Source organism: Pinus tabuliformis, chromosome J, assembly GCF_031772625.1.
Source record: "Pinus tabuliformis cultivar Carrire ecotype Pingquan chromosome J, CPIR1, whole genome shotgun sequence".
In the NCBI taxonomy this organism is placed as follows: Eukaryota; Viridiplantae; Streptophyta; class Pinopsida; order Pinales; family Pinaceae; genus Pinus; species Pinus tabuliformis.
The window spans coordinates 536,163,108-536,235,196 of record NC_142295.1 but is presented as its reverse complement, the minus strand read 5'-3'; the positions used below and the strand labels follow the sequence as shown (position 1 = coordinate 536,235,196).

General features: G+C 36.5%; 1 protein-coding gene and 1 pseudogene across 1 annotated transcript; one reads left to right on the top strand and one right to left on the bottom strand.

Annotated features, from left to right (window-relative positions):
* Positions 1–17,269: 17,269 nt before the first annotated feature.
* LOC149228127 (protein VASCULATURE COMPLEXITY AND CONNECTIVITY-like) lies at positions 17,270–18,624 on the bottom strand (annotated as a pseudogene).
* A 4,363-nt stretch (positions 18,625–22,987) lies between these two features.
* On the top strand, positions 22,988–68,229 carry LOC149228126 (CBL-interacting protein kinase 23-like). The gene is made up of 14 exons (XM_089378051.1): positions 22,988–23,158; positions 63,237–63,299; positions 63,722–63,793; positions 64,055–64,162; positions 64,337–64,417; positions 65,259–65,312; positions 65,517–65,642; positions 65,755–65,844; positions 66,068–66,190; positions 66,282–66,392; positions 67,137–67,253; positions 67,449–67,505; positions 67,627–67,701; positions 67,882–68,229. The coding sequence occupies exons 1-14, from the start codon at positions 22,988–22,990 to the stop codon at positions 67,945–67,947; spliced, it is 1,314 nt and encodes a 437-aa protein (XP_089234177.1). The 3' UTR covers positions 67,948–68,229.
* The last annotated feature ends 3,860 nt before the right edge of the window (positions 68,230–72,089 follow it).

The following is a 72,089-nucleotide window of genomic DNA, read 5'->3' as shown; positions in this document are numbered from 1 at the left end:
GAGCTGAGCAGTTGGGGTGATAAGGACCGAGCTGACGTGTAAGGTCACCAATAAGAAAACAGTTGGGTTAGTGTGGAGTGTGAGCATGATTGCAAAAAGAATGTTGACTTATCTTGGAAGGTTAACGCAACATATGAGTTAATGGCCAGGAATGTTATTTAATAGAGGGCGAGATTGATTACAAGTGATGGGAACATTTATGTCTCCCAGATTCTATCTTCCCCGACGATTGTGAGAAGTGTGCACGAAAGAGAACAAGTGGGCTGACTCAGTGCCAGGCCAACATGGAAGATTGATCAACGTGAAATGAGTCGGGATGATACAGAGAAATCTCATCAAGGGACGAGGCTAACAAGGGGCCCACAAGTACTATTGATATTTCACAAAGCAAAAAGGGATGTGCACACTTTTTATAAGGATCAGGGACAACAATTAACAGAGGCCGAGGATGACATAATTTGATGGGAGAAACTTCGTTACCCAGAGTGTATCTCCCAGAGTAATTTAGAGCTGCACGCTTTTGGAATAGGCGGGATGACGCCAGGCCTGGCTTACGTGTAAAGGGAAGCACCATGGAGCTATTCCATTGGCGTATAAAGAAGTGGCATATAACAAAAAGGATCGAAGGCCAATGTCATAAACTTTGCTCACTTGCGAGCTAGCAAGAGCTTTGGAAATAAAGGAAAGAGTTTAAGTAGGGACTCAAGTCGACGTTATAAATAAAAAGGTAAGGGACTAAGCGATATAGAACCTTCGCTTCACATTTATGATTTGTGTATAAAGAGCTTCAACTACAATGGTTCTTTATGAAGGATTGGTTTAGAAACCTGAACCCGCACAAGGTATTGGAATGAGTTATATCACCTATGAACAGGTCAACAATTGTGGAATTTAAAAGGGTCTGAACCATATCCTTATGACTCCTCCCACTTTGTTTAACAAAAAGGAAGGGATTTATCTCCCATAGGTCAGCTTTGAAGGAAGCACTGGTTGGGATGAAGTTGGGCCTTGTGGGATTTAAAGCTGACATATTGGCACAACGAGTGTTTTCCCGACATCAAAAGGTTATAATGGTAGTATCATATTCAATCTATACTAGTTGTTGTCGAAATTGACCAAATATCATGTGAATATAAGATAAGTTAAATTACCTATTCATCTATTTACAATAAAAACAAAAAAACCTATGCATTAAAAAATATTAATTTATTAATATGTATTAATATAATACATAGAACACTTCAAACCTAATAAATTACATCTATATTAGGTAAATAATGCATCAAAAAGACAAATTACATACATATTGAGATTAATAACATGAAATAAAATATTTAAATAAAAATATGAAAAACACAACACCAAAAAATAATAATTATAATATGAGTAGAATATTAAAAAAAAATATCTATCATTCTGTAAAAGTATTTATTTATTTTCTATTAAACTGATACCAAATTATATAATATTAAAATCTTTTGGTAGTGGTTTATCAAATTGGAAATTAAACTAATGATAAAAGTTAATGTTTTTTATTCCAAATGTCCATGTACTAACAAAGTCCATACATAAAAAATGATCCACTACCCAAGATTTTATTATACAATATATTATGACACAATATTGTTAGAAAAACCATAAGCTAGCTAAAACCATAAAAAAGATGTGGAAATCTCAATGGTATTTGGAACAACTAACTTGAGGTGTAAGATTTGGCCAATTCATCATATTTTTTCGCCCCTAAGAGGATAAGAAGATACCTATTAATGCCAATATATTAATGTGTGTGTATATATATAAAATAAAAAAATCATATATATATATATATATATATATATATATATATAGATAATAAAGAAATCATTGATATTATGGAAAATATTATCAAACTTATTTTAAATTTGAAAATAACATAAATAAGAAAGATAATAGGAGCCCTTGGGGTGTTGGATAGACGATGATTGAATGTTCTATTAAGGCAATTCTTGATGTGAAGTCATTGGTTCAATTCCCTACCCCAATAGGGATGATGTATTAAATGCATTAGACATGTTTTTTTTTTTTTTGTAAGCTTAGGTGAGACCCTTCTCATTTTACAAACTCCATCAATCGCCTCCGCAGGACTCGAACTTGGGTGGGGGGTGTGAAAGCCATCCGCCCCAGCCATTACATCATGCACATCATGTGCAAATGCATTAGACATGTTGAAAACCTGCCCAATTTACAAAAAAAAAGATAATACAAAATATAATAATATGATAATCATATTTTTATAATCTAAAATAATATTTAAATTGATATATCAATCTATCTTTTAAATTATGATTTAGTGTCTAATTTTATAATTATAATTGACTTGAAATTTTCCAGAGTAAAAACTTTTTAAAATATAAAAATTATAAATGTATGAAGAGATCTAATTACTCCCGTACTATTTTATTTTTTTTTACACTACACTATAAGAAATTTATTGATTAAATTAATTGCTTTAAAATTTAATATTCTATAAAAGTAAAATACCTTTATTATATATTTAAATAAAAAAATAAATGTATACTCATTATAAAATATTATAATTTAATTAAATATGTAGTTGATATTTTCTAAATGAAAGTTGTATATTAGTTTATATTTAACTTGAATATTATAATTATGTAATATAATTAAATGTATATTTAAAATAAATTTACATTATAACAAATTTATTACGATATGTAGTTGATATTTTTTAAATGAAGACGGGACAATTTTATTTTTAAAATGAAAATTGGATAATGTATATTTAATTTGAATATTATATCTCTAATAATATAGTTGAATTTAAATTTAAAAAAATAAAATTAGATAATGTATATTTTGTTTTTGCTAAGGCAAGAGACATTCCTTTCATCACTATTAATCGAAAAATAATTTACAAAATTTACAGCTGTCCACCAGACCATGTGGACCCCGAACAGGGTTGCTCACCCCCAGAGGCATGGCCCCTAACCTATGACTAAGACTCGACAAAGGAGCAAAAAGGGAAGATGGGCCAAAGATGAACCAGCCAAAGCTTTCCCCAAGACCCCACCACCAACCTAAAAAACCATGACTATCCCAGTCACCACTGGACCCAACAGCGGAAGAGAAATTTGTTTCTCGAAGACGTGCTAACTTTACCTCCCCGTCCCCACACAACTGCATCTAAATCCGACAGCCCAAAAACATATCGCTCTGCCCCATAAGATGGAATTCCAACTCGACAAAAATTGACTTTTCCGAAAAGCCGCACACTGGATAACGCTCCACCCCAACCAAGCTGCTCGATAAAATCTGACCGTTGATCAATGCCGCGACAATCAACGGACGAGAACCATATCGCACTGCTAACTTGCCCAAGCTTTACCATGCGATGAGGGTAGTTTCTCTCCCCCTCCCTCCTCCACGTGTCGTCAGATGTATGGAGTCGCTTTCGATTGACAGAAACTGCCTTACGATTGAAAGTGGTGCGATCACCCGTAAACCGCTTAGGACGCGGTATTTCCTTCCTCCTGGCGGAACCATGGAAAAAATGGTTGCCTTCATAATCCTGAGCCCCTTTCAAGACCTCAGGAATGTTGAGCACACCGATCCACTCCGCCTTGTCATGGATAAAGTATCTGCAACCGGGATTTGCATTGAACTTGTTGGAACGAAGCCAGTTGCCTGGCCTAAGCCGGTGAATCCTAAGATTGGTATTATCAGTGCTGCTGAAGCCTGCCTCAATATGCCTTCCACCTACCTGTTTGACTAAAAAGGGGAGATCCAACTGAGGATAGCTCATTGAGACCTTTCTTTTTCAGTTGTATCCCGAAACACTTCTTTGTCCTCTTCCGCTAGTTTAAGACTAAGAGTTTTCAGGTTGTCATATGGCATTACTTGCCACCCTGTCACAACTTTACTTTCCTTGCAGCTGACACCTTGGTTGGCCAAGAAATCTGCCAGCTTGTTAGCCTTCCTGCGCACATGATTGAACCTGACTGAGAAAAGCCCCTGAAGGTGACTTTGAATTCTCTGGAAAACCTGGATTAACTTCCAGTGCTGAGAGACTTTCTCCGGCTCTGAACCGCAATTGATTCTTTTAACCGAGTTAATAACTAACTCCGAGTCAGCTTCGATGATCACGTTGTGGTAGTTTTCCTGCTTCAACAAATCTAAGCATTGCTCCATAGCCATTAATTCCACCATATTATTGGTCGCTCTTCCTAAATGACAATGGAAGAGAGAGAGGATGTTACCTGCTTCATCCCGAAGAGCTCCCCCAAAGCCAGCTATTCCGGGGTTGCCTTTGGAGGCTCCATCTATGTTGAATTTCAAAAAACCTCTTGGAGGAGGTTGCCAGTATTCTTTTTCAGACTCCCTTTTTCTTACTGTTCTGTACTGGCTTAGGGGGGTGATCCCCTGCAGACCTAATAGCCTGAGAGTTCTCAAGTCTGCTCCTGTGGGAGGATTTTTAGGAAGATTCCTGACTATTGAGCTGACTGTCTCCTTGATCTGCTTTAAGATCTGATCGAATAGGTGAGGAGCATGATTCTTTTCATTTTTAAAGATTCTCTTGTTCCTTTCTTTCCATATGTTCCAAATAATAAAACTTGGCATGAGAACCCAAGCTAGGTTGAGAACTTCATTATCTGAAAATTTACTCCTCCATCTGTTAAGGGTATTGGTAATACTCTCTTTGTCCCTGTTAGATTGTTGAAAGATGTTGGCAAAAGCATCCCAAAGTCTAGAAGTGAAATTATAGTTGTTGAGAAGATGTTCCATAGTTTCCTCTTGGGCCTCACAGAGCTAGCGTATAGAAGGTCCAAATATTCCCCTATTTCTAATGTTGTCCCAAGTCAAGATTTTCCTTTGAAGAACCAACCACATGAAGAGTTTGATCTTCATCCAACCTTGATGTCTCTAGAGGTTTAGCCAGGTTCTATTCGGAGCCTGGGTAACCAGCTCAAGGAGAATACTTTTTGCTTCCTTAATGTTGAAGATGCCTTTACTGTTGTTTCCCCATCTGAGTTGGTCTTGCCCTTCAGACACCAAGATCATTCGTTGTTCCAACATTTTTCCAAGAGCCTCTGCTTTCGTTTCCAACATTCTATCATTCCTGCAATCTATGTCCTTCCATGTCCTCCATTTTCCAGTATTGTGGGTATAATCCCAAAAATCTTTCACTCTAGTCAAACCTTGGGTGTCCGTCTCATGCTTAAGGTTCCAAAAATCCTCTCTTAACAGTTTCGGTTCTTGTTGCCATTTGTCCTCCCAGAAAAGAGCAAGGTCTCCTTCTCTGATTTCCCAAAAGCTGTTTTGTTGAACTAAACCTTTGTTCCCCCAGGCTTTATTCCAGATGGCAGAGCCTTTAATGTTACCAGACATCCTTATGAGATCAGAGTGATGCCAGGAGTTAGCATATTTTTCTTTCCATATGCTTGCCCATTGCGCCTTGGGATTTTTCACCCACCTCCACCAGAGTTTGGCCCCTAGAACCTTACTTAGGATCTCCTAGTCATCTAGGCCAAGACCCCCATGATTCTTGGGTTTACAGATCTTTTCCCAAGAGACCAAGGCCCACTTCTTTCTAGCTTCCTCCCTGCCCCAGAGAAAGTCTCTTTGGATGTTTCTGAATTGCTGCAAAACTCCCTGAGGGGCCGGAAGTGCTGATAGCATGAAAATTGGAATTGATTGGAGCACCGCCTTTGTCAGCACGAGTCTACCTGCCAAGTTTAAGGATCTGCTCGTCCAATTTTTGACTTTATCCTGCATTTTGTTGATCAGCGGTTCCCAAATGCTTTTGTGCAGCGGCTTTGCCGTGAGAGGAACTCCTAAGTACTTTGAAGGGAGGGAGTCTCGCTGAAAGCCTATAATTCTGGATATATTTCTCTGAATAGCAATATGAGTATTAAAGAAAAAAAATGGATTTGGAGAGGTTAACTTCCATACCTAAAGCCAAGGCAAAATTATACAGAATTTTTTTATACACTCGAGCCTCTTTGACGGTGGGGATACCTTGCAACTTGGTGTCATTAACAAATTGTTGATGAGTCAAAGCCTGAAACATTCTCCTTCAGTGGAAGACCTTGAATTTCATAACTATAGCATGCTTGATAGACCGACCAAGACCTTCCATCATGAGTATGAATAGGAAGGGAGAAAGCGGATCCCCCTGCCTCAACCCTCTTGAAGGAAGAAAAATCTCAGAAGGAGAGCCATTAACCAAAATTGAGAAGCTGGAGGAGGTTACCAAGGCCATTACCCATCTGACCCAGTTGTGATCAAAACCAAACGCCTTTAGCACTTGCCTGATATAGGACCAGTTCACTTTGTCATACGCTTTTGCTATATCCAGTTGCAGGATCATACCAACTCTCCTTGTGCTGGTTAATGAGTGAACCACCTCATGAGCTTGAATAATATTGTCCAGAATTTGTCTGCCTTCAACATATCTTGATTGTTCCCCCGAAATCAGAGAAGGCAACGGAGGTTAGAGTTTGTTGGCCACAACCTTGGATATTATCTTATATACCACATTGCAAAGTGCTATGGGTCTGTACCTATCTGGTGTTTGAGCATTTTCCTGTTTAGGGATCAGGGAGATGAAGGAGGTGTTGAGAGCTCTCAAGATAGTTCTGTTTATCCTGGAGTCTTCCACAACATTCAAAATATCCACTTTTACAATATTCCAGCAAGCTTTAAAGAAATCAACATTGAAGCCATCCGGGCCTGGTGCTTTGCCATTCTGCATTTCGTTGAGAACTTCATTGACCTCTTCTTCAGTCACTGGTCTGTTGAGGTTGAAATTGTCCTCTCTAGACACCAGCTTAGGTATATTCTTTATTAAGTCCTTGATATGATGATCTCTTTCTGGATTACTTTCCCTGGCTATTTCTCAGAAGTGTTGAACTAACACCGCCTCTATCTCTTCATGGGATTGTAGGAGTTGTCCATCCTCCTTTCTTATTGCAGAAATTCTGTTGTGTGCTCTATTCTCCATGGTGGATCTGTGAAAAAATTTTGTGTTACGCTCTCCTTCTTTTAGCCATTGGACTCTAGATTTTTGTCTCCAGAATATTTCCTCTTGTTTACACAAGTTCTCCCAGTCTTGGTGATGTTTCTCCACTAGATCATTTTTGTCTTTATCGAAACCTTTCAAGATCATAGCTTGGTTGAGTTTCTGCATTTTGTTTTCGACTGATTTCTTTTCCGCAAAGATATTGCCAAAATCTTTCTTATTCCATTCTTTAAGCCTCATTTTTATGTGCTTTAATCTTTTATGAAGCATGAACATTCTGGTTCCCTGAATCTGAAGATCTTCTGCCCACCATTTTTCAATATTACTGATGAAATCTGGGTGTGAAAGCCAAATATTCTCAAATCTGAAAGGTTTGTTTCGGGGGGTACCTATACCCTGGATCTCCATTTGAATTGGCCAGTGGTCTGAGCCTCCAACGGGAAGAACACTTGCTATTATTTCCTTATCTAATAGCATTAGATCCTCAGAGATAATGAATCTATCTAACTTGGATGCTACCTGAGACTCCCCACCTCTCTTGTTATTCCAAGTGAAGAGGCCATTGTTAGTTTCCACATCCACTAGTTTCATATTCTCTGTAAAGATTTGAAATGCTAAAGAATCTTTACTTAGTGCTCTAGTTCCACCTTTTTTTTCCGAAAGTGATTTTATCATATTGAAATCCCCTCCCAAGATCCATGGTATTTCGGCATGTCTCTCCCTGAGATTCCCAAGGGAATCTGTCAGCCTGAGTTTCTCCTCTATCCTTTGAGGGCCATACACATTCGTGACTAGATAGGTACTCCTGTCTCCTACAGGCTGAATTACTACTGATAAATAATTCCTTGCAGCCTCTGCATCAATTATGTCAATTCTTTGAGGGTTCCAAAGAGTGAGAATACCTCCTGCCGTATTCTCTGCTTTAACTTCTAGATATTCAAACCTACTGAGCCATTTGCTGTGTAGTTGCCTTAACTTTTGAATGGAGCATTTCGTTTCCTGGATAAAAATTATATCTGGAGCAGCCTGTTTCATTCTATTGCTAAGCAATCTCTGTTTTCTTTTACTGCCTAGTCCTCTAATATTCCAAGAAATAAACTTCATGATTAAATATTTGTGAAGGAGTAGCTGGTAAGATCTTTCATCTTACCTGAATCTATCATGAGCTTTCCACACTCCATCAGTAGCTCATTCTGCTTTTTTCTGCCTCTCTTTTTTCCTGGATTTCTGGGTGCTAAACCCGAAGTAGATTTTATCGTTTTCACTCCTTCACTACTCAGCTTGCTCCTGTTTTTAGCTCCCTCTGAACCCTTTTCCTGAGTTTTCCATAAATATAATTGTTGTATTCTATTGAGCTCCTCCTAAGGTAATGATTCTACCCCACCAGATGTACCCTGTATTAAGAATCCTTCCAGATCCAGGTGCTCTCTTTCCAGGATCTCCTGTAGCTCAGTTTCCTCCAGTTCCATTTCACTCTGAGTCATTTCTTGGTCCATCTCTAGTTCTGTATCACTCAACATAGTCCCTATCTGCTTATCATTTACCTGTGTTTGATCACGATTTTCTTCTTTTTCCTTCTCTCCCGTACTTCCTTCATTTGCTTGATTTTCTGCTGTTCTTTCTTCTTCCTCTTCCAGAACTTGGAACTGGTTCCGCCTAACCTGTTGTCCCTCCTTTTGCTGTAGCTTTTGCCCTCTTTTGCTACCTTTTCCTTTATGTACCACCTTGTGAAAGCTGTCTGGGTCTTTCATTGCATTAGGTTTGCTTTTATTCTTTGTTTTGCCTAGAGGGCAATCCCTGAGAAGATGGCCATGTTCATGGCATCTATGACATCTGAACAGAATATGCTCGTAGTCCACCATTTGAACCCACTCTTCATCAAAAACTTCCAATATAACCTCATCCGGAAGAGCTCCTGATAGATCCATCTCAACACATATCCTAGCAAAGGAAGTATATTTTCCCCTTCTAGTGGCTTCTGAAGCTTTGACAAACCTACCTATTTTATTGCCTATGGCAGCTAACGATTCAGGTTGCCAGTAGTCAAGAGGTAGAGAATAGAGTCTTACCCAGACCGGGACTGAAGTGAACGTTTCTCGTTCCGGGACAAAGTTCATCTTCCATGGCCTCATATAGAGACCTGTTGCTGCATAGAAGTAGGGCCCGCCTTCAAACACTCTATCTTTATCCTCAATACTTGTGAACACCATGGTAAAGAAACCCTTTGACCCAAGGTGTAGCTCAATGCTCCCTTTAGGTTTCTAGTGGTATTTGATCCATGTTTGTAAAGCTTTTTCTGTGGGCCATAGTCCCATGAATTTGTAGATGATTGCGTAGGTTTGCATGTGCTCCCTGTGCGCTTGCAGAGCTCGATTATTTAATACAACTTTAGGTGTTATGTCAGCTTTGGGTTTACAAGGTCCCTTTTGCTTTTTCTCTTTTGTTTCCTGTTGCTTGTCATCTTCCTCCTTGTCTTTAGTGCTGCTGTTCTTTTTTTTTTTTTTTTTTTCCGCTTCTTCCTCCTCTTCCAGGTTACTCGTACCTTCTCCCGTAAACTTTTTGACTTTTTCTGGGGGCTTCTTGCCCTTATTGGCCAGAACCTCCTTGTAGGAGGGAGGAGATCTCCCTCCTGAGCCTCCCTCCATGGATGAAAACTCCCTTTGCAACTCGTAACCCTGGTCCGTCGTTTATTTTCCGCTCCGCTCCCGCCTTCTTCTAAACACTCTTCCCCACCAAATATCCTCCTGGATAATGTATATTTAATTTGAATATTATATCACTAATAATATAGTTGGATTTAAATTTAAAATAAATTATAACAAACCTGTTGGCTTAAATTATTTAAATAAATTTTGATATATAATTATTAAAAAATAATATAATTGAAATATTTTTTAGGCAACTTTATCAAACCTATTTTAGATTTGAAAATAGTATAAATAAGAAAGATAATAAGAGTCTACAGGGTGTTGGATAGACGGTGATTGGGTGCTCTATTAAGGCAATTCTTGATGTGAAGTCACTGGTTCAATTCCCTGCCTCCATAAGGATGATGTATTAAATGCATTAGACATGTTGAAGATGTAGTCCTACCCAATTTACAAAAAAAAAAAGATAATCCAAAATATAATAATGTGATAATCATATTTTTATAATCTAAAATAATATTTACATTGATACATCAATCTATCTTTTAAATTATGATTTAGTGTCTAATTTTATAATTATAATGTAAATTTATCGTGACTTGAAATTTTCCAAAGTAAAAGTAAAAACCTTTTAAAATATAAAAATTATAAATGTATGAAGAGATCTAATTACTTTCACATACGAAAATTTTGATTTTTTTTTTTTTAATACTACCCTATAAGAAATTTATTGATTAAATTAATTGCATTAAAATTTAATATTTTACAAAAGTAAAATACCTTTGTTATATATTTAAATAAAAAATAAGTGTATACTCACTCTAAAATATTATAATTTAATTAAATAAAAGTTGTATATTAGTTTATATTTGTAGGAATTTACAGAGTAAGTTCCTCAGACAGAACACCAAAGGACACCGCTCACAAACAGATCACAGATCAATACACCAGTATTTTGACGTGGCTAAACCCTCAAAGAGGGAAACAGCCCACGACCTGAGCCAACACGGCCACTTCAGGCAATTTATTAATAAAATAATGAAAATTTACATATGCCTCTCTCATAGACGGATTACCCTACAAATGACCCTCCATGCTCTTTAAATAGAGATCATGGACCAATCGGGTGTTAAGCCACAGATCAAGTGTCGGTAGTACCGAGGAGAGAATGAACCGTCAGATCACTACATATCGTGATCGTCAGATTGTAAGTTACAAAATGTACATAGTAAAGAAACACACTTTACCTAACTGTATACCTAACTCTATACTAGACCAAGTTGTACTTAACTATTTCCTATGTGTCGGAGTATCCTAACATCCCCCCTTAAGAACAAATTGGGATAGGATTGAAGGATTTACAAATATGACACAATAGGAGAAGGAAGGAGGCACTAGAGCCTATCCCCCCTTAGTGAAAACTTCCTGAACTCCAACCATAAATCGAAGTTTAGTGAACTTCGCCTCTGTGAGAGCCTTTGTAAAGATGTCTGCAACTTGATCATCTGTTGAACAATATTGCACTTCAAGAACATGGTCATGAATGAGCTTTCTGATGAAGTGCATGTGCAGTTCAATGTGTTTGCTGCGCTGATGTTGGACTGGATCTTTGCATAGCTGAATGGCACTTTGATTATCACACCAAAGTGTAGTCGGATGCTGCTACTGAAAGCCAAACTCTAACAGGATTTGACGAAGCCACAAGGCTTCCTTACTAGCTACTACGACACCACGATACTCTGCTTCTGCTGAAGAAAGAGAAATGGCACCTTGTTTCTTGCAAGCCCATGTAATAGGTCTTGAACCAAGAGTGAACACATAACCTGCAGTAGACTTCCGATCATCAGGGTCACCAGCCCAATCGGTATCAGTGAAACCAACCAATAGAGGAGATGCTTCGGCACCGTAATGAATCCCAAACTGAACTGTACCTCGAACATAACGAAGTATTCTTTTAGCTGCTTTCCAATGACTTTCACGTGGGTTTTTCATAAACCGAGCAACAAGGCCAATAGCAAAGGAAAGGTCAGGACGAGTATGGGTTAGATACAAAAGTTTTCCTACAAGTTGACGGTATAAGGTAGCATCGACTTCAGGAGAAGTACAAGTGACTGAAAGTTTGACTCCAGATTGAAATGGAGAATGGGTTGGCTTACAGTCTTCCATGTGAAAATGGCGTAGAATATCACAGGCATACTTGGATTGGGAAAGGGAAATACCTTCCTTGGATTGCAAGACTTGATTCAAGACCAAGAAAATAATGTAAGTGTCCTAAGTTTGTCATTTCAAACTTCCTTTTAAGGCTAGACTTCACATGGTTTATAAGGTTGGGATCACTACCAGTTAGGATAAGATCATCAACATAAAGAACAAGAATGATAAGAGACTTGCCCACTTTCTTGGCGTAGACGGTATTGTCAGAATGACACCTAGAAAAGCCATTTTCTAAAAGAAAGTTATCCATTTTGGCATACCAAGCTCGAGGAGCTTGCTTGAGACCATAAAGGGATTTCTTAAGCCGACATACAAGGCTGGAGTCTGTTTGTATAAAGCCAATAGGTTGTTCCATATAGATTTCTTCATGCAAGTCCCCATGCAAGAAGGTGGATTTAACATCCATCTGATGGACTTCCCATTTGAAAGAGGCAGCAAGGGAAAGAACAAGGCAGATAGAGTTCATTTTTGCAACAGGGGTAAGGTTTCAGTATAGTCAATGCCTTCAACTTGTGAAAAAACCTTAGCAACAAGATGAGCTTTATGTTTATCAACTTTCCCATCTGGTCCATACTTGGTTCTGTAAACCCATTTGCATCTAACAAGTTTTCGTCCCTTTGGTAGAGGAACAAGATCCCATGTATCATTTGCCAATAATGAATGATATTCTTCATTCATAGCTGCTTCCCAATCTGGATGGCCTGAAGCTTCTGCAAAGGTGTCAGGATCATAATTCACTGAAGCTTGAGCTAGTAAAGGAGAGGCTCTCTCAAACTGAGAGCGTGTACTTCGCTGATCTGTAGGATCACCGGCAAGATCACTTGCTGCATCCCGAGTAGCACGAACCCATTTTGGAAGCTGAGGAGATGAAGGATGATCCTGAGAAGGTGGGAGAGGATTTTCATCCTCGCTTTCATCACCTGAAGAAGAAATATTTTCAAAAGTAGAAGAGATAGGGAGAGGTGGCACATCCGCCGAACTAGGCTCGCAGGCCGATATATTTTCAGCAAACTGTACATCTCTTCTAATGATAACATTTTTGGACTTAAGTGGAATAAGTCTATATCCTTTGACATCTTCAGAATATCCAACAAAAATACATTTTTCACTCTTAGGTTCTAAAGCTTTATGTTTCTCATCTGGAATATGGGCCCATGCTTCACTTCCAAAAACACGAAAGTGACTTACATCTGGTTTGATTGAGCTCCATGCTTCTTCTGGAGTGATATTCTTTAAAACCTTAGTAGGAATGCGATTTATTATGTAATTTGCATAGTTAATTGCTTCTGCCCAATAATTAAGACTAAGTCCTTTAGATTGAAGCATACAATTAGCCATTTCCTTTAAGGTGCGATTCTTCCTTTCAGCTACACCATTTTGTTGTGGAGTATATGGAACAGTATGTTGCATTTGAATTCCATTCTCAGTGCAAAAGTTGATGAATGTGTTTTTAACATATTCTCCGCCATTATCAGATCTTAGCTTAAGAATTTGATGTCCAGATTGTTTTTCAACAAAGGCCTTAAAGGCCAAGAACATGTTAAATACTTCACTCTTGAGTTTTAAGAAGTATACCCAAGTGCGTCTGGAGAAATCATCAATGAAAGTTAAGAAATACTTGTAGCCAGAGAATGAAGCAATTGGAAGTGGACCACATAAATCACTATGCACGAGCTGCAAAGGGGCTGAGGCGTGCCAAGAGGCACGTTTTTCAAAACTGTCCCGATGATGTTTTCCGAGTACACATCCGGAACAAACACCATCTCTGCAAGATACCATTGGAAGACCTGTCACCATATTTTCTTTACATAGATTCTGAAGAGAGCGATAGTTTAAGTGACCAAATCGCTCATGCCAAAGTTTGCTTACTTCATCATTATGAGCAACAAATACTGAGGGAAGATTTGAAGACCCAAAGTTGTGAAACTTATACAACCTTGTAGAATCATCAGCAATGCCAGTAGCTAAAATCTGTCTAAGATATCTTAGGTCCTTAATTACAACATCGTGAGGTGAAAATTCAACGATTTTACCTTCACCTGAATGAGTTATCTGATATACAGGTAGAAGGTTGCAGGATACTGTTGGAACACATAATACATCATTAAACTGACCATTGTCTATATGAACAGTTCCAGTCCCTACAACACTAAGAGATCTATCATCACCAACATATATATTTTTGGTGTTACAATCATTTAAAGAAGAAAACATGGCTTTGTTTTTGGCCATGTGATAAGAAGCTCTAAAATCAATGAGCCACTCATGAGAATGAGAAGAAGAAGATACATTTAGTGCATAGCCAGACCGAGATGCTTGACAACCACATGCAGAAAGTGCCATTCTTGAAGATGAAGTTGAAGTTGAAGAGTGCTCCAAATGGATGTTATGCTTCTTCATTGCTGCTTCCAAGGCTTCCATCTTCTTAAAGCATTTGGATTCTAAGTGGCCATCTCGATTACAAAAGTTGCAATGTCTATCAGTCTTCTTCCCTTTGTTTTTATTTGTCTTATCATTTTGTTGAAATGATTTTTCATTTTGAGGCTGAAATTGCTTAGGACCCTTGTTTGGTTTAGGACCATCCTTTTTAGGATACAACTTCTTAGGATTCTTTGGATTTGGTTGCTGCTGGGCGGCTAACGCTTTCTTAGAAGAGTTTCCAAGATGAAGAAGACCAAGGTGTAAGAGTTTTTCTTGTTCTCTTATTAAAGAATCACAAAAGGAATCAAAGGAAGGGGACTTGTAGGTTTGTCCTTGAGAAATGAAGGCTTCTCTTGTAGAATGGAAGGTGGAAACAAGCACAGAATAGGCTAGTCCCAACTTAGTAAGAATGGAGTAGATAAGGCTACTATCTTCTTTCTTAACCTTAACACCTTCCAAGAGAAGTCTAAGGGTCTTGAACTTGGACAAAAAATCTTCAATGCAAGAAAAATTATTGGGGTCCAATGTAAGCAATTCATTTTCAAGTTGATGGGCTTTGAGTTCATTTTTAATTCCAAAGACTTTAGTAATCTGTTTCATTGCTTCATCAGGAGTATCAAGTTCTGCAATATGGAATCTAAGATCTGGAGAAATAGACATCCCTATCAACCCACGTGCTTGGTCTTGCCTATTTTCCCATTTCGCTGCCTTGTCTTCATCTTTTGGTTTGGTCTCTTGGCCTGTGGCTATTCTGTAAAGACCTTTACTTCTAAGTAAATCCACAATGTAGGACCACCATTGGAAGTAGTTGGTGCTGTCAAGAATAACTTGGCATGGACTTTCCATTTAAAAAAAAAACTGAAGCTATAAATGCTGAAACTAAGTGTTTCAATGAAAAGATCTCGAAAAATTAGGTTGTTTAAAAAAATGGTTCTGAAAACGGCTTCCGGAAACTAAATATTTTCCTCAATGTTTCTGATTTTCCGAGATCACACTAAGGCGCAGCGGAAAAGAGCATACGCATGAGAAAAATTCAAAAACGAACCTTGCGGCTCAAAGTTAGCTTTAGCTAGAAACTAAATATTTTCCTCAATGTTTCTGATTTTCCGAGATCACACTAAGGCGCAGCGGAAAAGAGCATACGCATGAGAAAAATCCTTCCTTTCTGTTTCTGATGTGCCCAGATCGCACAGAGTCACAGGGCAAAGAGCATACGCAGAAATGAAAGGTATAGATCCGGTAATAAAAATGCTAGATAAACCGAAAACCGAAATAAACAGAGAGAAAATAACTGTAAACTGCAAATAAACACTGTATACCTCCAGATCTTAAAAATGACGCAGCTAGGGCTACCGGAAACCTTTTCGCGTGAAATGAAAGGGGTTCCTCACTGGAACAGATGCTCCCAACACAACAGAGCAGTCCTCTCAGCCCGAAAGCAGTCAGAAATAGTAGATCTAGGAAACGGTAGTCGGATGCAGTTCTACCGGCTTCAGATTTGGATCACCAACGGACGCGACCCTCAAATAGCTCTGATACCATGTAGGAATTTACAGGGTAAGTTCCTCAGATAGAACACCAAAGGACACCGGTCACAAATAGATCACAGATCAATACACCAGTATTTTGACGTGGTTAAAACCCTCAAAGAGGGAAACTGTCCACGACCTGAGCCAACGCGGCCACTTCAGGCAATTTATTAATAAAAGAATGAAAATTTACATATGCTTCTCTCATAGACGGATTACCCTACAAATGACCCTCCATGCTCTTTAAATAGAGATCATGGACCAATCGGGTGTTAAGCCACGAATCAAGTGTCGGTAATACCGAGGAGAGAATGAATCGTTAGATCACTACATATCGTGATCGTCGGATTGTAAGTTACAAAATGTACTTTGTAAAGAAACACACTTTACCTAACTCTATACTAGACCAAGTTGTACTTAACTATTTCCTATGTGTCGGAATATCCTAACAATATTTAACTTGAATATTATAATTATGATAATATAATTAAATTAAATTTAAAATAAATTTACACTATAACAAATTTATTACTACATCTAGTTGATATTTTTAAAATGAAGACGGAACAATTTTATTTTTTAAATGAAAATTGGATAATGTATATTTAATTTGAATATTATATCTCTAATAACATAGTTGAATTTAAATTTAAAATAAATTATAACAAATATGTTGGTTTAAATTATTTAAATAAATTTTGATATATAATTATTATAAAATAATATAATTGAAATATCTTCCCAGCAATTTTTTATTAAAATTATATAATATAATATTAATTTGGATATCATAAATATAATAATATAATTAAATTTAAAATTAAGATAAATTTTATACTATAATAAATTTATTAATTTAAATTAATTAAATTAAAATTGATTAAAATAAATATTATATATATATATATATATATATATATATATATAACTTAAAATAATACAACCTAAACTTATAGTTAGTGATTTTTAAATAGAAAATATTTAATTTGAAAATCATGTCACGCTAACATGGTTGAAAAATGTTTGTGGTAATTTTTGTTTTATTTATTTATTAAATAATAGGAAGAGTATATATATGTATGAAAAAAAATTTTGTTCTAGTTAAAGGATTATGAAGTGTTATGTAAAATTTGATGAAAGCTATTTGATTAGGTGATAAAGATATTAATTAAAGATTTGATTTGTTCTCATCAAAGAATTATAAAATGTGATATAAAAATGGATGAAAGCTACTTGATTGGGTGATAATGATTTTAATTAAATATTTGAGTTATTTATTATTAGTTCAAGTGATGAAAACGAATTATGGGGCCTATTCGTTTTCAACATTTTTACGTCCGATCTTGGGACCTTGGGTTATGGGCCCACGAACTTATAACCTTCTCACAGTCTTCTCAACATGACTCTCCAGGTCATCGTCTCCTTTTCGATACTTTCCCTCACCATCTATATTGTCCCGGGTTCATGCTCGTCTCGGCTACCAGAAGGAAAAAACGCAAATGCGAACGTTATCCAGGACATGAACAAACTAAGTGTGGTTTTCAGAAACGAAAAAGCTTTATATTATATGAGAGATATAAGGTCCAATAAGAAGATACATCTGAGATGGTTATATAAGGCCATTAGTCCAAATAGACTTAAGCTCATAAGATCAGTACTAATGGCAGCATATCCAAAACTAAAAACAACATATGTCCAAAAAACTTTCACAGTTACCATGTGGAAAGGCTGTAAGAAGAAAACATAATAAAAGAGAGCATAAGCAGTTTGAGAATTGAATGGCATGTAGATCAACTGTGACTAGAATTCCAGAAATGCAAAATCACAGATCTGGAAGGTTTTTCCCTCAGAGAAAATCTCTAAATGCCATATACCAGGTGAAGCAAGGAGTCCCATTTTAGAAAGTGAATTGGCTTTTGTATTTTTTTCTCTGCAGATGTGCTCAATAGCGTTGCCGACCATGTAGCCCCAGTAATAGTTGATCCTATCCCTCCAACCAGCCAGGTGTGACGCCATAATATGATTTTTCTTTGTTACCGAATCCACCAATACTTTCGAATCACCAAAGATTGATACCTGCTATATATCAAGGAAGAGACATAACTTTAATAGACCTGCAAGGGCAATGGCTTCTGCTTTATTATTGGAGCCAAGTCCTCCGTTCCAGTATGTGGATAAGTGAGTATATTCATTTATCATGATGATAAAACCACATCCGCATGTACCCAGCGTCGAAAAATTCGGCTAGGAAAGATGTGTGGTCCGATGATAGCAGATCGGGGATATCCTTCTTATGCTTTGTAGTCTTCAGTGGGAGAGCTTCCATATTAACAGATATCCTGTCAATGATTTCTGAACATGATAATATTGTATCTTTAAAGATGCTGTGGTTTCGCCATTTTCATATGTTCCACATGGAGAGAATACAGATCCTATGCCAAGTTTCCTTCTGACCGCTGCACCATTGAATCCAGTGCTGAATTGTGTCCTAGAAGTTTCAACGGTCCGGATATGGATATGTTCTGAGAGGGAACTTTGTTCACATTTCTAGTACAGCAGCATACGCAGCCCCCATCGCATTGGCTGACAATTGCGCAAGCAGAAGTGCCATTGCTGCAGCAGTTTCCAGCGCCAGAGCAGGGCTGCTTGGAAGGGTGCACTCTCCATGTTCGTATGTCACTTTAGAGGCCTGAGTATGTTTGAATTCTGCAGCTATTGCTGTGCTCAGGGCGATCAAACCCAGAAATCCAAAGAACAAGCAAAATCCCAAATGGGTTGTCTGCATATGATTCATCCTCCTCGTGCGATCTTTTGGAAACGCCACTCATCTCTCTTTCTTTCTTGCAGAATTCGCCCAATTCTGAACTTGAGAATCAGTGCGTACACTGATTGTCGTCCTCACCGTTGCTTAGACTCCAACCTCGGCCTCCCGTATTCTCTGCCGTAGAAACCTTTGAATCCTCTCGAGATTCCAATCTGATGGATTCTGAAGCAACTCATCTGCCTTGGTCTGGCATTTTGTTTTTCTACGAAACTTCTGCATTCAAAAAAAATTAAAAAACACAGAACAGACACAAATTCACAAGACGCATTTCCATATCAATTCACAAAGACACATTTTTATTATTTACAATCTCAGGTTACAATTTAAGGCATCTCAGCCTTAATCCATAATTCCTCTAGCAACTACATTTTGCCCCCTCTCTCTCACGCACAGGGTTTTCTCCTGTCCTTCCTCATTTACTTGTGAATCTTTCTGTTCTTATTACACATACATTCAGTTTTAACTGATTTTTTTAACTAAAATCCCGAGGTACAAAAATTATGACCTCTTGGTCATATACTCCCGAGGTACAAAATTATGACCTCCTGGTCATATACTCCCGAGGTACAAAATTATGACCTCCTGGTCATATGCCTTTCCTGAGCAATTCTACCCACTGTTTCTCTTCTTCAGTGGAACCGCCTTCTGTGAGCTGCAACCAAACCTCTGCAATAGCAAGTCCTCTCTGCTACCAGATGCCCTACCAAGCATCTCTCCTGAGCTTAGTCCTCCTCTTCGGCATCTCCGTGTTTCTCTCCTCTCGAACCAATTGAGCACTCTTGCTCCAGGTTTGTTGCAATCTTCTCACCTTCATAAAATAAATTAAAAAAATTACAAGCTTACAGATCTTTAGCGAAACTGTATCTCTTCTTTCTTCTTTGCATGCAAAAAAAAAAAAAAAAAATCCTCTCCGTAGGAAATCTTTTCCCGCTCTAATACCACTTTGATGAAAAAGAATTCTAGGGTCTCTTCGTTTTCAATATTTTTACAAATCCGATCTTGGGACCTATGGGTTATGGGCCCACGAACCTATCTGAACCTTCTCACAGTCTTCTCAACATGACTCTCCAGGGCATCGTTTCCTTTCCGATACTTTCCCTCACCTTCTATATTGTCCCGGGTTCATGCTCGTCCCTCACCTTCTATATTGTCCCGGGTTCATGCTCGTCCCGGCTACTAGAAGGAAAAAACGCAAACGCGAATGTTAACTAGGACATGAACAAACTAAGTGTGGTTAAAACGAAAACGCGAACGTTAGCCAGGACATGAACAAACTAAGTGTGTTTATGGATATGTTCCGAGAGGGAACTTTGTTCACATTTCTAGTACAACAACATACGCATCCCCCATCGCATTGGCTGACAATTGCGCAAGCAGAAGTGCCATTGCTGCAACAGTTTCCAGCGCCAGAGCAAGGCTGTTTGGAAGGGTGCACTCCCCATGTTCATATGGCACTTCAGAGGCCCGGGTATGTTTGAATTCTGCAGCTATTGCCGTGATCAAGGCGATCAAACCCAGAAATCCCAAGAACAAGCAAAATCCCAAATGGTTCGTCTGCATATGATTCATCCTCCTCGTGCGATCTTTTGGAAACACCACTCATCTCTCTTTCTTTCTTGCAGAATTCGCCCAATTCTGAACTTGAGAATCAGTGCGTGCATTGATTGTCGTCCTCACCGTTGCTTAGACTCCAACCTCGGCCTCCAGTATTCTCTGTTGTAGAAACCTTGGAATCCTCTCGAGATTTCCAATCTGATGGATTCTGAAGCCACTCATCTACCCTGGTCTGGTATATGGATTCTGAAGCCACTCATCTGCCTTGGTTTGGCATTTTCTTTTTCTACGAAAACTTTTTCATTAAAAAAAAAATTAAAAAACACAGAGCAGATACAAATTCACAAGACGCAATTCCATATCAATTCACAAAGAGGCATTTTTATTATTTACAATCTCAAGTTACAATTTAAGGCATCTAAGCCTTAATCCAGAATTCCTCCAGCGATTACATTTTGCCCTCTCTCTCTCACCGACAGGGTTTTCTCTTGTCCTTCCTCATTTACTCGTGAATCTTTCTATTCTTATTACATATACATTCAGTGTTAACTAATTTTTTTAACTAAAATTAGTTCATTAACAGAATCTTGTTCCAGGTTGGCCTGGCTGTCCATGTGGTTGTCCATTTGTCCATCTGTTCTCTTTCTCTAATTTTTTTTCATTGAAGGTTCCGGATGCTCCTGCATCATAAAAGTAATACATCTAAAATTTTTCACAATCCTATTTTATTAAAAAATATTAAATATATTATATAAAAAGTAATAAAAAAATTTGTTGGAATATAAAAAAATAGGTTTATTATGAGTTCTATGATCTATTTTTGGGAACGTTATTTTTATTTTTATTTTTATTTTTTTGTTAAATTAAATTTGGTTATATAATTGGTAAAATTAAAAAAAAATATTAATAAATAAATATAAATATAATATTAGTAAATTATTTTTATTATAATAAAAAGCAGTTGTCTATAACGCGACTTTTTGAAAGTCTTTCTGGCGGGTTTTTCCGGTGAAAATCCGGCAGCAATTTATTGGAATCGCAAGTTTGATAGCTAGTTTCTGCACAATCAAAGCGTCCCAGGGGTTTTTCAGGGTGTTGAATCCGAATATGCAGTTAAAAAACCATTTTCACTGCAACAAATCATTCTCAATTTCTTCCGCCGGATTCCGTCACCGGAATCTCCAAAAAGTCGCATTATAGACAACTCCTAATAAAAATAGATTATATTAATATTTAATATTTATAATTTTATTAATTTAAAATGATTTACTTAAAGTTAAATAAAATAATGATTTTTTTAATTATCATTTTAAATATTATAATTAAAATAAAATATATAAATCATAAATCACCACCACTACCACCACTAATTAATTATATATAAATCATATATTTATAAAATAATAATATTTTAGTGTTGAAGGAGTGTAGCTTAAAGTGTATGATACATATTTATGTTTCTAGTCATGGTGAATTTAATCTTAGGAGAAATTATAATTTGGAATAATGTGTTTTTACTTGGTGAAATAAAGATGACCTTATTACAGGATTACAATAGGGTGAAATAATGTGTTTTATTTGGTGAAATAAAGATGATTTTGTTACAGGATTAGCACTACGTAGACCAACTAACCATTTCTTAAAAAAAAATGGTTAAATAAATTTAATAGTTAAAAATATATGGTTTTTTTATTATAAATTTAAATTTAAAAAGATGATAATTTTTTATAAATTTTAACAATTAAATTATTTTGTAAAAAAAATATTTAGTATAAATTGTAGAAGATATATTATCAATTAAAATTGTTTTGAGTGGTTAAACAAAATCACTATTATCTTCCCCACCTAAATTTAAATCCCTGCTAATAACATGATAACATGATATTATCTGCTCCACCCAATTTAAATCCCTACCAATAACATAATCATAATAAATATTGTTAATTACTCAACGCCTATAAATATTATTATATTAACCTTCACCCTGCCAACTCCAGTTCTCTGGCCTTCCAGAGATTGATTTCCTTCCCAACAGTAATTTTCCAAAATGCCAACAAAACAAAATATGAACCCAAAAAATTACTGAGCGTTTGACCCAGTAACGTGTTCCACATTTAGGCATGCTTACTTTTCTGGCGTGACCCACATTCGTTTTCTGAAACTGGCAAGGACGACGTCATTGGGGTCTGCGCTGTACAAGCGACAAAAGTTCGAGTTGAGTTCGGTTGTTTGCAGAAACTCTGGCGCTGCTGTTAAATGTCAGAGACGAGATTGGGTATGAGTATCGGCGACAGAGGGGGTGGGATTTGAGATTTTTCATGATTTGATGAATGGGTATCCAGTTGTGTCTTTGGATTCTGAATTCCTGGGGTCTGGGATTTCTCATTAATTGATGAATGGGTATTCAGTTCTGAATTCCTGTAAATTACTATATGTGTCCCTGCTCTCGAGGCACAATAGCATCCAGAAACATGTTGAACATGGCCGCTAGAAGTTATTGTCTGTGTTTGTTTGGATTTGGGAGTCTGAGGAACCACTAGAAGGTGCAGCTGCAGTTTCTTGTTCTCTTTTCGGTTTTCTGGTGAGCAAGATGAATGTCGTAAAGTCGCAGGTCTGGCAGCCTTGTAATCGTAAGCGTTAGAATCAGCAGAAGCAGGGTCAAAGATCCAGAGGCGAGGCCATCCTGTTCCTTGAGCGTAGATCCAGAGGTCATCAATCCGGTCAGAGCCGAGCTTTTCCCTGTTTCTTCTTCTTTGCATCGTGTGCGTATTGAGAGGGAATGAGCTTGCAGAGCGTAAGAACTCGTGTGGGTAAGTATGAGTTGGGACGCACCCTTGGTGAGGGCAACTTTGGCAAGGTCAAGTTTGCTAAAAATGTGGAGACTCATGAGATTGTGGCAATCAAGATCCTGGATAAAGATAAGCTCCTCAGACACAAGATGGTGGAACAGGTGCAATCTTCTTCCTTTTTCATCTTTAACTTCATTAATTTCTTGAATTACCCACATTGGTTATAGATCATTGCCTTTTGAAATTCAACTGTTCTATCTATCCTGTTCTATCTATCCCTTTTTTTCCACATGTACAGTAGCATTTTATAAGGTTAAGACCTTTTGAATTCCACCCGGTCGTTGGTTATAAGGTTAAGACCTTTGAAATCTTACAAATTCCCTGGCATTTTAAGGCAGACCCCTGTAGATGTCCCATCTACCTAATCCTTAACTAGAGGTTATAGTTGTAGTGTCGTAATCGATACATACCCCTAACCCCTGTAGATGTCCCATCTACCTAATCTTTAACTAGAGGTTATAGTGGTAGTGTCGTAATCGATACATACCCCTAACTAGAGGTGACGCAAGAGCATCTCACCTCTAAGTAAAAAAAATTGACTAGACCTAGGGGTCATTCATTTATTGAGGGAGTTGGTTCCCTAATTGATAATTATTTGTAATTTTCTATGTTTTTAGGAATTTTATAAAGATTGTAATATTGATGTGATTTGGTGTATAATTGGATCTTCTTCTAAGAAGAAGTTTCGGGAGGATGAGTGAGTTAGAGAGATCTTGGGATAGCATAAATTTCTTGATAGGATTTTGTGGACCTAGAGGATCTAAAGATAGGTTCATTAGTTGAGTGAATTGTGGATTTGAACTAATTCTAGTTCAGAATCCTTTTGTATATTTTTGTAAGCCAAGAAAACATTAAGAGAGCGATCACAGAGAGGTGAGGATTTGGAGGTCGAGTTTGGCCACAAGGCCAATAAGGGCCAATACAATGTAAATTTGGTCAGAGGAGGGCCTTTTGTAAATTATGTGCATACATATTCATTAATAGAAGAAGCACTTTGCTTTGAGCGATTGAATGTGTGCAATTGAGCCTTTGTACACTATTGTGAATGCTTTTTGTAATTTTTGTTAGTCAATTTGTTGTAGAATGATCACAATTAAGCTCAAGAGGGATTGAGTGCAAAAGGAACCCACGAGAGTATACAAAGATCAGAGAAGCCGTGAAGAACAAAATTCTTCCTTGAACAAAGCCAAAGTTTTGTAGAGAGGAGAAGCGCAACAGAAGCGTGGAGACTTTAGAGGGTCGGAAGGAAGTCATAGAGAATGGAAGTCTGAAGTGAATCTTATGTAGGAGTAGCTCAACATTGGTTGAGAATATAAAGAAGGTGTAGCATAAGACTTGGTTTCTTAAAGGTTGATAGGAGTATGTAAATTGACGACGTCGGGAAACAAAACTCAAAGTTTTGTCATAATAGTCCCATCAAGAGGCAGTGTCGGCTTGAAGGTTCTTTCCTGGATGATCAAAGAGGAGTGCATGAGCTGAGCAGTTGGGGTGACGAGGACCGAGCTGACGTGTAAGGTCACCAATAAGAAAACAGTTGGGTTAGTGTGGAGTGTGAGCATGATTGCGAAAAGAATGTTGACTTATCTTGGAAGGTTAATGCAATGGAGGAGTTAATGGCTAGGAATGTTATTTAATAGAGGGCGGGATTGATTACAAGTGATGGGAACATTTATGTCTCCCATGTTCTATCTTCCCCGATGATTCTAAGAAGTGCACACAAAAGAGAACAAGTGGGCTGACTCAGCGCCAGGCCAACATGGAAGACTGATCAACGTGAAATGAGTCGGGATGATACAGAGAAATATCATTAGGAGACGAGACTAACAAGGGGCCCATAAGTATTGTTGATATTTCACAAAGGAAAAAGGGATGTGCATGCTTTTTATAAGGATTGGGGACAACAATTAACAGAGCTCGAGGATGAAATAATTCAATGGGAGAAACTCCGTTACCCGGAGTCTATCTCCCAAAGTAATTAAGAGCTGCACGCTTTTGGAATAGGCAGGATGATGCCAGGCCTGGCTGATGCGTAAAGAGAAGCACCATGGAGCTATTTCATTGGCGGATAAAGGAGTGGCATATAACAAAAAGGAACGAAGGCCAATGTCATAAACTTTCGTCACTTGCGAGCTAGCAAGAGCTTTGCAAATAAAGGAAAGAGTGTAAGTAGGGACTCAAGCTGACGTTATAAATAAAAAGGTAAGGGACTAAGCAATATAGAACCTTTGCTTCACAGTCGTGATTTGTGTATAAAGAGTTTCAACTACGATGGTTCTTTATGAAGGATTGGTTTAGAAAGCCAAACCCACGCAAGGTATTGGAATGAGTTATATCACCCATGAACGGGTCAATAGTTGTGGAATTTAAAAGGGTCTGAGCCATACCCTTATGACTCCTCCCACTTGGTTTAACGAAAAGGAAGGGATTTATCTCCCATAAGTCAGCTTTGAAGGAAGCACTGGTTGGGACGATGTTGGGCCTTGTGGGATTTAAAGCTGACATATTGGCACAACCAGTGTTTTCCCGACATCAAAAGGTTATAATGGTAGTATCATATTCAATCTATACTAGTTGTTGTAGAAATTGACCCAATATCATGTGAGTATAAGATAAGTTAAATTACCTATTCTTCTAATTACAATAAAAATAAAAAAACCTATGCATTAAAAAATATTAATTTATTAAAATATAATGCATAAAACATTTCAAACCTAATAAATTACATCTATATTAGGTAAAGAATGCATGAGAGAGATAAATTACATACATATTGAGATTAATAACATGAAATAAAATATTTAAATAAAAATATGAAAAACACAATACCAAAAAATAATAATTATAATAATAGTAGAATATTAAAAAAAAATCTATCATTGTGTAAATTTATTTATTTATCTTCTATTAAATTGATACCAAATTATATAATATTAAAATCTTTTGGTAGTGGTTTGTCAAATTGGAAACTAAACTAATGACAAAAGTTAATGTTTTTTATCCCAAATGTCTGTGTACTAACTAACTCCTTACATAAAAAAAATGATCCACTCCCCAAGATTTTATTATACAATATATTATGACACAATACTGCTAGAAAAACCATAAGTAGCTAAAACCATCAAACATATGTGGAAATCTCAATGGTATTTGGAACAACTGGAGGTCTAAGATTTGGCCAATTCATCATATTCTTTCACCCCTAACCGGATAAGAAGATATCTATTAATGCCTATATATATATAATAAAAAATCATTAATATTATGGAAAATATTATCAAACTTATTTTAAATTTGAAAATAGCATAAATAAGAAAGATAATACAAGTCCACGGGGTATTGGATAGCCGTTAAGGCAATTCTTAATGTGAAGTCACTGGTTCAATTCCCTGTCCCAATAGGGATAATGTATTAAATGCATTAGATATATTGAAGATATAGTCCTGCCTAATTTACAAAAAAAAATTAATACAAAATATAATAATATGATAATCATATTTTTATAATCTAAAATGATATTTAAGTTGATACATCAATCTATCTTTTAAATTATGATTTAGTGTCTAATTTTATAATTATAATGTAAATTTATCCAAACTTGAAATTTTCCAAAGTAAAAACTTTTTCAAGATATTTTTTTTTTTTAAATATAAAAATTATAAATGTAGGAAGAGATCTAATTACTTTCACATACGAAAAATTTGAAATTAATTTTTTTTATATACTACACTACAAGAAATTTATTGATTAAATTAACTGCTTTAAAATTTATTATTCTATAAAAGTAAAATACCTTTATTATATATTTAAATAAAAAATAAATGTATACTCATTATAAAATATTATAATTTAATTAAATATGTAGTTGATATTTTCTAAATGGAGACGAGACAATTTTATTTTTTAAATGAAAATTGGATAATGTGTATTTAATTTGAATATTATATCTATAATAATATAGTTGAATTTAAATTTAAAATAAATTATAACAAATTTGTTGGCTTAAGTTATTTAAATAAATTTTGATATATAATTATATAAAATAATATAATTGAAATATTTTTTAGGCAATTTTATCAAATTTATTTTAAATTTGAAAATAGTATAAATAAGAAAGATAATACTGGTCTGGGCGCTGGATAGACGGTGATTGGGTGCTCTATTAAGACAATTCTTGATGTGAAGTCACTAAGCTGGATAGACGGTGATTGGGTGCTCTATTAAGACAATTCTTGATGTGAAGTCACCTGTTCAATTCCCTGCCTCAATAGGGATGATGTATTAAATGCATTAGACATATTGAAGATGTAGTCCTTTCCAATTTACAAAAAAAGATAATACAAAATATAATAATGTGATAATCATATTTTTATAATCTCAAATAATATTTAAGTTGATACATCAATCTATCTTTTAAATTATGTTTTAGTATCTAGTTTTATAATTATAATGTAAATTTATCATAACTTGAAATTTTCCAGCTTAAAACTTTTTAAAATATAAAAATTATAAATTATAAATGTATGAAGAGATCTAATTACTTTCACATAACTTTTTTTTTTTACTACACTATAAGAAATTTATTGATTAAATTAATTGCTTTAAAATTTAATATTTTGTAAAAGTAAAATACCTTTATTATATATTATATAAAAATAAATGTAAAAGTAAAATACCTTTATTATATATTTATATAAAAATAAATGTAAGTAAAATGTATATTCATTATAGAATATTAATTTAATTAAATATGTAGTTGATATTTTCTAAATGAAAGTGGTATATTAGTTTATATTTAATTTGAATATTATAATTATGATAATATAATTAAATTTAAATTTAAAATAAATTTACATTATAACAAATTTATTACTATATAGTTGATATTTTTTAAATGAAGATTGGACAATTTTATTTTTTAAATGAAAATTGGATAATGTATATTTAATTTGAATATTATATCTCTAATAATATAGTTGAATTTAAATTTAAAGAAATAAAATTGGATAATGCATATTTAATTTGAATATTATATCTCTAATAATATAGTTGAATTTAAATTTAAAATAAATTATAACAAATCTGTTACTTTAAATTATTTAAATAAATTTTGATATATAATTATTATAAAATAATATAATTGAAATATCTTTTAGGCAATTTTTTATTAAAATTATATAATATAATATTTAATTTGGATATCATAGATATAACAATATAATTGAATTTAAAATTAAGATAATCTCATATTATATATATATATATATATATATATATATATATATTAAAATAATACAGTCTAAACTCATAGTTAGTAATTTTTAAATAAAAAATATTTAATTTGAAAATCATGTCACACTAACATGGTTGAAAAAAGTTTGTGACAATTTTTGTTTTATCACTAACATGGTTGAAAAAAGTTTGTGGTAATTTTTGTTTTATTTATTTATTAAATAACAGGAAGAATATATATGTATGAAAAAATCTTTTGTTCTAGTTAAAGGATAATGAAGTGTCATGTAATATTTGACGAAAGCTATTTGATTACGTGATAAGGATATTAACTAAAAAGCTGACTTGCTCTAGTTAAAGAATTATGAAATGTGATATAAAAATGGATGAAAGCTACTTGATTAGGTGATAATGATTTTAATTAAAGATTTGACTTATTTATCATTAGTTACAAGTAATACATCTAAAAAATTGATACTAGTGTATGTTTTAATTTGTTAGAATCTCATTTTGCTAAAGAAATATTAAACATATTATGTGAAAAGTGATAAAAAAATTTGTTGGAATATAAAAAAATATATTTATTGATGAGTTCTATGTTCTAATTTGGGAATGTTAATTTTTTTTTACGAATTTGAATTTTTATAATTTATTATAATTAAATTTGGTTATATAATTACTAAAAATATTAGTGAAATTGTTATTTATAAATAAATATAAATATAATATTATTAAATTTATTTTTATTATAATAAAAATAAATTATACTAATATTGAATATTTATAATTTTATTAATTTAAAATGATTTACTTAAACTTAAATAAAATAAGGATTTTTTTAATTATCATTTTAAATATTAAAGGAAAAAATTGAAATATTTCGAGGCAGGCACACTTGATAATGGGTAGTGTGAGAAGGGAGCACGAGGACACATGGGCTCCTCCTAATTCACTTTGGAAGGATGCAGGTTCCTTTCCTTTTCTTATAAAAGTTTACAAGTCATATCAGTAAATTCACTTTTTGAATGTGGGGGGTTGAAAAGTACATAAAAGCCGAAACAAATTTAATATAAGGGATTATATTGATAATTATAATCTATGTTTAACATATCGTTATTATATCTTCCTCACGGTAGGCATATAACATATTTAGTTTTATTTTTAATTAAGTATTAGTTTGCTGTTGATTAAGAATTTATGATGTTTATTTATAGTTTAATTTTAAGAATTTAAGTTTGTTTTTTTAAAGGTGATTGATTGAGGTTTTATTATGGATTATTTAGTAACTTCCATTTTTATTACTTACTAATTTTTTATTTTTGGTTTTATTTCTTTTTATTTAATTTTTTAATTTTTTATTATTTCTATTTTCATAAATTATAATTTTTTCACATTACTTTCAATTTAAAATGATTTATTATTATATTAAAAACATATTTTAATAAATTTAATTATAAACAATTATATATATTAATAAAACTAAAACACACACATAGATATATTTATGTTAATATAAAAAATACTAGTTAATCATATTTTTTAATTTTTGGTGATGACATTTAAAATACAATATTTTATTAGTTGTTTTATTTTTTTGATAAAATCTTTGTCTTTGTTACTTTTTGTTGAATTAAGTTATATTTAAGCTGAGCGACAAGTACTAGCTACTATGTAGCCCGTGTTATAATATGATATTTATTTCAAGTACATTAAATTTATTTTATAATTATATATATATATATTTTTAGGAACTTTATGAATTTTGATCTTTAGTGGATAATATTGTAATTTAATAGATCCATTATTTATTAGCTATCTCATGAAGTGATAGTGTATTTTAAGTATATATCAACCTGCTTTGTATGTTAATGGAAGACTAGATTATTTATTGGCTAATTTGAATACTCATTTAATGCTATAGAGTAGTGGTGTTGGCTTTATTAACATCATCCTCGTGTTTGAAAGCATCTAATAGAGCCAAACTACATCACACACACTTTTTTCCTTGCTCTTTGATATTATGCTTCCATCAATAAAAGAGTAATTGGGTATTTCAACATGCTTGGTATGTTCATGGAATACTAGATTATTGGCTAGTTTGAACATCCATTTATTGTTATAAAGTAGTGATGTTGGCTCTATCAACATCATCCTTATGTTTGGAAGCATCTTGTAGAGCCAAACTACATCACACAGTTCTCTCCTTGCTACTTGATATTCTACTTTAGTCAATAAAAAGACAGTTGCATGCTACTTCTTGCTAGTCCATGTGATTACTCCTATGCTAAGGTTGAATATATATTTAAGAGTTGGTTTTCTGCCATCCACACAACCTACCCAATATGAATCTACATACCCACACAATTGAGGGTCTTTGTTTCTGCTAAAGTGAATGCCAAAGTGAAGTGTCCCTCTCACATATTTCAACACTCTCACTATTATAATCTCATGTTCTACCTTTGGTGTTATCATCAATATGGAAATGAAGCTTAGAATGTAACTTAAATCAGGCCCATTGGATATAAGATATATCAAGCTTCCAACTTGCTTCTTATAGACTAACTCATTAACTGGTTTAGAGTTGTTTTCAACTAAAAGTCGTAACCTTTTCTCCATAGGTGTAGGTGAGATTTTGCACTCTATAATTTTGTATATATCAAGTAAACTCTTGCCATACTTTTTTTGTGAAACAAAAATGTTGCTACTTGTTCTCAAAAGTTCTATACCTAGACAATGATGCATCATGCCTAAATCGATGATGTCAAAAGATTTACTCATATTAGATTTGATCTATTCAATAACACTTGCTGCACTTCCTGTAATAATGATGTCATCAACATAAATGATTAATAGAATGATATCATTACCAATGGTTTTGAATTATAGATTGAAATATGAAGGACTCAGTTAGAACCCTTATTCATCTAAATACTTATCAATCTTTATGAACCATGTCCAAGTTGCCTACTTCATGTAATCAAGGTCCTAGTTAACCTCAGGTTACATTGTTTAAGCTCTCTAACAACTCAATCGAGGCCTCAAAAGGTGCTCAATCGAGTTGTTGATTTTCACCGAAAATGTGCCCTCCTTTGCCAAAAAGTGTAACTCAGCTCCATGCTTTCACTCATAGATCTTGCCAAATTCACATCAAAATAGCTCAATAAACCACATATTTATTCTCATATGGTTGAAAAACATGCAAATCTTAACATACTTGCTTTCAAACAACTTCAATACAATTAGATGTACTAAGAAAAAACACTGAAATACTGAATTTCTACTTGGATTTGCTAAAAAACAATAAGTTAGTGACCATCTCAATCAAATCTGCAAATTTGGATCACAATACAAGTAAGAACAAATTGAATTTACTTCAAAATCCTCTGAACCGTAGAAAAAGATGAAGTTATTTATTAGGAGGAAACCTAGACATTTTATATATTGGATTTTTTTTTTTACTATCATCAAAGTTGATCATGTAATCATTACCAAAATTATTGCACTTTTCAATAGATGAAATTGTTGGTTTTAATGTAAAAATGGATCCAACACTTTTAAATACCCCTATCGCAATGTGATTGCACAAAGTCAACATTTGACATTTACAATTCCATTAATTCGAAATAATTATTGTAAGATTTTTTTAGGGTTAAAAACATTGGTTTCCATTCCCATTATTTTGAATTTACCCCCCAAAAATTGTAAAACATTTAAATTATATATATAAGTTCCACGTTGAAATTATATGCCATCAAGATCATAAACAAGAAATCTTGGGAAACCAGGCCAGTAGCACATGCAGTAATAAAGTAAAGTAAAACCATAAGTTTGATAATGTTTAGGTTTTCATTTCCTAGCCTATACTTAAAATTAAATTGGTCAGTAGCCTTAATGTTGAAAAAAAGAAAAACAAAAAAAATAAATTCTCGACATGATATATATAATGTACGATCTACATTGAAATTACATTCCATCTAGATCATAAACAAGAAATACATGTGGCTTGCTATCCCTGCCACTTGGGAAACCAGACCAGTAGCACAAATGGTGATAAAGTAAAGTAAAACCATAAGTTTGATAATGTTTAGGTTTTCATTTCCTAGCCTATATTTAAAATTAAACTGATTAGTAGCTTTATTGTTGAAGAAAAGAAAAACAAAAACAAAAAAAAACAATTCTTGACATGATCACCCAAAGGGTGAGTCCACTTGTTTAGCCATTGGATTATCCTCTTCATCATTAGAATCAGGGAATTATAGGCTAACTATCTTTTTGCGAGTTTGGAGATCTTGTGATCCAGTTTTTTCACTTGGAGCTAGAGAGCATCTATGCACAACAAGGGTTTCATTGAGCCTCACTCATTTCCACCAACATTTTGCAAATGATGGTTTTCATCTGTGATTATAGGTCCACTTCCTAAATATATCTATTGTATCTCTCTCTGCTAATTTTAGTGTTAAAAATCCATTGACCTACATTTTCTTCTATTTTTTCATCCTACATGAACTGTCTCCCTACCTTGCTTCTACAATATTAATTTTATTTGTAGCTAATAGAGGCGTATGCTCTCAATAAGTAGCAAATGGGTTCTCATCATTTATCTAAGCATGCGCTTAGGGGAGTCCTTTAGGACTAGGACTCATTATGTTGTGTTGGCATGAACCATGTTGAGGTATGCTTGGAGGAATACTTGCGACATAAGCAAAGAGGTGTTGTAACAGGTTAATGAGAACCAAGGAGTTGAGGTAACAAAAGCAAGGAGTCGAGGTAATAGGTCCACGAGGTAACAAGTTGACTAGATGAGTAATAAGTTGTTATAGGGAGAGGAGAAATCAACAAAATAGGCCACCTTGAAAACACAAAGGAGAGGTAAACCAGATGGTAGGAGATCCTGGCAACAAAAACTTTGAACAAAGGAAAGAAGCTGTAGAGTTAATTTCCAAAGGTAAGAGCTTTATCGAGCAAGAGCTAGGGAAAATACATAAATTTGATGTGGAGTTAAATTCCACTGGGAGTTCAGAAAGGAGAGGACCTAGGATGCAGGATAAATCTCCTAGCCCCAGCATGAGGGAGAAACCAAGAAGAAGGCTTTAGTAAACATAGAAAACAGAGAGATATGCTTATCTTATTGTGAGAAAGCCACAAATCCAAACTTGGAATAGCTTGACACTTCATGTTATTTGAATAATTCTTTGAGTTCAGCTTCATAATGGGAGAGCAATGAGGTAGAAGATGCGTGAAATCATTTTTACATGGGAGTGAAATGGTGCAGATGACCGAGAGGAGTTTGGCACCACCTTCTATACACTCAAATTGTGTTGCATGTACTACATTTCATCATCTGCTATTAGCTATCCAAGTTGCATAGGGTGGAGTAAGCATGGGCAATGAAGGCTCATCATTATTTTGTAGGCGAATAGGGTATCACCTCATTATGAGAAAATTAAGATATTTATTGGTAAAAGACCATACAACTTCAATATCTATATATATATATATAGTTACTTAATAGCTATAAATATAAAATTATTTAATAACTATTTTTAAAAATTATATTTGATTATAAGGAAAAATGTATTATTTATTATTAATTAATAGTGATAAAAGAAGATGAGAAAAACTGTAATTCTTTTATTTAGTACTATTTTTTATCATATTACCATAATCAAGTAATATAAAATTAAATTTTGATTAATTTGAAATTATAGTTTTTATTTTTTAAAATTTATTAAAAATTGAATTTGCATATAATAAAATAATATAAAATTAAAGTTTTGATTAATTTGAAATTATAGTTTTTATTTTTTGAAATTTATTAAAAATTAAAAATAACTGTAAATATATAATTTCCCCTTTTATAACCTGAATTGATTGACGGGAACCTACAACCCTTTAATTACAAATAGAAAACTAAAACTCAATGTAATAAAACTGTACTTACAGAAGGCAAGAAATAAAACAAAAATTAAGCGTTTGATCTACTCACATGTTTTCTCACACATTCTGGCATGTGGCGTGACCAGCAATTGTTTGTTGAAACGGACAGAGTACGACGTCATTTTGTACACAAGAAGTGACAAAAGATCGAGTTGGGTTGTCCGGTGCCACTGTTATGTGTCAGAGACTAGAATGGAGTCTGGGCATGCATATCAGCGGCAGAGGGGTGGGATTTGGAATTTTTCATTAATTGATGAATGGGTATTCAGTTCTGTCTTTGAGTTCTGCATTGCTTGAAATTGCTATTTGTATCCCTCGTTTCAAGGCACAATAGCACCCATAAATATGTTGAATCTGGCCGTTAGAAGTTATTGTCTGTGTTTGTTTGGATTTGGAGGTCTCAGGAAACACTGAGAAAGTGCTGTTTATACTCATTTGACTTGAAATTTCAAGCTAAACGCAGTGGTGACCTCCATTTTCTCATCTGAGACTCTGTTTTTGAGCTTATGCCTGTAACAACATTTCTGAAGACAAAATAAAGAGGTCAACACTGGAAGTAAAAGAACAAGGAGACGTAGCTAGGAAGTCTGGTGAACTCCTTTATTAAATTCTGTTGTGTTGATGTGTTTGAATGTGTTTTTAAATGGTTTAATTGTTTATGTTATTGGGAATCTTTTCGATCCATTGCATTAAGTAACATAAACGAATTCACACATAGTTTATAATATCTTTTTCATTTATGGATCAAGTGGTATCAGAGCGGCAAGGTTTTTAAGGTTTGATAAGTTTGTGTGAAGATTTGGATGCTTACTAGGTTGAGGCTCAAACGAGGCGAATGAGAGCTTGTTGAGGCGAATCCAAAGATTGGAAGGGTCTTTTCACAAAGAAGGATAGCAGATGAAACTCCACTTTGGTCAGAATCCCAATTCTTGGATAGTTTCATGACAATACGTGCCATGGTGGAAGAGATGTATCATGAGTTTAAAAAGGGTAAAGGTGAAGGCACTTCATCACCTAAACTAGACAAAGGAGCAGAGGAACCTTTTCTTTTTACATCTCCAGATAAAGAGATAAAGGAAAGGGAGAAAAACCTCCTCCATCTCCTCCCTCATCACCATCATTGTCATCATCATCGTCTTCTTTTCATAAAACTAGTTCTTCTAAGAAGAAGAAAAATAAGTCCTCTTTGATCAAATTAGATGTAAAATTTGATTTTCCAATTTATGATGGAGAACTTAATGCTGAAAAGCTTGATAATTGGATAAGGCAAATTGATGTATATTGTAGGGTGCAGAAAGTTGATTCAGAAAGAAAGAAGATCCAGTTTGCTAGCCTTCGACTTGGAGGAACTGCACTTGTATGGTGGGAAAGCAAGACACAAGCAGATCTCCAAAAGCATGGTAAAATCATTTCAACTTAGAATGAATTTGTTTCTGCTATTAAAAAGAAATTTTATCCATTGGCTTATATGCAACAAGCAATGATGAGTTGGCAAACACTACGTCAATTAAAATGTCAAAGTGTTCAAAGTTATACTCAGGAATTCCGTAAGAGAGCTTTAACACTAGGCATTTCATTGGACTCACCAGAAACATTGTTGAAATACATAGGTTGTCTTCATAGTTATTTGAGACATACCATACTTATGTTTAATCCAATTAGCTTAGATGATATATCTGTTGAAGCAACTCATCTAGAAGCTAGAGGTAAAAATGTAACCCCAAATGTTGGGAAATAATCCAAATCTATTAAAGGAAAGAATAAAGGCAAGAAGAAACTTAAGTGGAAAGAGAAGAAAACAAACACTGTGAAGAAGGATAAACCTTCATGCACTCATTGTAAGAAGGAAGGACACGATCAGGCACACTGCTGGTCACTGCATCCGGAATTGAAGCCTAAGAAGTTTGGGGGTAAAGAGCGAAAGAATGTTGCTGCTATTCAAAAGGACTTGGGATTAGATTCAGGTGACGAGACAACTATTACATCTACAGGTATAAGAGGTAAAGATTCTAAAGCATGTACAAGTACTTCTTCAAATTCTGTTGATAATGATAATGACGAGAAGAAAAGAAATGAGCTATTTCACATAAGAGTCATTTCCAAGCATACTAAAATTGATACTTTATTTGCTAGTGGGTCACAAGTTAATTTGATTTCTGAAGCAATTGTAAAGAAGTTGGGTCTAGAAACAAAACCTCATAAAAAGCCATATCCATTAGGTTGGGTGTGTGATAAAACTAAGCTACAAGTTACGAAACAATGTAAACTTCGTTTTGCTATTGGGTCAAAGTTTGTAGATGAGGTTGAGTTAGACATAGTCCCATTGGACATATGTGGAATTGTGTTAGGAAGTCCATACTTGTACGATAGAAATGCTATCTTCTATCGAACTGAAAATAAGTATCAACTCACTAAGGATGGAATTGAATATATTGTAAGGGCTCATAAACTCAAAGATAACTTCTCTCTCATAAATTTTGGACATATGAAAAGAATTGTAAATGCAAGTAAACAATTTTTACTTATGATTGTAAAAGCAAAGGATATTGATAAATCTGATGCATTCAAAGGCTGTAATCCTAAACAGAAAGCAGATCTAGTTAAAGTTGTTTCCGATTATGATATTCTGTTTCAAGAGCCTAAAGGGCTTCAACCCAAGCGAGAGATAGAACATGAGATTTATTTGCAGCAAGATGCTCCACTACCTAACATTGGAATGTACAGGTTATCAGCTCTAGAGAATGCAGAGATAAGGAAGCAGGTACAGGAGTTGCTCGATCAAGGGTTTATTTGACCAAGCACATCACCGTGCGGATCACCTATTGTGTTAGTGCGAAAGAAAGACGGTTCGTGGAGAATGTGAATTGGTTTTAGAGCATTAAATAAAATCACAATAAAGAATCGTTATCCTCTTCCTCGTATTGATGATTTGTTAGATCAGTTAAAGGATGCAGTGTACTTCTCTAAATTGGACTTGCGAAGCAGCTACCATCAGATCAGAGTTGCAGAACAGGATGTGTGGAAGACTGCTTTCAAAACGAAGCAAGGACTCTATGAATGGATGGTTATGCCTTTTGGCTTAACTAATGCTCTAGCTACATTCATGCGAGTCATGAATGATGTATTTAGACCATTCATTGATGATTTTGTAATAGTCTATTTAGATGATATTCTTGTTTTTAGTAGAACATGGGATGAACATGTTAAGCATGTAAAGTAGATTTTAGATGTTTTGGAAAGAAAAAATTTCTATGTAAAACTGTCAAAATGTGAATTTTGCAGAACATCTTTGAATTATTTGGGTTATATTGTAGGGGGTGGTGAATTGAAGATAGATCCCTCTAAGGTCGAAGTCATTGTAAATTGGCCTAAGCCCAATACTGCTACAGAAGTTAAAAGTTTCTTAGGGGCAACGCAATATTGGAAAAAGTTTATTGCTAACTTTTTCTTGATTGCGGCTCCTTTACATGCTTTAACAAGTGTGAAACAAGTGTTTCAGTTGGGAGGCAAACAACAGAAAGCCTTCGACACATTGAAAGAAAGGATTAGTACAACGACAGTACTAGCACTGTCAGATCTTCAGCATCCATTTGAGATCGAGACAGATGCAAGTGAATATGCCATGGGGGCAGTGTTGATGCAACACAGAAAGCCTCTATACTTTCATTTTGAGACATTTACATCAGAAGTAGTTAACTATCCTACATATGATAAGGAATTATATGCATTAGTTTAGAGTGTTAAAAAGTGGAAACATTACATAATGGGTAAAGAAACAATCATACACACAGATCATCAACCACTACAATACTTTTACTCACAAACTAAATTGCAACAATCAAGGCATTACAGGTGGATGGGTTTCCTACAACAATTTCATCTTGTTATCAGATATAAGATGGGCATACATAATAAGGTTGCAGATATGTTATCAAGACCAATTATAAATGCATCCACAATATTTAAGCATAATTCGGTAAATCATGAAAGTTACATAGAACAATATGCTCAAGACACAGATTTTAAGGATGCATATGCAACTTTAAGTCATGGCAAGCAGGTAGAAGAATTGGATTATTACATAAAGGACAAACTCTTATATCATTTGGGAAAGTTATGCATTCCACAAACTAAAAGAGCTAACATAATTCAAGAAGCACATACTTCTCTCATATCAGGGCATTTTGGAGTAAGTAAAACAGTTGCACAATTACAAAGATTCTGCTATTGGCCACGAATGAATGAGACAGTTTCTAGATATATTAAAGGATGTACTATGTGTGCTAAAAGCAAGCCAAGTAATAGAAAATTAGGCTTGTATACTCCATTGCCAATTCTTTCTCGTCCTTGGGAAAGTGTTTCCATGGATTTTGTTGGGGGATTGCCAAAGTCTAGAAAGGGTCATGATTATTTGTATGTAGTTGTGGATAGATTCAGTAAGATGTATATTTTGACACCATGTAATAAATAGGTCACAGCTGAACAAATTGCAAAGCTGTTCTTTCAAAATGTATGAGTTCATTCTGGATTACCCACTTCTATTGTATCCGATCGAGATTCTCGATTTGTCAAGAAATTTTGGTCAAGTCTATGGGAGTTAATGGACACAAAGTTAAAGAAGAGCACGGAATTTCATCCACAAACAGATGGTTAGACAGAGGTGGTCAATAGGACAGTGATACAGTTGCTTCTAGGATATTGTAGCAAGTATCCCAAACTTTGGGATGAGCATTTGTGTTATGTGCAGCATCCTTACAACCATGCAAAACATTCTTCTACTCATAGATCTCCTTTTGAGACTTGTTTTGGTTTTACACCAAAGTCTCCCTTGGATTTTGTCTTTGGTAAAGACATAGCAGTTGATGGACACAATGATGTGGACAAAGCAACCAAGTTCATTGAACAAATCCAGGAAATTCACCAGGCAGTACAGGAACAGCGGGAAAGAAGCCAAGCAAAGTATAAAGCGCGGCATGACAAGCATCGAGTTGAGCATAGTTTTCAAGTTGGTGATCAAGTCTGGTTGTACATCAACAAAGAAAGACTGCAAGGGGAAGGTAAAAAGTTGAAACCAATTAGATATGGTCCTTTCAAAATACTTGATAAAATTGGTGAAAATGCTTTCCGCCTAAATCTACCAGCTTATATGCAAATCTATTCTGTCATAAATGTTGAAAACTTGCAATTGTATGAACCTTTGTTGATTGAAGATCCTGAAGAGCAAGGTCAACTACCTTCCATCGAAGGTCTTTTGCCCAAGTATCTCAATGAGCTACAGGAGGACACAGTTCTTGACAGGAGGATAAGGACTTCGCGACGAGGAAATGTTGAGTATCTTCGAGTTGGATTCAACGGTACAAATCCAAGTAAAGCACGATGGATAGAGATTGGAAAAGTGAGGGAACTTTATCCTCACTTACTCGATAACTAAAACCAACTGTTGGTGGTCCAAAAGCTTCCAGTGGGGAGGAGTGATCCAAAATGGATCCAATTTTGCCTACGGATCAAAGTCTTCGAATTTAGGTGAAAGTGGGATCAAGTCGAAGTGCTCGACGAGACGATTCCAACGGTGTGAAAATCCGAGTTCGGATGAAGAAGTTAAGGCTAGTCAAAGTTTCAAGGCAAACTAGGGCAAAAAGTAAAAAGGTCAAAGTCAAAGAAAGTGAAAGTCAAACTAGTCAATGGTCAACAGTCAATGCTTACATCAGCAGGACACGTGTCATCCCAGGAATGCGCCACATGGTTTTGATGATGTCAGCAAGGAAGGTGACGTGGCAGTTTTGATTGGTTCACATGGGCCAATCTGGTGCTGACACATGGCAGCCCAGATTTGCCCAATATTGGCATGCGAATCCTAAAATTTGGGGGTCAGGGAGGATCGAATCCTTGACCTCCCGGATTACTAAGATCTCGCCGGATTCTGCTCACAGGATGAGCTAACACACCGCTTGTTCATTATGGCAAAGATATTTTATTTATTGTTTCGGGTTGGATCCGCCGGAAAAAGGGTCGGACAGTCAGGGTCAACCCCAGACCGCCGGTCCCTTGGTGTTTAATGGCTGAATAAATCACGGGATTTCACATAGTCCGAACCACATATATATACAACAAATCATATCATAATCCCACCTGCGCCGCTTTATATGTATTGTATATATATATATATATATATATATATATATATATATATATATATATATCTATATCTATATCTATATCTATATCTCTCTCTCTCTCTCTCTCTCTATATATATATATATATATAAAGTTAATGCATAGCAATGGGTAAGGCGGAAGGGTTGGGCAGAGGTTTGAATCGCCGACCTTCCCAAAACCATTATATAATAGCGCTTTCACATAAGTCCTCTAGCCAACTTGCCATATGGTGGAGCTTGTTATTCAAGCCACCCAAAACTTTTAAATTGTTATGTAGGTGCCGAACTAGGTCGAAACCACCAGCGCGCTTTCCAAGGCGGGTTTCAGTTGCAGAAGTGGTTTTTCATAGGCAGAAGCGGTTTTGTGCAGCAGAAAAGCGGTTTTGCTACATGCAGAGGTGGTTTTTGACTTTCCAGGGGGTCTAGAGGTCACTGTGGCCAAATATGGTCGAGTTTATACTCATTTGACTCGAAATTTCAAGCTGGACGCAGTGGTGATGTCCATTTTCTCATCTGAGACTTTGTTTTTGAGCTCATGCCTGTAACAACATTTTTGAAGACAAAATAAAGAGGTCAACGCTGGAAGCGAAAGGACCAAGAGACGTAGCCAGGAAGTCTGGTGAACTCCTTTATTAAATTTTGTTGTGTTGATGTGTTTGAATGTGTCTTTAAATGGTTTAATTGTTTATGTTATTTGCAATCTTTTCGATCCATTGCATTAAGTAACATAAGCGAATTCACACATAGTCTATAATACCTTTTTCATTTATGGATCATCAAGTTATTGTTTTGACTTACCTGGTTTTGTGCCTTGACATCGCAGCTCAAGTTCTCCCCTCTAACAATGACAACACCTTAAAAATTATATAGTTAACCATGAATTCTGTGCATCAAAGCACACTGTCAAGAGGAAAGAAACCTCTCAAAATCAAAGTTGTATATACTATATATGTTGTTCATACTTTGAAGCTACTTGGCACCTCAGGTTTGGCTGCAGCTGGAAGTATCAGGCATGCCAAAATTTGGTTTCACAACAAAATTTGGAAATCTTATACCTGTGGGTAAGCACATCTTGGACACTTTCTGCTTAGCTACATTAATTGTCAGTTGTGGATTGAAAATCTACAAACTAAATAATCAACGCATGAGGTTGGCACAAAGGGCATCCATTTCAAAATCCACAACTTTTGTGACTTATTACAGTGATCTATCGAGTATATAATATATATTGTAAAATGTAAACTAATGCAAGTTGAATTGCTATTAACAAAGAACTTAACCATTTTCTTGCCATGGGTATACCTTTCTTTTAAGACATTTGTTTCCGAAATGCAAATAAGATAATATGAGATAATTTTGTTAATGTCCATGTTTGACCAAAAAAATAGGTTAATTGGACTCATATGGAATTGCAAACATTGACCCATAAATCCACAATGTCATACATGAAATTCCTACTATGGCTATACTTTGACACATACTTGAGTTTGGTTGGATAGAATCTCTAATTGCTTATTATTGAAAATAGTGTTAAAAATTCAGATCATCATAAGCGGATTCTGCACTCGTACAAGCCTTATGTAGCTTAAATCTGTTTAAGCTAATAAAAATTGCAAGTCAAAATGCTAGATCTACATAGTACAAACACATGGATCACTAAAAACACTTAATAGCAATCAATCACGATCTGTCTATTAACTCCAAAATAGAACATTCCATTACCACACCCGCTAATAACTAGGAAACTACAGAACTGAATGCCTCACATACTCATCCTGCAATTTTTTATAGACTAATAATGGCTAGGGTATACAAAAATAGAGTGAGTACCATCCTTATGGTACACCTAGGCTAGGAAGACAAAACCTAACCCAACTCACTGGCTAGAATAGTGTGCCCAGGCATAAAATAAGAAGGATGCCTGGCTAAAAATGGAGTGCCTCTAGCTCATGTGCTTTTGTCCAAAATTAGTAACTGTGCTAACACTGAAAAATGACTTTATAAGTATAACAAAAGAAAGTCCTTTCTAAACTGGAACTGCACCTAAACTTAGAGGTAAACTGCACTCTATAATTCTAGAAAAGCAACCTAAATTAAGAAGGAAACTTCTAATTAAAGAAAATCTAAATCTCTAATTCTCTAATTCTGGGACATGGATGCTAAAGGCCTGAGGGCACAACATGCATGCACCTTCTATCTCTATGTTACTGTCGTGCATCTCCCAAGATACTAGTTATGTGCCATCATCTTAATGTCCTCTCTGCTGTGCATAGGAACTGAGACAAGGAAGAGCAAGGCTGCTATATGGATCTGACATCATTGCTATTGCACCCTCATTAACACTATCATCATTGTTGTAGGGACCTGTTGAAGGGTGTCGTACTGAAGACACTCTGGCTGAATATGCTGGTACAGGAGAACACCATAGAGAAATATGTAAAGTTAACATTCCCTTTTTGTGAGGAATGAGTTCTCCAGCAAACCAAGATACTCTCTCAATAGGTTGAACTTCCTCTCTACTAGGGGCTTCTTCAAAATGTTGACTACCTACGAATATGATTAAATAAAACCCTTGAATACTACTCCCTTTTGTACTCTGAAATCTCTTTAAAATGTTAAACATGTAAATTCCTTGTACAAGGAAAACTTCATCAGCAACATGCCAACCTCAAATGTCATTTGTGTCAACTTCACGTGTCAAAATGTTCTCACACCACTTCTTGAGCTGTTCAGAACTTCTTGTAATGATAAACCCATCTACATACATGACCAAGGTAAGTGGGGCCAACTCTATCAAATAAAGAGTGAAAATATGCACAAACCTTGGAAAAGCCCAACTTGAGTATAAACTCATTAGTCCTAACAATAGTTTTAAAACCAGGCCGGTCTGGATCAGACTCAGCTTGGTCGACTGAGCCGGAACCCTACCTAGGCCAGATCAGTCAAAAAATTGGTTTGAAGGCCAGTCCATTACCGAACGAGCCAAGCCGGACACTGAATCTCTCAGCCGGTTCGGTAACGGACTGGCCGGCTCAGCCGAGCCCATCATAAACAGGCCGAGACCATCCGCGGTAGAAAAAGGTGACAAACTCGGACTTGAAAGCAATTTTTTTTGTTTTTTTTCCTCAATGCATCTACCCCTCTCCCAAGCCTATAAAAGTGACCCAACCCCCTCACATTTCCTCACATCTATCTCATTGCATTGGTGTGAGCATTTGTGAGGAGTTTGTGAAGAGTTGGAGTTGGTTTTTGAAGCAACAGTGAGGAGGTTCTTGGGCAATCATTGGAGCAACATTGAGGAGGCTAGAGTTCTTTTTTTTTTCACTTCTCAAATCTGCCTTTGTTGTTGTTGTTTTTTTTGCAAATCTGGAAATTGAAAAGAGTAATTTTTCTAAAAGAAATTAATATTGAAGAGTTGTTTTCCTTTTCTTTTCATTTTTAGACTTTTGTCCTTTCATTTCCAATTCCAAATATCAGAAAATGGCTCCTAGAATGAAAGATGTTGCTTGGGTATATGCTGAGATGATTGATAATCAAATGTTCATAAAAGAATTAAGGGAGGTGGAAGAGGCATTCACAGACTGAAGCAACACTTGGCTAGTATTAGAGGCCAAATTGTTCCGTGTGCAACACCAACAAAACAGATTGGGGAAATTAGGAAGAAGTTGCTTGAGAAGTTTGAGGAAGAAAATGCCAGGCAAAAAGAAATAGAGGTTGAAATAGGGAGGAAGAGGAGTATAAAACACATTATGGCTGCCAACCCCAATTTTGGTTGTGAGGACTCTTCATCTATCATTTGCACTGATGCATCCAACCCCTTTCGCTATGTTCCTTCCTTTTTGGAGTCTATTCAAGAAAAGGGTAAGGGTAAAATTAAAAAGAAGGGTGATATCAAAAGTTATTTCATAGTCACACTCTCCTCTCCCTCTGATAGTGCACATGGTCCTCAAGCTAATAGAGGTCAAATGCAACCTACTTTAGATGACCATTGGAAGAAAGAATTGAGAGAAATCGCCTGTGATTACATAGTTAGATGGTGGTATGATGCTGATATCCCCTTCAATGCTTCCCATTCACCATATTATGAAGCTATGTTTGATGCCATATTTTCCACTGAAAAGGGCTTCAAAGGCCCTATTATGCATGAATTAAGGGGATCTCTTTTGCAAAAAGAGGTTATGTCCATTGACAAATATTTGAAAGATTTCAAAAGCTCATGGGTGAAAACAGGTTGTACCATCATGTCAAATGGATGGACTGATCAAAGGAACCATACCATCATAAATTTTCTTATCTTTTGCCTACAAGGAACCATGTTTCTAAAATCAGGTGATGCATCTGATAAGGTGAAAGATGCACACTTGTTGTTTCAGCTTTTGGATGAGGTTGTTGAATAGGTGGGTGTGGCTAATGTTGTTCAAATCATCACAGATAATGCCTCTAACTATGTTCTTGCTGGTAAAATGTTAGAGGCTAAGTTGCAGGAAACGTGGGCAGGGGGTCCGTTTCCCCAGGGGAAACGAAACGAAACTCGTTTCCCCGTACCGTACGGCCTGGAAACGCATTTCCGGCCGTACGGCCACGTTTCCCGAAACGGAAACTTGGCCGTACGGCCGGAAACGCGTTTCCAGGCCGTACGTGCCACGTTTCACCAAAAAAAAAACACTTGTTTTTTAATTTTTTTTTTTTTTTTTTAATTTGTTTTTAAATTTTTTTAGAGTTTCCAGGTAGTTCTAGAAACCTATTCTAAAGTTATAAAAGAGCAACTTGGCTCATTCTCTCATCACATCATTCATGCTTTATGATTGCACATATATATAATAATAATTTTTAATATATATATATATATATATATATATATATATATATATATATATATATATATTATTATATATATTCGCGTTTCCCCGTTTCCAAAATTTGGGGAGGTCGCGTTTCGTTTCACTTCCCGTTTCGGAAACTCGTTTCCGTTTCCCCGTTTCGTGCAACTTAGGTTAGAGGAAAAACACAAAACCATTTTTTGGACTCCATGTGCTGCACATTGCCTAGACCTCATGCTTGAGGATATTGGTAAAATAGATTGGATCAAGAACACTATAGAGCATGCCAAAAGAATAACAAAGTATATCTACAATCACTCATGGATTTTGACTTGATGAGGAAAAACACAGGGGGCAAGGATCTTGTTAGGTTTGCCATCACTAGATTTGCAACTCATTTTTTGTCATTGCAATCTATGGTTTCCCAACATAGAAACTTGCAAAGGATGTTTTCCAGTGATGAATGGGATGGATGTCAATGGGCTTGCAAACAGGGTGGCAAAGATGTAAGTTACGACCCCGAGAAGTTGACATTCCAACTAACTCTATCAGGGCCCACAAGCTTTTGGTGCTTCATCTTCTAGGGTTAGGTTTTTGGATGTTTAGGGTTTCTCATTGTTTTTTCATGATAAAAAGACCTCAAAGGCTCATTGTAACTCAGTTCAAAAGGCATGTAGCCATCACATCTCTTCTCAGAGATAAGCTACCATCGCCCAAGCTAGTTTGTTTTCATTATGCATGGAAACAATTTTCAGCGTTTGTTTTTTATTAATTGAAGTTCCGTTTCGTTGTATCTCTGTGTTGTCTTTAAATCTATATTTCATTTCGTTCCTTCATAAATCCAGATAGCCACTTCTCTTACTTTAGGTCAGCTCTCATCTGACACAAGGGGGAATTCCCTAATATGACTACAAATCTACCCTTTACAGAGCTATTAATAAAATCAGATTTGTAGAATGTAGTGTTTTGATTTTTTCGATAAAAGAGTGAGAAGATTAGCAAGACCAAGTGCCTTGTCCTTGGGCAAATGGAGTCCAAATGTTACTTGATGAAGAAGTTCAAAATGCAGGGGGTTAATCAACAAGCTATGTAGTACATCCACCTTGCTAATCAAATCATCAATATTGACACATGAAAATGCATGAAGAACTCATAAAGACATCATTTTATTTCCAGCTCAATATCTACCAACATATGGTGCAACCATTGAAGTACAAAAGGCAGTAACAACCTTCAGAAAAGTAGAATAGTAGCAGCCTTTTATCATATACCAATCTGGTTACATCCAAGGGTGTTAAGAGCAGAAAAACACTCACAAAACCCTTATTTACACATCCAAACAGCCCACTGAAAATGTGCCACAGATCTTAAAGAGCAGAGATGTACCAGCAGAAATTAAGGTAGCAGCCCAAGCACCAATATGATCAACCATACCTGCAGAAAAGAATCTTCATTTCCCAGGAGCCCTTCCACTCTTTAACCTGAAAAATGACATTTCCTTTGGCCTTCATTGGTGGGAGAGGGGCAAGGATGGGTTGTGTTCCTTCACATAAACTTCTGATTTGCCAAATGAGAGGAGTTTTCCTTTTATAGAGCTTCTCATTAACTAATTTACAATAAACTATAATTAATAAAACTTTAGAGTGTATTAAATCCTTCTTTTCTCCAAAAGATATTAATAAAATATTATGAAAAGATTTTGGAAATGTCACTTGTCCTCTTTAGCAGGAATGATCTTTCAGAGATACCTTGTCAAAATCCTTTGGAGTGATGAGACCTAGAAATATGTCCATAAAAAGTTTCAAATATGGAGCATCCCTCTTCGTTGACCATGTTAAGAGGCCACATGTCATTCCTCTAGCCAAGTGCTCCATTATTTTCCTTATCATTGATGTTTGAGTTCTCTAGATAGCTCTAGGTGGAGCATGTGAAAATTCCTGAATCTAACACATCAGAAACCCCTGCTGCAATTTATGGTTTATTATCTCCTACTTGTTCTTTACATTAACAAGTTATTTAATTGCATAAATATCGAATTAAACACAAATGCAGCCTTCACAGATACACAGATGATGCACTGAAGCAAACAGAAACAATAACACAAGGGACACCGTTATTTTTGGACAATCATCCCCAGAAAAACCCAATGCGGGAAAATCGGTGCAGCATATATGAGGGTTTAATTATTAAGCAGATTTCGTGAATACAACTAGGGTGCCAGAAATGGCTCACCCAACATAGAATATCCTCGGCAATAGTACCTCTATACAGAGACAAATATTCTGGCAAATAAGCAACCAGATGATCAACCCCACAGTGACTTTGACTATTCCTTGTGCTAGACAATGAAAGCTACTCCAATCACTGCTTTGGAACTGCGTCACCCTCTCCCGGCTGATCTGCTCTCAGTCTGCCCCACAGAATCTCCCCATCACTGCTTTTGAAGCTCAACGTCAGATTCTATGGCCCTCTGCACTACCTGCGTCAGCCTCTACGACCTTCTGCATCCTCTGCGTCAGCTCCTGCTGCCTCTGCATCAGCCCTTCTAGGGCCAACACTGTCTCTCTGGCACTGCGTTGCCTCTCTGCTATGTATTCTTCAGCCTCGGATGGAAATCCCTTGCTGAACTGCCCTCATTGCAACTCTAGTCACTAATTCGATTTCCTTAGCAAACCTCGCCCCAGAAAATCGAATTCTTTGATCACTTGGTGTGTGTCTCCAACTGACCTTCAAGCCTCCTCTTCTACTTTTCCTGTTAACAAATCAACGGTCGAGATTAAGTCCCTAATCAATCGTGAAGATTAGAACTGGCTTGATCCTCGTCACTTAGAACTTTCTCACCCATTTTATATTAATATACATTAATATTTTTATTTTCCTAAGTTTAGACTTAGGGACCCATTAAAAATATTAATTATTTTAATAACTCTTCATCGGGGTGGATTTTCTCCAAACGATTTCTGGGTCTTGGAGATCTCATGCGCCTTAGCCTCTCCACCAAATTTCATGGTTAGAGCACTTACGATGCTACCAAAAATCAATAGAGCACTCCTAAAAAATTGTGCATTAAATACTATTAAACCGTTAACTTCCTCCTTATAAAGGGGGATGCCCTTTTTGAGATGTGTGCTTTCAATAAAGTGTAGAAGAGGTCTTGCACCATGTTGAGCATGTCTCCATCCATAAAACACTAAAAGACCTCTTGAAAGGATGAGTTCTCCTTTATTCTTGAGATGTGTGCGTTAATTAATATGCAAAAAGGAAGCTAAGGGTCCATTAACCCCTCCTTATGATGCATACACGACACTCGTCTTCTCTAGCTAGGGCACTCTCCTTCCTTGACCCTTTGACTAAGTAAAATGTTAATAATGTTCCTCAAGAAGTAGTGTGGTCTTGGTATCTATGCAAGGATACATCACCAAAGGGTCAAATTTACCATGTGTCTCAATCCTACTTGAAGAGTTCTCTAAGACCATTATAGTAACATCCTTACCAAAAATAGCTTTGAATATCCCAAGGAGAGTGAAGTGCTCAACCACCTTTCTTGGCATATATGCATAGCGGACTCAAGGTGTTTAAGATAACTAATTCTCTATCTCCAAAGGTGGGATTCCTAGAAATATGTGCAAAAGAGGGCTAAAAAAATCATTATCCCACATAAAGCTAGAGCACCCTTTTCCATATGCTCAACAAGTACACCAAAAATCCCCATCTTAAGGGTAGTGCCCTCTCTAAGAAAGGGGTCACAATTGCAATTGTCCTCATGTGATGCAAGGCAAGCCCTAGAAACTCTAATGATATGATATGACTCCAGATATGCAACATTTCCTCAAGATATGTGAAAGGTAACCTCAGTGAACAAATGTGCATGGAAATATGTGGATAAGTGTTCAAAAAGGTGAATCTTTGCCACATGTGCAAACTTGTTGCTATACGTGTGAACTCAACCATCCATCCTGTCTCAAAAGACGTGAGCATCATCTAATCAAGTTACCAAAATACCATAGTTTTAAAACCTAGCTGGTTCAAATTGGAAATCGGCCAAACCAGTCAGTCAACAATTCCAGGGATCGAACTGGTCCAACTAACCTGATTCATAGGCAGGTCATAAATGGTTAGGTGCACCGGTTGTCTTGACTGGTTGATTCCATCACAAACCAGCCAGTTTGGGTACCGCATAGGTGGATGGAAAAATGGGTCCCGCGGGTGGTTTTTTGCAAACTATGGGAAGCTCTCCCCCCAAATATGCCATCCTAAACTTATAAAAGCAAGTCCAAGCTCCTATTTTCCTCACACATTTGATTTCTAGTGTTTGTGATCATTTGAGAGTTTGAAAAGTGTTGTAGCAACATTGAATTTTGGAGCAACAACATCAAGTTTGGAGGTTCATTGTCATCATGGAGGAGTTGTCTAGTGGAGTTGGCATCTTTGGGAGGAGGCTTCATCATCTAGTTTTCATTTCCAACCTTTCAGGTAGGATTTTTCCCTAAAACTTTCCAGATTTTATTGTTGTCCTTGTTTTTAATTTTTCCCCTATTTCAAGATTCAACTTTCAAGTTAAAAAACAACAAGGGAGAAGGATAGTAGTTGATTATATGTTTTGCATTTTCTATTTTATTTGCAGATCTCTTTCCTTCAAAATTTGAAATTAAACCATCCATCATGGCCCCAAAAGCCAAAGATGCTGCATGGGTTCACTGTGATGTTGTTGATGGCAAAATGTTGTACAAATAATGCAAGCACCCAATGGGAGGGGGAATTTATAGGTTGAAACAACACTTGGTTGGTATAAGAGGTAAAGTAACTCCTTATGATGCACCAGATAAAGGGACAGGGCCTATTAGGAAAGAATACCTTGAAAAATTTGGGAAGTATCAAGAGGCAAAAGCTAGGGAAAAGACTATACAAGATGAAATTGAAAGGAAGAAGGAACTCGCATAATCTATGGCTAGGAGAGAAGCATGTGGGTATGATGATTTTGACCTTGAAGACTCCTCTATCCCTTCCACCAATCTCCATGATCCCTTCTATTATGTTCCTCCCCCTCTTGGGTTTCTCTCTCAACTTCAAGGCCAAGTGAAAGGTGAAAAATGATGAACATTAAGAGTTATTTCACACCTTCCTCCACCTCTGCCTCTACTACTGCTAGTGCCATTGCCTCCCAACCAAGTCTAACTCAACCCACCTTGGATGCTCATTGGAAAAAGCAATGCAAACATGTTGCTTTTGAATACATTGCCAAATGGTGGTTCGATGCAGATATCCCCTTTAATGTTGCTCACTCACCTTATTACCAAGCTTTGTGGGATGCTGCTTTCGCTGTAGGAAAGGGCTTCAAAGGATCTACTATGCGTGACTTGAGGAGAGCTCTTTTGCAAAGAGAGGTTGCATCCATTGGAGAAAACTTTACTGAGTTTAAAGAGTCATGAACCAAAATAGGTTGTTCCATCATGTCAGATGGATAGGCTGATGGAAAAAACCACACTATCGTAAATTTCCTTGTCTCTTGCCTTTAAGGAACCATGTTTTTGTCATCGGTTGATGCATCTGATAGGGTGAAGATGACAACCTATTATTATAGTTACAATAGGGGGGGAGAAGAATGTTATGTAGGTCATCATAGATAATGCCTCAAACCATGTTCTTGCTGGAAAGATTCTAGAGGCCAAATATAGGACCATATTTTGGACCCCATGTATTGCACATTGCATAGACCTCATGCTTGAGGACATAGGAAAAGTGAAGTAGATAAAAAACACTGTAGAGCATGACAAGAGTATCACAAAATACATCTACAACCACTCATGGGTATTGAGCCTAATGAGGAAAAACACTGGGGGCATGGAGCTTGTTAGGCTTGCCATCACAAGATTTTCAACTCACTTCCTCACATTGCAATCTCTCACTTCTCAACAACAAAACTTGCAATTTTTTTTTTTCCAATGATGATTGGAATTCATCTCGGTGGAATTGCAGAGCAGATGGAAAAGACACCAAAAAGAATGTTTTTGACAACACTTTTTGGAAAAAAGCAGTAGAGCTTATGAAAATTTGTGAGCTCCTCGTTAAGGTTTTACAGTTGGTGGATGGGAAAATTTGGCCATGGGCTATGTCTATGAGGCTATGGATTAGGCAAAGGAGCAGATACGAGCAACCTACAAGGATAGAGTAGGTAAATATGGGCTATTTGGGAGATCATTAATAACAGATGGAACAATCAACTCCATCATCCTATACATATAGCCAGGTATTTCTCAAACCCAAAGTATCATTATAAAGCTAAGCTTGGAGAAGATCATACTGGGGAGATCAGAGATGGGTTGTACAAGTGCTTGGAGTGCATGGTACTTGATGAGTCGTAGTAGTTGGAAATACATCAACAACTCAATGCTTTCTCTAGGGCCACATGCACATTTGGAAAATATTGCAAGAGATGTGCATCAACCAAGTAAGCAATTCCAATTTATTTGTTTTTTTTGTAAAGTTCAATTGTTTAAAATTGAAGCTGTAATTTGTAAATTGTTCAAACTTACCATCTAAATTGTTGAACAATGAACTACCTCTAGTCTTTGTCTTTGTAGCACATTGGTGGGATTCGTTTTGCAACCATTTTCCTCAACTGTAAAAGTTTGCAGTTAAAGTTTTCAACCAATCTTGCAAAGCTTCTGGGTATGAAGCATAATTGGTTTGTTTTTGAATGGATTCACACAAAGAAGAGAAATTGTTTGGAACAAAAACTATTAAATGATCTTCTCTTCGTGCAATACAACCTTTGACTAAGGCGCGACAAGTTGTTGAACAAAAGCCCTGATATAGATCCCATTGTGTTGGATGATATTGATCCAACTTCAAAATGGCTGCACGAGACTCAACCAACTGAGCTTGATCCTAATTTTGATATTGATGCCATGGAGTTGGGGGGTGTTGATCCCAATGCAGATCTGGTAGTTGAACCAATAGTTGAAGGAAGCGAATCACCAAGACCAAGCATGGCACATGGTATTGGTGAGGGAAGCAGTAGTCCTACAGCTCGACCAACTCATGCTTCTAGTTATGCTAGGCCTAATACTACTATTGAGTCTAGAGAGGGGTTTGAGGAGTCCTCAGACTTTGAGCTAGATGATGTTTATGTAGCTCCTCCGGTGATCCCTTGTCTAGTAGTGGTGATGAGTTTGATGAGTGATCATGTTGATCAATGATTTGTAGTAAGCTAGTGGCCTAGTAGCTTGAGTTTTAGCATTGTTTTTGGACTCCAGAATCCATCTAGAGCCTCTTTGGTTATGTATTTTGTTGATGATATCATTGATATGTATTGCACTCGTTGTCATTTTGATATATGCACCCTTACATGGTATATAGATGATAAGACTTTCCATATTTTGTCTCTAATTGTTTAGAATCTTAAAAATAAGTTTTTTTCATTAAAAAAATAATTATTTTATGTATTTTTCAATTCCGGTTTATTGAATTTGGTTTGGTCCAATTTGATCTGGTTCTGGTTTGAATCATGGTTAAATAGGCAATCGGTTTGATACCTGGTTCTGGTTTTTAAAACCATGCAAAATACACATCCTAGTGCAATGTTGTTGAGAGAAAACCTATGAAAATTGAAATTGGATTTTTTATATTCTAGTTATAATGGGTTGAATGCTTCTCCTCCAAAGGCCTCCAAAGCTCGAATGCTACCTCCTAAACCATGTGTAGCTCTAGATCCACCACACCTACATGATCCCTTCTCAACCCAAGCATCCTCAAGCTTAGTACAAGCCTCCATTAAAGAAACCAGGTGTCCTAATGCTGTCTAAGTCTCAGTGCCCTCCTCCAAGATGCCCAACATTCCTCCTCCAAAGTGAGTTGTCCTCTCATGCAGGCAACCAACCTCCATGTGCGTGTGCATGAAGAAGTCACCAAATTATTTAGGTCTCCAATGCTTCCAAGGAAGTGAGCCATGTAAGCATCAAGATAAGGTCTAGCAATTCACAAGCAAGCTAACTCCAATGTGTATCTCCATCGTGGTACAAACAAAGATAGTCAGCACACCATGCACCCCACATCACATGAAGCACCCCCAAGCATGGTTTAAACATTTTCAGAGAAACCCCAAATTCTAACAGTTGCTTTGGGGAAAAACAATTCAATAAGGGGGCACTATTATGGTATGTCAGAGTATGCAATATTTCTAGCTTAAAAGAAACACTTTTATCATGCTCGGTACTAAAGAAATTAAGTTTGAATGGTCAGTTTGGCATACATGGGTGAGGTGTTGATTATGGGTGATACATATGCTTGATGGCAGCCTTAGAATATGATGGTTTTGTTAGAATTTGCCACCTAACTAGGCCCACCTACCCCTTAGTTGAAAGTATATTTTATATTTTGTGGATAAGTTTTGTTGACCATGTCTGTGGTTTTGGGCCTTTGTTTGGAGCGGACCATGGATTTTCTGTTGGTGGTTTCTTATGTCCCTTTGCCTCTTTAGGGGCATGTGAAATGAGAACGGTAGTATAGGTTCTCAGGTGTTGAAGGGATTGCTTAGGAGACTAAGTTGTGCCAAAAGCAATGTCCATACCTTCTTAGGAAAGTTTTTCTTGTTGTTGACACTAATTACTATTTCTGTTCTATCTTAATTATATTTGTGCTGTTCAGATTGTGGATTTGCAGATTTACTCTGCTGCATTTAGTGACTATATAATTGTTGAGATTCTTTCAACTAAGCTGAATTTTCTCTGTTATGTCAGTAAAAGATCAAATCAAATTTCAAATCTTGCTCATAACATTCTTCATGAAAAATTGTTATTATAGGTTCAAAATAATAAAGATTCTAATTTTCTATTACTATTTTAATTTCATTACGGAGCTTTCTCACTTTTGATGATGATTATGACAGTTAGAATCATGCATCTTAAAACTTTCCTGTGTAATTAAATGTACTACACTTTTAGTGATGCATGTTGTCAATGTCATCTTGATTCAATGATAGCTAAGTTGCATGAAACTTGGAAATGGGTATGCTTCTGAAACAAGGAAGGGAACAGAAATTTGATCACCCAAGATCTGAAAATATGGGGAATGACAAACTTTTAAGAAATATAGAAAATTATTAGGAAAAGTAAAACTTATAAGCATAGTCAACAAATCTCAGTTTAATCAAAAGACGAGGATGCATAAATCTACTCTACCACAATTGCTATCTCAACTGCATGCCAAATACCTCACATAAAACTGATTCATTGCTTTTAGTAGGTGACTTCTAGCTTGATCATTTTCAAGAATTACTGATAGTCATACTAGGTATGAAATTTTCAACACAAAATTGAATCAACGTAACACAGGAGCCATCAACAACATTTATAGACCTTAGACATGCAACTAATGCCATATATGCCTTTTGGAACATCTAGAATTCATGAAATCACTTAGACCAGAATCTGTGCATGGCTGTAAAACCAGATCCAGTTCATTTTCAATGAGCCCAGATGACAAGAAAAAGGAACAATATAATTATTTAAATACTACAAGGAGTTACATTGCTCATATGAAGGCCAAAACCACCCCTTCTTTGCTTCTCTGAATTGAGAAATCCCCTTCACGAGGGGGATCAAACACCTCATTGTTGTTCCTTGTAAATTGAGTCCAATAAATGGCTATTTCCTCAGAGATAAATGTACACCTGTTTTGGGTTGTAGATGCCCCAATATTCCCCCCACCAGATCAGAAATGGCCCCGAAACCTTTCCAATGGTTCTAGGTACCAAACAAGGGGGCAAAGGTTTCCTGCAACGTACATTGGTGAGGTTGATGTACCCTTTGTTGAAAATTAGTGAGTGAAGGTCTTCTTGACTTGTGCCTTAGTCAAGAAAGACCACGAGTTGTTCTTCTTTAACATGCATGAGTCCCTGTGTTTTAAGACGAGTTCATGAAGCAGTTTCAATTATGCGCAAGAGTGGGAGGCTCAGTTTGTTGTCTACTATTGCGAGTTAGAATTGGGGAAAGACAAGTGAAGAGTCTCAAATTCTAAATTGAGATTAGACGAGTTACACAAGTCAGTTGGACTTAATTAACTCATCAATCACAAGTTTGACTTCCAAAAATAAACTTGCCAGATTTAAATAATGCAAATTGCTTATAAGGAGGATGAAGGCACATCATTGTAACATTATTATTGAGCATGAGTTTGTGTGAAGGAGCTTGTGAAAGAAAGAGCTTGCTAAGGAGAAGTGTTAATTTTAGGTATGTTCTATGCTTAGAGCAATTTATTTCAATTTTCACAGTTAGCTCAATATCTCTCCCAGATTAGCAATCACATCAGCATTAAAGTAAACTGCAGATAGAACATAAACATAAATCGCAGAAAACAAGCCAAGACAAGAGGACACAAGATGTGGCGCTAGCCAGGGACAAACCCCAATGTGGGGAAACCCTTGATCAATTCTTCTTATATGTTCTTGAATCTTCAATAGTTCAGTAGAGAGAGAGAGTACATATACATCAGAAGTCAATAGTTTGACTTGACAAGATAAGAACATAGATCTTCTCTAAGAAGATGTCTCATGAGGTAATTGATATGGACTCATGTGATTCCATCACTCTATCATAGTGCTGCACCATGTTGCACCATCATACCATGTCCATCACAGAGCTGCACCATGCTGCATCACTGCTGAGCTGTACCTCATCATGCTGCTCTTCATCTTCGTGTTGCACACATCATGCTGCTGCACCATATCATCTTGCTTCACCTCCTTGTGTTGCATCTTCAAACTGTACCTTACTGTGTCTATCATGCTGCATCCCCTTGTGCTGCATCTTGATACACTTATGTTGCACCTTGATACACTTGTGTTGCACACCCTGATACACTGCCCATAACAACTCTTGCTATGGTGCTATGGCCTGCGGCCTAGCACATAGCCACAAACGTATCATAGATAGTGTCCAATCATTATTAATGCAACAACATTTAGTCTATAGAAATGTCAACTCTTGAACATGCTATAATGTTGCAATTCAGGGACTAATTAGGGTACTGACCACAGTCCCTAACAACCCATCTAAGCTGGCGCAGAATTGCTCTTAATGACTGTGGTTGTCCTCCAATGAGTTGCTGCCTTCCATGCTGCATCATAACAGTCCTCCTTGATATAGTAGACCTCCCAAATCATCCCACTAATGAACTGCTATAACTTTCTCTTTTCCTATGGCTAGGGCAGTGATGAGACTGCATATAAGGAACCATTCAGATCCCTTCTCACAACAGTCTAAGGGCACATGAAACCCTCCACAAATGCAGCCTAGAATAGTGTTAAGGTGACTGCGTTTAGGCCTGCGTTCAGCCATGTATAGACTGCATCTAGGGCACGTTTAACCCTTCCTTAGATATGCAGCTAAGGCTCCTTTAAGGCTTCCTCATGTCTGTGGATTAGGGCTGCCTTGCTGCGTGTAGAAGTTCCCCTAAACAGTGGGTAGATCTCCCTTCTTTGCTGCGGATTAGGGCCTCCACTTGGCTGCGTATAGGGCTCCTTCTTTGCTGTGTATTAGGGCCTCCTTTAGACAGCTATTAGGGCTCCTTTTGGCTGCGTATTAGGGCCTCCTTTAGACAGCTGTTAGGGCTCCTTTTGGCTGCGTATTTGAGCTTCCTTTGACTGCGGCTAGGGCTATGTTCTTCAACTGTGTCTAGGGCACATAGAACCCTTTCTTCACTGCATCTAGGGCTTCTCCCTCTTGACCTCTCTAGCCACTAAACCCAAACAAGTGGAGAGAGATATTTAGGAGAAGTGAGTGTGTAAATGACTTGAAGACCTCCTCCTTTTATAGTAAAACGTGGAGCACAAGAGGGGGCAGATTAGTTGCTGGCCGACCTTGACGAATTGTCCCATAACACAAATAAAATCATATCTCCATGAATACTTATCCGAATCAGATGATCTTTAGATCAATCCTACACATCTCGATGAGAGGAGTCCAAGAAAAATATCAGTTGTCATTAATAAGATGACCCACATGGAGTTTGGCCCTAGTTGCCAATTTTAACAAGAAGCTTGTGCTCAAATTGATAGAAGGAAATTTCCTTGGGATTTGCACTAGGATTTAGGTAGAAATTCCTAAATAATAGGAGCTCCCTATGTGCAAGGATTTAGGAGGAATGCGCTAGGAAATAGGGGCTCTAGAAGTACACAAGGAAATAGGGAAGCAAGATCAGGGTTCTTGCAAAGTGTTTCAAGCTTAGGATAGGAAGGGAGAACAATATTGTTTTCTATTGAAACATGATTGTATTGTAAGAGATATATTGCTCAAATTTCTATCAATAAAATTCTCAAACAAGCAGAGGGTTTTCCCAGTTGTCCCTTAGAAAAATATTGTGTTTTTGCTATCATGTGACTATGTTTATTTTTGTTCTTATTTTGCTGCAAACAAGTAGAGAAATTATGTGTCTTAATAAAAAGAAAGTAGTTTTCAGAGTGTTCATTAGAGCAGTTGCAAAATTTCAACGAAATTCTACATGGTATTAGAGCAAGGAACAATATATATACCAGCACAAAGATCAGTTTGTTATCAGCACAAATCACTCAAGAGGGCTAGCGCTAGATTGTGAAGGAGAGCTCTCTGGGTAAGCAAGATGACATACCAAGGATTGAGAGCAGATCACTGTTTAGAGGGAGCATCGAACTTCATCTCTTGGAAAGGGAGGATCATGATAGTTTTGGAACATAATGGGGTGAGAGACTTTATCAAGCAGGCGATAGCACCACCTCAAGATCCCCAACAATTGGCCCACGTAATAAGAATGATATCAAGGCAAGGAGGATTATTCTAGAAAGGGTCAAAGATCATATAGTTCCTCACATTCATGAGAATAAGATAACATATGAGATGTATCAAGCCATTTCACAATTATATCAGAGTACCTGTGATACTAGGAAGCTTGCTCTTAAAGAGAAGATAAGGAGTATCCAGATGAAACAAGGAGAGCCCATCGCCACATATCTTACGAGGTTCACTCAAGTTCGAGATGAGCTAGGTGGTGCGAGTGTCACTGTATCTGATCATGACCATATGAGTTTTGCCTTACTTGGACTTCACAAGTCTTGGTATGGCTTCTAGGATGTTGTTAGTGGGAGAGAGAACTTTCGTACTTGGGAAAGGTTATGGACTGATTGCGTACAGCTAGAGGTTCGAAGAGGGACCAGAGAAGGGAGATCAATAAAGACAAATGACAAGGGAAAATTTGCTCTTGTAGGAAAAGCCAAGGGCAAGAAAGGCACAGGGAAGGGCAAGTCCAATCAGAAGGGCGACAAGAAGAAGAAGGATTTGAGCAAGACCAAGTGCGTCTATTGCCATGAGTTTGGGCACTAAGCTACTAAGTGTCCAAAGCGAAAGAACAGATCTGGTAAGGATCATGTTGTTGCATCAGCTAAGGTAGATGGGTTTGCTTCTCATTTTGAGAAAGACTTCTCATTGATAGCTTGCATGGCAAGCTCAGTAGGTAGAAACACAAGGTATATTGATTATGGTGCATCCTTCCATATGGTTGGGAATAGGGAGTATTTCAACCAGCTAGAGGAGAAGGACTTGGAGGTTCATATTGAGCTAGGAGATAATGGCAAGTATGCTACCAAGGGAGTTGGTAATGTCAGCTTTGAGAGGGAGTTTGGGAGCTCTCTCCATTTCAGAGATGTTGTCTATGTTCCAAGGCTGAAGAAGAACCTAGTTTCAATAGCATCCCTTGAGGACAATGGATATGTTGTCATCTTCAACAGAGGTAAGGCGTACCTCAAGCACCTAGCTTCTAGATTAGTAAAGCAGATAGGTGTGAGGACGAGGAACCTGTACAAGTTGCAGGTAGAGACTTGCGCAACCTGGAGAAACAAGGCAAATGGTGAGCAGAGTAGAGATATTGGAGAACTATGGCACAGAGTCACAGACGCATGGGACACTTACATCATGGGGCATTGAAGATTCTTCAATAGATATCCACAGGATTACCAACTTGCAACTTTGACAAGAATGGAGTGTGCAAGGGATGCATGCTTGGCAAGTATGCCAAGACTTCTTTTCAGGGACGAGACAACAGGGCCAAAGGTATTTTGCAGTTGGTGCATTCAGATGTATGTGAACCCTTTTCTTCTCCTTCACTTATGAGACACAGATATTATGTTACTTTCATTGATGATTATTTTCGTAAAACTTGGATATTCTTTATTAAGAAGAAAGATGAGGTTTTAACCAAGTTCTTGGAGTTTAAGGCCTTGGTAGAAAACCAGACAGGGAAGAATATCAAGTAAGAAGTGACAATGGGGGAGAATATGTTTCCAATGCCTTCAAGGAGTTGTGTGCAAAAGAGGGCATTAGGAGGGAGCTTATTGCACCCCATAACCCTCAGCAGAATGGGGTGGCTGAGAGGAAGAACCACAGATTATTGGAGTGGCCAAGGCTATGTTGCATGATTAGAGACTGCCTATGTTCTTGTGGGTAGAGGCATGCAACATTGCAGTATTTCTGCAAAACAGGAGTCCACACAGGGTTCTTGGATGAGTTATACTAAAGGAGGCTTTCATAGGCAAGAAGCTTGATATTTCACACTTCCATATCTTTGGCACAAAAGTTTATTGCTATGTGTCCAAAGATAGTAGGAAGAAGTTGGAGCCCACAACAGAAAATGGTATTTTGGTGGGATACAATGAGACAACTCAGGCATACAAGGTGTATCTACCAGGACACAAGAAAACAATACTCAAGCGAGATGTGAGGTTCGAGGACAAAGCTATGAGGGAGTTCCTAGAATGAGAGAAGATAGCACTACCTCAGATGGAGGAGCTACTCACTCTTAAAGAGGAGCCTTAGGCAAGATCACAAACAAAGTCTCAAACAAGTGGCAAGAGGGCCGCACAATAGGATGCAAAGGAGGATGATGAGAAGAAGAGATTAGTACAATAGTAGGAAGCTACTCATTTGGAGACTCCTGGAACAGGAAGGAAGAGAGACAAGTGGGAAAACATGTTGATTCAGGTTGCCCAAGAGTATATTGAAGCTCCTAGAACCATCTTCAAGCAGAGTAAGCAACCATAGAGGTCCATAGGTTATATGGCATTGATGACAAAGTTAGTGGACATTGAACCTTATTCTTACAAGGAGGCAACTTCTCAACAGGTTTTGTAGGATGCCATGGTGGAGGAATATTCCTCCATCATGAAGAACGATGTTTGGGAGATTGTGCCACAACCCAAGGGAATATTAGTAGTAGGATTGAGATGGGTGTACAAGGTGAAGTATGGAGCAGATGGGAGTATGGAGAAGTACAAGGCTAGGTTTATGGTCAAGATCTTCTTACAAATTGAGGGCATAGACTATGCTGAGACTTTTTCCCTAGTAGTACGGTATTCATCCATTAGGACTATTCTGGCACTTGCAGTACATATGGGGTGGAAAATCCACCAAATGGACATAAAGACGACATTCCTCAACGAAGTGGTTGAGGAGGAGATTTATATGGAGCAACCAGAGGGGTTTGAGCAGTTCAGCGGAGACACACATGTGTGCAGCTGAAGACAGCTCTTTATGGGCTTAGGCAGGCTCCGAGAGCATGGTACACTCGTATTGACAACTGCCTTTGAGGATTGGGCTTCACTAAGAGTGAGGTGGATGCCAACCTGTACTACATCATGGTTAGAGGACTTCCACCCATTCTAGTGCTCTATGTTGACGACCTTATATTGATTGAAGCAAACAGCTTGATCCAGGATTGAAAGGAGTACCCTGCAAGGGAGTTTGAGATGAAGGATATGGGGCTTATGCACCATTTCCTTGGCTTGGAGGTTTGGCAGGGTGATGGTGAGATCTTCGTGGGACAGGGGAAGTGCACTACAGAGATTCTCCAGAGATTTCATATGCAGGATTGCAGGCCCATGGCCACATCCCTCGTCACAAACTGGAGGAAGGTGGATGCTATAGTATACTGGCAACTCATCGGGTTGTTGATGTACTTGGTCAACACATGACCTGATATTTGTTTTGTAGTCAACCAGCTGAGTTAGTTCATGATGGAATTGACGAGAGTTCGCTTGGTTACTGCAAAGCATGTGTTGAAGTATCTTAGAGGCACAACGGATTATGGATTATGGTACATGCAAGTTGATGATGTGAGGCTTGAGTGCTTCACAGATGGAAATTGGGTAGGGAGTTCCACAGACAGGCAGAGTACTTCAGGAGGCGTCTTCAACATTGGATCAACAATTGTTCCTTGGTACAACAAGAAGCAGAGATCAATTGCACTCAATTCAACAAAGACCGAGTACATGGCTGCCAGTTTGGCAACATGCGAGGCTATTTGGATTAGGAAGTTACTTGTGGGACTTTTCAGACAATGGATGGAGCCTACTATGATACATTGTGATAATCAAAGTTGCATCAAGTTCTTTGAGAACCTAATGTTTCATGATTGCTCAAAGCATATCGAGATCATGTACCATCATTTTAGAGATTGTGTGCATAAAGGGATAGTGAAGCTACAATACATTATGACAGAGGGGCAGACAACAGATATCTTGACCAAGGCATTGGCAAGAAGTAGTTTTGTTCATTTCAAAGATAAGTTGGGAGTTGTACAAATCCCTTCCTCGCTAAAAGGGAGTGTTGAAAAGTAGCCAGTGAAGGTCTTCTTGACTTGTACATTAGTCAAGAAAGACCATGAGATGTTCTTCTTTAGCATGTATGAGTCCCTATAAATTAGGACGAGTTCATGAAGCAGTTTGACATATGCACAGGAGTGGGAGGCTCAGTTTGTTGTCTCCTAGTCCGAGTTAGAATTGGGAAAAAGACAAGTGAAGAGTCTCAAGTTCTAACAAGTTCTAAATTGAGACTAGATGAGTTACACAAGTTAGTTAGACTTAGTTAACTCATCAATCACAAGTTTGACTTCCAAAAATAAACTTGCCAAATTTAGCTAATGCGAATTGCTTATATGGAGGACGAAGGCACATCATTGTAACATTATTATTGAGCACGAGTTTGTGTGAAGGAGCTTGTTAGAGGAAGAGCGTGCTAAGGAGAAGCTTGTGTGCAGATTGGTATAAGGAAATTTCCTTGGGATATGAGCTAGGATTTAGGAAGAAATTCCTAAATAATAGGAGCTCCCTATGCATAAGGATTTATGAGGAATGCTCTAGGAAATAGGGGCTCCAGACTTGCGCAAGAAAATAGGGACGCAGGATCAGGGTTCTTGCACAGTGTTTCAAGCTTAGGACAAGCAGGGAGAACAAGATTGTTTTCTATTGAAACATGATTGTCTTGCAAGAGATCTATTGCTCAAATTCTATTAATAAAATTCTCAAACAAGCAGAGGGTTTTCCCAGTTGGGTTCCCTAGAAAAATATTGTGTTTTTGCTATCATGTGACTGTGTTTATTTCTGTTGTTATTCCACTGCAAACAAGTAAATAAATTCTGTATCTTAATGAAAAGAAACTAGTTTTCAAATTTTTCATTAGAGCAGTTGCAGAATTTCAAAGAAATTCTACACCCTTAAGCAGCTCACCAAGGTTCCCTTCTCGCTTTGGTCTAACCCCACTTTAATAGCAGGATTTGGATTAATCCAGGTGCAAGTCCCAAGTGAGTTTGGTATAATAGTTACCTTTCAGATTTGACTCCTGTGCTGGAGGAATTCTGCTCTAATGTGGTGCAGCCCCTGGAGGCTTGTTTCTTGAAGCACTTCCAAGTTCCAATAGAAGAGGATACTTAAGTGTCTGCCTGTAGTGACTTCTTATGACAATATTTTCCCTTGCTATCACTACATACATACTGCTTATTAATCACCAACATTATGAAAATTTCCTCAACTATATGGCGGGGTTTTAGTTGCTCGTTTAAGATGGTGTTATCATGCAGCCTTAAGTGTTTTTTGATAATAAAAGCATTTTATTGGTCAGAAAAATACTTTGGTATTTATGTCAAATATTCGTTGAAATAAATATTTCATTTTATTGGTGAGAAAAGGACTTAAGTATTTATTTCAAATATTTGTTGAAATAAATCCTTTACTTGTGCAGATGAAGCGGGAAATTTCTACCATGAAGCTGATCAAGCATCCAAATGTCATACGGTTACATGAGGTAAACTTTGATTCTGGATTTGCGGATTCTCTTAGTAATGAATGGAAAACTTGACATTGGCAGAATAAATATGGCAAGCAAATGTATGCTTCATGCTGCGAATATCCCACTGTCTTTTATCAAAAAATTATCAGTTAATGTTGCATCTTGATCCACTCTGTCCATTTGGCATTGTAATAACGAGTTTCTTTTTCCTTAGCAACATATTATTGGGTGTTAAAACCCTCTTAAGTGAAGTTGGTGCTTATTTTTAATGGATCCACTAGAATATTGCATGAAAATTTAATTTTGCATACACATAATCTTCTGTTTTAAGGCAGACACATGTGAATCCCTTGACTAGTTTGTTAATGTAATGATATGGGTTACCCATTATACTGAAGTAGTAAGACTAATTGATGCTGTCATTATCTGGTTTTCAGGTCATGGCTAGTAAAACAAAGATCTATATTGTACTTGAGTTTGTAACTGGAGGAGAGCTTTCTGATAAAATTGTAAGCAATAAGGATTGCTTACAAATTTTCATTTTAGTTTCTTAATTCAATTTTCAACCTTTGAAAGCTATGATTTTCCTTATATTGTGGCTTGATTCTTGTTTATTGATTCTATTATCCACCGTTAAAAGCTATGCAGTTCTTTAAATGCTAGCTGCCATCTTGCTTTTAACAAGGATTATGTTGGATTCGTTGTTAGGATTTGTCAGTTAAATGACTAGTGCCCTGGATTTCAAAAGCACATTTCTTTTGGCAAAACAGGTTAGAAATGGAAGATTGAGAGAAGATGAAGCAAGAAGATACTTCCAGCAACTCATCAATGCTGTGGACTACTGCCACAGTAGGGGTGTGTTCCATAGAGACTTGAAGGTAGTATTAAACCTGGGATTGAATTGATGTCCTGTTATTCTCAATTCGTGTTCATTGTATATCCATTTAAATCGGTTTGAAAACCTTGAGTTACTTTGCAAGACCACTGAATATCCTTGGAAATAAATTATATCATGTATACTGTCTGGTTTACGCTACTCATGGATTTTGCAGCCAGAAAATATGCTTCTAGATGCACATGGGAATCTCAAAGTTTCTGATTTTGGCTTAAGTGCCCTGCCTAAGCAAATCAGGGTAAGCATATTGGTAGTAAGGACTCAAAGTGGACCTTTTGGTGTATTTAGCTATTTCTTTCACAATATTGATCTGAACTTCAAGATTTATAGGAGAACACAAAAGATATATACTTAACTTTGACTGGGTGATGTTCAGACATTAAAGTAAATTGTTTATATTTCATACAACAGGCAATTGTTGGGGGTGCTGATTCATTGAATCAGCACAAACGCTAGAGCTTTGTCAGATGAGCTTTTATCATCTATAAGAACCAAGGATTTGGTTTGATGTTGGATCATATGATGCTTTCTTAGCAATGTTGCAAATATCTCCAATTCCTCCAAATACTTATGTTCTTTTCCAAGTTTCTCAGTTTGCTGTTGTTTTTCAAGCTTTTCCAAGATGTTTGGGCCCAAGTTTATGCTTGCCAGTATTTTTTGATATTTCCCAATGTTTTCTCTGATATTTCCGATAAGTTTCTTTCTGGATGCTCAGCAATATATTCCCCGAAATGATATTTGCAACATTGCAGTTTTTGGTGCTTACTACTTTTTATACATGTTCTCCTTTTATGTTTTGATTGTTCAGATGTGTAATCTGGAGTGAGTGAAAAATGCACTTTGAATTTGTTGCACTTCTTTCATCATTTTATGGTTAGAATCTTTAGTCATCCGTTGGTTAGACTTAGTTATTGTCCTTCTGAGTTGTTTGTAGCTATGGAGATTACATTACCAGAACCCGTTTAAAAGAAATAGCTTTTCATTTGTAGTATACTATGGTTGATAAATGCAATGGATCATTTGCTGCAGTTTGAAGAGCCAATGTAAAGAGCTAATCTTATTAAAATGATTAATTACAGGAGGATGGACTACTTCACACTACTTGTGGAACACCCAATTATGTCGCTCCTGAGGTATCAATAATCTTTTGTAGTTTAAATCAAGCATAAATAGGGCATTCAGATTAGCATGCTTTCCTGCATGGCATTTCGTATCAATTAATATTTGTAGTTTTAGTCCGACATAAAATATGGCAATCAGGTTACCATGTTGGCCTGCATGGCAGTTTTATTAGCACCAGACTATAAATTGAAGCGTGTATGCCTTATTTTATGCAGGTAATTCATGATAAAGGTTACAATGGTGCAACTGCAGACTTGTGGTCTTGTGGTGTTATCCTGTTCATTTTGATGGCAGGTTACTTGCCTTTTGAGGACTCAAATATAATGAGACTATATAAAAAAGTGAGAATGCCAGACCAGCTCAAAGTTGCATCATTTTGCATTGTTTAATATTTTTGGTACTTGTAATGTAAAAGAAGAGCTCAATGACTGACATGATGGAATCATACTGTAGATTTGTAAAGCCGATTTTACCTTTCCTTCATGGTTTTCTTCAAGTGCAAAAAATCTGATTTCAAGAATTTTGGATCCAAACCCAAAGACGGTAAGTGAACTGGTATTTCAGTTGTATTTTGAAATGTCGCAGATATGTTCAACCTGCCCACTCACATTTTCTGTTCATTTCAATCCATCTCATACCTACCAGCCATATAATTTGAAAAGGTTATAAAGTCATTGATTTTTGAACAAGTAATGAAATGGTACATTTGTTTTTGTAACAAGATATGGAATAAACTCACTGGCACATTTATATCCTCCATTGGCAGCGTATTACAGTACCCGATATTTTAGAGGATGTATGGTTTAAGAAAGGCTACAAGCCACCCAAGTTTCAAGAAGACGTGGATATAAATCTGGATGATGTGGATGCCGTTTTCAATGACTCTGAGGTAAGATCTTGCGTGTGAAATGATATTTGTCAATCTCTTAGTATTCGAGGAACAACCTGTTGACCAAAATTTTTGTACTTCTTATAACCAGGACCATCTTGTAACAGAGAAGAAAGAGACACAGCCCGTGTTAATGAATGCATTTGAACTTATCTCCAAGTCACAAGGTCTCAACCTTGGCAATTTGTTTGAGAGCAATATGGTATGTTATAGGCAACTATGGTTTATAGTTAGGTGCTAAAATCTTGTTTTCTTGAAATGTAAATACCTGTCTCATTGTGCAACAGGAGTCTACTATTCCGCATTTAGCTTCCGAGGGACTTTTCTTTGAAAATATTGTCCTCTAAATGCATTCCTTGTTTTTTATATAGTATATAAATTATTTTCTTTCCTTTCTTAAGAGACTGGTGTTTAAGAGTAATTGGCAGACTGCATTATTACATCTAGTTTGCACAATTGAACAAGCAAACGACAAAAAATATTCCTTTTAGGAGAATATATACAATCTGTTCGATACTTTTGACATTATTATAAACACACACAACTTATTCCTTCTAGGAGAAAATACACAATATGTTGCATACTTTGGCATTATTATAAACATACTATGCATGTACTGTGCATCATTTTTGGAGCGCCCAAATCATGGCAAGCACAGAAGAAACGTATACAATTACAATATCAAATGAAAAAATTTAGTCTGAGGAGGAGAAAATAGTGCAGAACTCATGATTGACTTGTAATAAAATTGAATGAACTGCTAACTACAAAAATTGACTTGTTCTCTGATACTCTCTCGCTCTCTTATATATATAAAGCATGTTCGAGATTTCTGGAAAAGAAATATGTAACCAACGTTGTAGAATTTTAAAACTTGCAACTTTTCCTTTCATTAATATTCAGGAACGTATTCATGCAATTGATGTAAATGTGGTATTGTTGATAGGGTCTTGTTAAGCGAGAAACAAGGTTCACATCCAAACACCCTGCCAAAGAGATAATATCAAAAATTGAAGAAGCTGCCGGACCTCTTGGATTCAGTGTCCAAAAGAGGAATTATAAGGTGGCAATAATCTCACAGACCTTCAATTGCCTGGTTGAGATATAAAACTCTCTAAGACACTCTTTTATGCCAGTTATAGACTTGCCTATCTAGGATCCGTGTCTTGGTTTCGTTCCATTCTCTCTGGTCTGGCTACATTTCTAGGGAATGGTTATTCTTTTCAATTCTGATTTCTATTATTCCACTTGCTCTCAGATGAAGCTGCAAGCTGCGACGACTGGAAGAAAGGGGCACTTATCCGTAGCTACAGAGGTACTAATATGGTTGATAAATATGTACTAGTTGCATTCGAGGACTATGGATATCAATTACAAGTGCTATACCAGTAAAAATCCTTGCCTCAGCCTTTAAGCTCGAGCTTGTATTTTTTCAGATATTTGAAGTAGCTCCGTCGCTTTTCATGGTTGAGCTTCGTAAAGCCGGAGGTGACACATTGGAATTTCACAAGGTTACAATGCATTTTTTCCTCATATGCCCCTACTCAAAAAATATTTGAGGGTGTTCTAAAGTCAACTCTTAGTAGATATTTAAATGCGTCTCCTTGGATGGCTTAAACTGTTTAATATTTGATATTGCTTTGAAGTTTCACTTAAGGTGAATGTGGACTTACTGGTTTCTTTATGTGCAGTTCTACAAGAATCTTTCAAGTGGGATAAAGGACATTGTCTGGAAGTCTGAAACGATCATGGAGTAGAATGAATAGATCTAAATTCCCATGAGCTAATTAAATATGGATATTTTACTAACTTCTGGTATTGATTATATTTTTACGCTGATTGCTAGCTATATGGAAACTGATTGATTAGTTTTGATTAGAGGTGCAGTGGACATTTTTGCAGTTTGTGTACTAACCCCACAAGATATTAATTATTGATGGGAAAACAGATTAATATGGAGTGATGCTATTTCACTACAACTTTTAATATTTTACTGCTGAACAGATTATGAGATAAAGACATTCTATTTTGTAGTTTTAGTCTCTGTTCCAATTTTATGGCATGACATATATACATACATTCATATGTGTGTGATAAAATAATTATCAATTCAGTCAGTGTGTAGCCATAGGAAGAAAATCTTCAAGTTGCTATTAAACTCATGAAGGTCAACTGAATGCAGGCCTGAGATCTCTGCTTCTGGCAAGGCTTAATATCGATTCCAAATAAATTTAAGTCAAAGAAACTTGGGTCAGAGTCCATTTCCATAGGGAACTTGAACCAAAGACTGGGATTGTTAGGATATTTTTGGTTACATATATATGTAACTAGCAGTTTATATGTGTATATGGAATGTGTAAAGAACTCTTTAGATTGCATTCTTGTATTTTAGAAGTAGAGCTGTTTTCCAATTGTCTTCCTGATTTTAGCAGCAGTGTTGTTTCTATGTTTGTACATTCTTTATAAAAGAAAAGAAAACAACAAGGTGGACTATGATTTGTCCCCAGTGAGAAAAACTTTTTGCTTGTAGACTAGTTACTGTGCTTCTTTGCTATAGTTATTCTCTTATTTTGAAATTCATGTTTACATTGAATATGTTTGCATTGTAGAATCTTGTCCATTTCCCACAGGTTGCTCTCAAGGTGTAACAGTTTATATCAGAGAAGTTGTTGATCTCAAGGGGATCCCTTTGTCGCCAAGGTAAGGAAACTCAGTCTGTGGAATCTTGGGTTGTTGAGGTCTTGCTTTGAGATGTTAATTGGAGAGCTAGACAGATTTGATTGTCTAGGTTAAGGGGCTCAAAGTGAACAGTGTTGTGTTGATACAACAGCACTTTTTGAGGTAGATGGTTTCAGTAAGAGGCTGGGAAGATATCTATGGTAGGACAAACGATATCTAGTCCCCTGGGGATGGAGAAATCCAATGGGACAACTTCAATTTGTGGAAGTTGAAGATGGAATATTTGCTTTATTGAAGGAGAGCATAAGGTAGTTGTCATGAAGGACATGAAGCCCAACCATTGTGAATCAAAAGAATTAGAACAAGATGAATGAAAAGACTATTTCCTTGATTGGTCTTAATCTGTTGAATTTTGTGTTAATGAATGTGTCCAATGAAACTACAACAAAGAAGTTTTTGATAACTTTGGCTCATTGTGTGAGGCTAAATTCCTCATGAATTTGATATTTCTTATGAAAAAGTTGTATGCTCTAAATATGAAGGATGGTGATAGGATTACAAATCACCATAATGGCTTCAATGCCTTGTGTTATCATGCAAGGCCATTGGTAACAAAGTAAAGGACAATGAGTGGTGCATAGCCTCGCTCTATAGTCTTCTACATTCTTGAAAGAATCTAATACTTGCCATCAATGGAACTATAAAGGTAGAGAATATCTTAGCTGAATGAGATCATGTGTTAGTTGCGATAGGAAGAGACAATGAGAAGAACTTGATTCAAAGGCTTTCTTGACTAGGCATCGCTCTAGGGAGTGAAATAATGAGAGATCTGGTGGGAGAAATTCTAGATCTAGAGGAAGATAAGTTAGTAAAAGTAGAGGTGACAAGAATTGATTTATTGCAGGTGCCACCAAAGAGGGCACACGAAGAGTGTATGCGAGGTTGATCCATTAAAGGAGAAAGAAGCAAATACAGAGGAATTGATTAATAGGATTTATTGTTGTGACAACTGCATGTATCTCTCTTTAGTGTGATGCTTGGTCAATTCAATGTCTTTGAATTGTCAATCATAAATTGTCAACCAGGGTGCGTAGATTGATGAAGTACAGGTGCACAATATGTGCTTAGAAGTTATTCATTAGGTCGTTATGTATTTGTTAGGATCTAAACTTAGGATGGATATGGAGGTGGTGTTTGTCAATTATATTAGTGTCGTAATTCTTAAAAATGTTGGCTAAGTTTCCTAGGAGTTAATCTCTATCTAATTAGTTTGCAGATGATATGAGAGTGATCCTACTTGTATTAGATTGTTTTGGGATTTTTGATCCTGAATCTTTATGCTGCAGCTTCTAATTCACTAAGTGCAAAAATAAACTTATTCTATCAGCTATGAAGAAATACTGTCTGAACTCAATTGTTTAGGAGAGAACTCTCACTCTTTCAATTTTCGCTCAAACAAAATAATCCAAGCAATATGTATATTATGAATTAAACACACTTCAACTATACTAGATAATAAGCAAATGAAATAACCATGCTATACCAGGTATAAAGCAAATTAAATAACATACTAAACTAGGTGTAAAGCAAATGAAAGTACTTATGCAAATAACAACTCGCTGGCGAAATCATTATGCTGCATTTTCACACAAAATAGAGCATTTGAAGAATGAAAGGAAATCGTATTACAATTGATTAAAACCTGTCACTGTTTGTAGGGGCCCTCCACATAGCAGTTCATTGCTTCCAATCAACACACCGCATACACACAAAACCAATTCTCTTCAAACTTAATTCACAAACGGTTCAAAATTACATCATCCGGCGCGCACCCAAATCACAGTGCGACCATAAGTGTTATAATAGGTCTTTGGCGTAACTGCACGAGTAATTGAAGCCTAATATCTCTATCTTATCTAAACTTATACTGCTAAACCTCCGTTTTTCTATTCTGAAAGCAAAATGATAAGGTTTCAATCGAACTTGGATTCTGTTCTGCATTAATCTGGCGGTTGATTTGGAGTTTGATCATGATCTCCTGCGCTTATCTTAATGGAAAATTTCGAGGGGATAGGAAGGGATCCACGAGGGAGCCATCCTCTATCCATTCGCACCCTTTGCTGCTGACTTGGAACTCCGAAACCTTGCAAACAATGGAGACAACTATAGAAACTTGGATTAACTGCGGAAATAGACTGATTCGGTAGCCAATTGCAAACTTTAACAAAACAATAGGGTATAAAGTTAAATATGAACAAGAAGACATATTATTGCATACATTCATCAAAACCTGGTGGATATGGCTTTATTTAGGTGGTAAATATATGGGAAAAGAGAGGATCGTTAGGCAAAAAGGATGTCATGGTAGGACAATCTTCGGACTCTACATTCCCCCGGATTGGAGAATTTGTATGTCCTCATAAACTTCTTCCTTGTCAATCACTTGTGCCTCTTGCTTATCATCTCCTTGTTTCACTGTTTTCTTCTTTTTGGCAATGATTGGCATTCTAGGCTTTCTCATGAGAATTTTGTACTTTAAACTGATAATCTCTCTCTGCATAATTCTGTTTTCCTTATTCAGTTTTTTGTTTTTCTTATACCACAAGCATAGATGAAGGATCAGATTGTCACTCTTTGCAATCTGGATTGCACTCTGTGTCTTCAATGTTTGATTCTCATTTTTGAGATACCGGTTCAATGTTTCTAGTTCAAAGATCTCATGCTTTAAGATGTTTGAGGCTGATTGTTCATTTACCTGATTGCTCCCTTCTCCAGGGCTCTGAATTGTTTCCTTTGTTGCTGTCCCTTTTCTTTCCAATGACTCTATATAATCATATATTTCCTGCTGAGCAGGATCAATTCCCAAACTATGCACTGGGCTTCTTAGAGGTGAGTTGTAAGGCTGTGGTGATACTCTTGGTGATGATCTTGGTGACCCTCTTGGAGAATTTCCAGGGCTTTCAATTGGCTCATACCCTATTGGCACTTTCTCTGTTGGTTCATTCTCTGTTGCAATATTCTCTGTTGGAGTATTCTTTGTTGGCTCATTTTCAGTTGGCTCCTTTTCATTTGGCTCATTTTCCTCAAGATTAATGTATTTTGTAGTTTTTGAGGTTGTTTGTGGGATCGTGCTCAACCTTGTGCTCCTCCTCAATCTTGGGGTTTGTATTTTCTGTATTTTCTTCCTTTTATTCTCTAATTTTTCTTCTAGAGGAGGGGT

Coding starts and splice junctions, on each gene's coding strand:
- LOC149228126 (XM_089378051.1), top strand. CDS start 22,988: ATGAGCTTGCAGAGCGTAAGAACTCGTGTGGGTAAGTATGAGTTGGGA. Junction 64,418..65,258: donor CCCTGCCTAAGCAAATCAGG/GTAAGCATATTG, acceptor GATTAATTACAG/GAGGATGGACTACTTCACAC. Junction 65,845..66,067: donor TGGATCCAAACCCAAAGACG/GTAAGTGAACTG, acceptor CTCCATTGGCAG/CGTATTACAGTACCCGATAT.